The 72,089-nt window shown below is 37.6% G+C and overlaps 1 protein-coding gene and 1 long non-coding RNA gene across 2 annotated transcripts; one reads left to right on the forward strand and one right to left on the reverse strand.

Annotated features, from left to right (window-relative positions):
• Positions 1 to 41,118: 41,118 nt before the first annotated feature.
• On the reverse strand, positions 41,119 to 42,620 carry LOC115923600. The gene is made up of 2 exons (XR_004063990.1): positions 42,215 to 42,620; positions 41,119 to 41,940 (listed from the first exon to the last, which is right to left on the reverse strand). It is a non-coding gene; the product is annotated as an uncharacterized LOC115923600 (long non-coding RNA).
• An 8,492-nt stretch (positions 42,621 to 51,112) lies between these two features.
• On the forward strand, positions 51,113 to 54,075 carry LOC115923830 (probable GPI-anchored adhesin-like protein PGA18). Its single transcript, XM_030985190.1, has 9 exons — positions 51,113 to 51,179; positions 51,412 to 51,531; positions 51,785 to 51,952; positions 52,204 to 52,347; positions 52,608 to 52,751; positions 52,985 to 53,068; positions 53,324 to 53,443; positions 53,697 to 53,864; positions 54,023 to 54,075. The coding sequence occupies exons 1-9, from the start codon at positions 51,113 to 51,115 to the stop codon at positions 54,073 to 54,075; spliced, it is 1,068 nt and encodes a 355-aa protein (XP_030841050.1).
• The last annotated feature ends 18,014 nt before the right edge of the window (positions 54,076 to 72,089 follow it).

A 72,089-nucleotide genomic window follows, 5' to 3' on the forward strand; every position in this document is an offset into this window, starting at 1 on the left:
GACTCGCTTGTTGTTGTATTTGAACTGTTCGTAGTCATCATGGACAGGGGCGGCAATCCTGGGCCCGATATAGGGGGACACGTCCCCCAGGAAATTTAGAAATATAGCTAGAAAGAAATATAGCGGAAAGGAGGTACATATTGGGCATAGGTATTTTCTAGAATGCATAATTTCAGCATTCAACATTGTAAAATCTCGATTGGCCGCTACGCCCCGGCCCTCGCCCGATAACACAAAACTATGATATGACGCTCCCGGCCGTGATTTATCCATGGTTGGTGTAATAGATCTTTCTTTTTTTTCCCTTTCATTTCTACTAACCTAATTGTTTGCTATCACAACCATGATCGTTTCATTTTCCCTTTAAAGCAGGCGCGTAGCCAAGGGTGGTAGGGGCAGTAAGAGGACATACATGTAGGACGAAAACGGGGCAGACAAGGAAACATTTTTGAAAATTCTGACAAGTCTAGAACGGTACAACGAATCGTCTTCTTTTTCTAATAATTTAATGAAACGTCAAAGCTTCAGCCGCTTCGCGCGGGAAGGGGGGGGGGGGAGGAACTCAATTCAGACAAGGACAAAAAGTCGAAAACGGTACAACGAACCGTCTACTTTCTCAATAATAATTTAATGAAACGTTAAGCGTTTGCGCGGGAGGGGGGAAACTGAATTCAGAGTCGAGAATGGAACAACGAATCATCTTGTTTCTCTAATAATTTTATTAAACTATGAAAGGTCAAAGTTTCTTTCTCTAATAATGAATGAAAGGTCAAAGCTTTGCGCTTCGCGCGAGAGGGGGGGGGGGTAACCAAATTCAAACAAGGATTAAGAGTCGAGAATGGAACAACGAATCCTCTTCCTTCTCTTATAATTTAATGAAACATCAAAGCTTCCTCGCGCTTCGCGCGCGAGGGGGAAAACTGCATTCAAACGAAGATTAAGAGTCAAGAATGGTACAACGAATACTCTTCTTTCTCTCATAATTTAATGAAACGTTAAGCGTCTACGCGGGAGGGGGGAAACTGAATTCAGAGTCAAGAATGGAACAACGAATCATCTTCTTTCTCTCATAATTTTATTAAACTAAGAAAGGTCAAAGTTTCCGCGCTTTGCGCGGGAGGGGGGAGGGAGGAACGTAATTCAGACAAGGAATAAGAGTCGAGAATGGTACCAAAAAATCGTCTTCTTTCTCTAATAATTAATGAAAGGTCAAAGCTTCTGCGTTTCTCGCGTAATGGGGGGGGGGGGGATGGAACAGCGAGCTGCCCGAATATGAATTTTTTATATCTTTTCTCGTTTATTTTAGTGATAAATAACACTTTCACAGAATACATATGCTCAAATTTTCGCTCGATCGCTCACGAGTCGAATTGTACAACCAGAAAATTACTTTTCGGGCAAGAGGCTATAGCCCTTCCCCCCCCCCCCCCCAATGAAAATGTCAAAAAATTGTACTGGTATGGTGCTTCTAATATGACCTTGTCAGTATTGGTATGTTGAGTTGAAAAAACGGTCTGCGCAATGTTCAAATTTCCGGCCCCCCCCCCCCTATTGGAAAATCCTGGATCCGCGCCTAGATCTGAACATATTTGGCGTGTAACTGTAGAAGCATGCTCTACGAGTAGTGGACATAGAGAAGCGCAGCGTAAAACCCAAAACGCATTGCACTGATAATGGCTTTGTTGCTCGGGCAAAAAATATACAGCTAGGCCTTTTTTTCTGCCGTTGTCTAGTCATAGCAGGCACGTACGCAGGGGGGGGGGGGGGGTGAGGGAGTTAACCCCCCCCCCCCCGCTTATTCAGCGGCTGGCTGAGTCGTTGCGATCTTTTTGGGACCAAAAAAAAAAAGTTACCTCTTGCCCCCCGCTTATTCAGCGGTTGGCTGAGTCATAGTAAAGATGAAAGCAGGGCCATGCATGAACGCATTTGGTAATCTGTAAACACACCGCTTTATATGTAGTTGGATTAATTGGAATATTATCATACGTTTCCCGGTGTAAGCACATGGAGGTACCAGTTGACCGCTTTGTACCCTGTTCTAGATTATCTTATTTCTGAATTTACTTGATATCATAGACATCTTTCATCACCAAGAGGGACTTAACACACTAAATTGCGATGCCTCAACGAGAGGATGAATGGGTAAGCTTTACCAAGGGTACCTTCTGTTTGAATTTGAATTGAATTTATTTTCCTCTGCAAAACATACAAATCAAATTACATTTCAACGATACAACATATACAATTTTTTTTAAAGTATACACAGTATAATAATATTGGAAATGTTGATTTAAAACAAAATGTAATAGATAACACACTATCAAGAATCATTCATTTTTAAATTTGCAGAAGAAGAAGGACTATTACGATGAGCGTTTGCTTGGTAGCGTGAAAGCCCGGGGCGGGCGGGTGGGTGATTAAAAGAATAAAAGAAAATGATAATGGTGATGATGATGATGATAAAAATGTAAATAAAAATGTGTTGATGCTAATATGTCTCGTCACACAGAAACTTATGGTATACAGGATATATAAAATAAAGTGATGGATATTTATAGATATCTGGAATAACATTGAATATTTAATCAAACAATGTTCTCCGACAGAAATGCTTTTTTTTAATTTAATTTAATTTATTTTATTGAGTCTGTGGTGAATTTCTTAGATCTGGACCATGATGTCTTATCGATGTATGCAAGATCAATAATTTAGGATTTATCAAATAAAAGTTTAATGAATTGTTGTTTTTTCGTTGTTGAAATGTTACCTCTGTCCCTTCCAAGTTCAAGCGACATGGCCTACTTTGAATTATCGGGTATCGAATCAAAATATTTATGTTAAGAAGAATAGTGAAACTTGGTTCTTAGTTCGTCGTCAGCCGCCTTTGGAGTGGTGTGTTGCCCCGGGGGTGACTCAGATTTGGTTTGGAAGGGGGTGTGCCGCTCAAGCCTCGAAACCCCTACCCATTTTTAAGGGTCATTTTGGGGTATTCAGGTGTGTTGCAAACGCGAGTAAGGGTGCAAAGATGATACGCCATTGTCTGAGGACAATTTTTGCAACCAGAAATGAGCAAAAGTGAAGAAAAGCGTAGATTTCAAATGGTGTTGTAGCCGTATCAGGCCTAGACTGAGTCTAATTAAGGAAATAACATAACTTAACAAAGGATGATCATGCAGTCACGAAACTAAGCACACGTGAACATTGTGGTATGCAAGCATGTCCTGGTCGTTTTTCACAGGCTCGAAATATATTTATATATATTTTGTTATTTTCTCTATATCTTTATGGTATTTCCTACAAAACTAGACCATTTTTCTTCTATTCTCTTATGGAGAAAAACAAATGAAAACAGATTGACCCCCAACTACACACATATTTCGACTAAGTATTTGAAACTAAAATTGATAAAAAATATATTCAGAGTTTAAAAAGGTAAAATAGTAAAAAATAAAACAAAACATATTTATTTCTTCTGGTCTCCCCCCCCCCCCCCACAGTTTTCGACTATTTTATCTTGACTTAGGTGTACTCTCGTACAGGCTTACATGACGTCATGAATAAGAACAAACGTTTTCACATGCAGTATATCATATGGCCTCTTTAGGGATCAAAAGCATGCATAGTCCCGGGAATTTATGGGAGATCTATTTGACCTGTTGAGTCTCAATAATAGTAGGGTATAGAAGTTTATGTGAGTCACATTTTCAAAATGTTAAACATTTACTGTAGGAATTATAATCAATTTTAAAAACCCTATTTCCCGCGTTAACCCTCAGCGGCTGGAATTTCAAAAGCATTCATAGTCCTTAGGGTTCATGGGGAGGGAGTCTTTTAAGCATTTTGATCCTTCATTAACCATTCAAAAACTCTAAAATTTAATGTAAGTCGCATTTTACATAATTTCAAATAGAATATTGAACACTTTTAAAGTCTTTGTTTTTCACGTGTAACATACAGCAGGCCAAACGGAGGTATATTTTCCTGTGATTCATGCGTAATCTTTTAAACTTATTGAGCATTTATTAATCTTTTCCACATCTGATTCATTACATTTTATGTAAGTCATATTTAACATAATTTCGAGGAAATGGTAACAGGGGCGATTTAATCAATCTTAAAACCCTCGTTTACACGCGTTAGCCTATGGCAGAAGACTTTGTCAAAACATACTTAGTCCCTGAGAGTTAGGGTGGCATTTATTGGAAATAAAGGATCGATTCCAACAATTCTCTCTCTTTCTGGCTCACCTGAGAAAGATATTAGAACATTGCAAATAGTGCAGAACAGTGCTGCAAGACTTGTAGCACGTGCTAAAGGGTGGGATCCCATTACACCCATGTTGTCACGCCTTCACTGCAGGTTACCCATATTAGAATTCTTTATACAGTAATAATGTTGTGCCACAAACTAATCATTCACCAAACCCTTCTTATCTCTTTGATATTATTAATCCCTATGTACCTAGTAGAAATCGACGTTCCTCAAGAAAAAATAGTTTCTGTTCCGACCACATGCATGTACCCAAACATATATATATGGCGATCGGGCCTTAGGCCTAAAATAAAAACTTGTTGTATTGCCCTTTGCGACCGACCCAAAAATCTGAAAATCTACGGGTTTTTTAACCGTTTTTTAGATTTGCTTAATTATATAAATTAATAAAAAATAAATTGATTTTCTTTGTTTAAATGGGATATAAATGCATAAAATCAAATTATTTCAAAATTCTCACTCGTGCAAACCATGGATAATTATGAGGTGAAAAGATATTAATGGAATGATGACGCTGAAGCACATGTTTTAAAGCAATAAAAACTAAGAAATATCAGCTAAAAGAGGGCGAGAAAAAGAAAAAAACATTCAAATCTGAAAATATCGGCCCAAAGAGGGCGACAAAAAAAAAGGTTAAAAAAAAAACTTTTCCGACCGACCGACCCATGTTTTGGCACCCAAAGGGCAATACAACAAGTTTTTATTTTAGGCCTTATCAGCCTCAGCACCTATTTTGTGGAATGGGCTACCCGAGCGACTTCGGGAGATCACGAGCACGGAGGCTTTCGCGAGGGCCTTGAAAACTTATGTGTTGTCAAGGACTTCATGAGGCTGTTCTACTTATTGTTTTCTCCGGGTTTGTTGGGAACGTGTTCCACAAGGTGGATGCATTCCACATGCAATGTATTGGCTATTTTTACACATACGTAATTATTGCTTTCATTATGTTATTATTATCTGGCAGAATTGCTCTTATACATCCATGTATTCTATATTATGTTCACATAACAATATATGTTGAAGGATAATTGTTTAAAAAATGTAAAGCGCACAGAGTATTCTATGAATTATTACGCGCTATTTAAGCACTTACCATTATTAATATTATTGCATTAAGACAACATTTTAAAGTAGATATTCATTGATTTTTAAAAACTAAATTTATTTTCATTATTGCAAAGTTGAAACTTTGATTCAACAAGGTTATCAAAATTCAATGCTTGGAAACATTCGAAGTACTGATTATTATGAATTACAAAACACTTAAATACAGCCCCGGCATAGCACCTGAAGAGCTCTCCGAACGCTGCTGAGATGTGTGAGATCACAGTATGGACATGACTTGCACAAGCAGACGATATCCCATGACATCTCACACATTTTCAGTGCCTGTGTTTTCATCTCTCTTGAGTTATTTCTCTTACTTCACTACTGTCAGGCTAAATGTATAATCTATTCCCTCACTCTAAACCCCGCGCGTGGTTTTATTTTGATGACAAAGGTAGCGATACAAAAATAAAGGAATCTGTCGCTAGTAAACAAAATAAGACGCCAATGTATATTCAGCTGCACACACCGGAGTATGTTCGGCGTTTCAAGAGGGAACAAATGCCGTCCTTAATATCATTGCGGGGGGGGGGGGGTGTTTAATTTGAAAGTCTGGTTTCTTTGATTGTTAATTAACCCCTATCCTGTGTATTTACAAGCAAAAGATTTTAGTCATCAGAATCGGGTCGTATCCCCTTTTGAATGGTTTGACATGCCATTACATTTATATACACCAAACTCATTATAATTTGAAAAATAATAGCTTTGCAATTATGTTCATTCTCTATGGGATGTCGTCTGCTTGGGCAGTGTTGGTCCATATAGTGACGTCATGAAAACATCGTTATTTTTCCGGCGAATCTCTCGTATATCCCAGCTGCTATGGAGGTGGTTGTATTTGTATTTTTATAAATCACCCGATATGTAGTTGACCTAAAACTTGTCCGATGGCCATCTGTTAGCTTACAAGTTTCCAGTGATACATTATTTGACATATTTGTGATCTTCTTTGAATTTCACCTTTAAAGGGACTTGGTAACATTGTTCAGATGAGAGAACTTAAGTGGTGCTTAGGTAGGGACTTCAATGCTAGATCCAATTGCAGATAATCTGAGAGTTTGAATTGCTTTTTTTGATAATATAATTTATCTATTTCATTTTTCACTTCCGACAGGGTCTTTAACAATATGATAATGTGTGTCTTCATGGTAAACCCACGTGGCTATCTTCCATCTTTAAAATCCGCATGATTATCTTAAATGTGATGGATTTATTGATGAGTAATACATGTATGTTAACCTTATAATGCCTACCTGGGCTACATGCAGTGGCGTACCTGGGGTACTCCGTCAGAGGGGGGGGGGGGGGCAAGCGACCGAAACAAACAAAAAAGGCGATGCTAATTTTCACTTCTGGCGAGCGAGCGAGCAAAAACAAATCTTTAAGTAACGTTTGGTATATAAACTGGTATTGTTGCAAGTTGGGGGTGGGAACATTCACTTGTTAGCGACGTTAATTTCATTTTTTTTGCAAACGAGTGTAGTGAGCAAGAAAAAAATCATTTCTTTTTTAATAATTGCCACTTAAACTTGGTTCAATTGTCCCATGCAGGGCGCGGGAACAATATTGTGTTTAGGGTGGTTTTATACCCATTTTAGCTAGCGAGCGAAAATACATCTTTCTCTCAATGAATTGCTATATAAAATTTGTTTCATTGTTGCAGGTAGGGGGCGGGCACAATCGTGTTAAAGGCAATGTCAATCCCATTTTGGCGGGCAGGCAACCCCCTACATTTCTCTTTTTAATGATATTGTAGCAGGTTAGTGGTGGGCACATAATTCCACGAGCTAGCGAGCGTAGCGAGCGAAAAAAAAATCACTTCTCTTTTATAGAGAAAATATGGTACATAAAACTTGGGTTCATTGTTCCATGTCAGGGACGTGATTATTAAAAGCGGTGTTATTTCTATTTTGGCGAGCGAACGTAGCGAGCGAGCAAAAAAATCACTTCTCTTTTATAGGTAAAATATGGTGAATAAATTTGGGTTCATTGTTCCATGTCAGGGACGTGATTATTAAAAGCGGTGTTATTTCTATTTTGGCGAGCGAGCATAGCGAACGAGTAAAATTTTTGTAATGATAATTGGTTCATAAATTTCAGATTTTTTTTGTTGCAGGGCAGGGCTTACACAATCATGTCTAAGGTGATGTTAATTCCGTTTTGGCGAGCACGAGCACACCAAAACTTCTTTGAATAACGTTTGGTACATAATTATTAACTGGTTGTTGCAGGTTGGGGCGGGCACGTTAGCGGTGTCAATTCCATTTTGGCGAGCGAGCATAGCGAGTAAGCAAAAAAAAATTCTCTTTTAATAGAAATTAATAAATAAACTTGTTTTTATTGGTGCAGGTCAGGATGGACGCAATCGCGTTTAACGCGATTCAATTCCTTTTTGGCGAGAGGGCGAAAAAAACTCTTCCATTTTTAATGATATTGTTGCAGGTCAAGGGTGGGCACAATTGTTTCCAAAGCAATGTCTATTCATTTTATTCGCGAGCGAGTGTAGCGAGCGAGAAAAATGAATTAGTCTCTTTTAGTAACATTTGGTACATATATTGTGTGTTATTGTTGCCATGGTTGCAGGTCGGGGCCCGTCGGGGCAGGCACAATTGTATTCTAGGCAATACTAATCCTTTTCTTTTTTCAGGGGGACGAGCAAGTGAAAACATTTAATACAAAATAGGCTAGCAAGCAGTTCGCGCCAGCGAAGAGTTTCGAATTTGTTATATCACTTATATTTTCCTATTTTCATTTGTTTTAATTTTTCAGGGCCGTATGCGGAATATTTTTCTGGTGGGGGAGGGGGAAAGATGCGTTAAAAGTTTTCGAAGAATCTCAAAAGCAAAAGGAGTGAAGGGAGTTCGAGTGACCGAACTGGTCATGAGGGTACTTTTGCATTTTCAAAAGTAGAATTGAAGGATTTGGTATAGGCCTACACTACATTTTCAGGAAAAAAAACTGTACGTTTTCAAAATATCTGGGGTCAACTGTCCCCCCCCCCCCTGGTGCGTACGGCAATGGTCTTTTTTTTTTAATTTCCCCATTTTTATTCCTTTCCTTTTCCCTTTTTATTCCTTTTCTCTTCTTCTTTCTTTTTTCTTTCCTTTTTTTCTTTTTTCTCTTTCTTTCCTTTTTTCTTCCCTTTTCCTTTTTTCTTTTTCTTTCCTTTCCTTTCTTTTCTTTTCTTTCCCCTTTTTCTTTTTTTCACCTGGAGCCCGTCAGGGGGGCACTCTGCCCCCCTCCCCCCATAGGTACGCCAGTGGCTACACGATAGAGAGTTTACTGGTTGTTTGAGTCTTCGGGGGAACTGCAGTAATGGAATAAAGCACGGGAAACAGATAAAGGCCCGTTGTGTAATGGGTGGATAAAGTCTAAGGGCAGTTGACGAGGAAAACAAAACCTCTAGAACACTTCTCTCACAGGAGGGTCGCATGCAAGACACGTTTCTTCATTTTGCCCCCTTCCACCTTTCGCCGCTGGTTAATTTCCAGCACGATCGCAACAATTTTGGAAAACTAACCTACTATTTCCCAACATATTATGTGTTAAACATGACTATGACGTCCTAAGATGATGTCTAACGGATATAGAATAGGGAAATTGTCCCTGAGCTGAGTTGATATTCGAAAATAGTTGCGATCATGTGATCGTACCATGAATAAAAAGAAAGAAACAAATAAATAGACGATGAAGAATGTGGAAGCGGTAGCGATCGAAAAGGGGACCCACCCAAGCGCGTACGCAGGGGGGGGGGGGGATTTGGTGAAAACCCCTTCCTTCAGTTTTTGTTATGTGTGTATTTTGGACCAAACCCCCCTTTTGTGATTTGTTTTGTTTTGTTTTCGTTCGTTAAATTTAACCAAAACAAAAAAAATTATGCCAATGGCTGACCTAAAAGAGATGACCTTACAGAGCAAAATGTCATATTTACAAATTTCGAGACAAAAAAAAAAGTCCTCTTACACCACCCACCCCCTCCCCCTTATTCAGCGGCTGGCTGAGTCGTTGCGATTTAAAAAAAAATAGTGTCCTCTTACTCTCCCCCCCCCCCCTCCCCCTGCTTATTCAGCGGCTGGCTGAGTCGTTGCGAAATTTTTGGCCCGATTTCAAAATGTTAACCCCCCCCCCCCCCTTCCCTTGAAAATATCCTGCGTACGCCACTGGACCCACCGCTGTGAACCAAATGAATGTGAGTGAGACGACAAAAGAACAGGAACTGCTAGGATTGAAATTATGATGGTACTGACTTGCACCAATTGTGCTAAATAAGCTCAGCGTGCATGCATCGTTTCTTTGGACTTTAAAAATCAACCAAAAGCAATTTCAATACACTATTGTGGTGATCTGTTATTTGCTCCTGCGAAAAAAAATGCTCCAGCTTTTATTTCGTCTATTTATTTCCCCTTCCTTCAGTTTTTGTTATGTGTGTATTTTGGACCAACCCCCCCCCCCCCCTCTTTTGTGATTTGTTTTGTTTTGTTTTCGTTCGTTAAATTTAACCAAAAAAAAAAAAATTATGCCAATGGCTGACCTAAAAGAGATGACCTTACGGAGCAAAATGTCAAATTTACAAATTTCGAGACAAAAAAAAAAGTCCTCTTACACCACCCATCCCCTCCCCCCTTATTCAGCGGCTGGCTGAGTCGTTGCGATTTAAAAAAAAATAGTGTCCTCTTACTCTCCCCCCCCCCCCTCCCCCTGCTTATTCAGCGGCTGGCTGAGTCGTTGCGAAATTTTTGGCCCGATTTCAAAATGTTAACCCCCCCCCCCTTCCCTTGAAAATATCCTGCGTACGCCACTGGACCCACCGCTGTGAACCAAATGAATGTGAGTGAGACGACAAAAGAACAGGAACTGCTAGGATTGAAATTATGATGGTACTGACTTGCACCAATTGTGCTAAATAAGCTCAGCGTGCATGCATCGTTTCTTTGGACTTTAAAAATCAACCAAAAGCAATTTCAATACACTATTGTGGTGATCTGTTATTTGCTCCTGCGAAAAAAAATGCTCCAGCTTTTATTTCGTCTATTTATTTCCCCTTCCTTCAGTTTTTGTTATGTGTGTATTTTGGACCAACCCCCCCCCCCTCTTTTGTGATTTGTTTTGTTTTGTTTTCGTTCGTTAAATTTAACCAAAACAAAAAAAATTATGCCAATGGCTGACCTAAAAGAGATGACCTTACGGAGCAAAATGTCAAATTTACAAATTTCGAGACAAAAAAAAAGTCCTCTTACACCACCCACCCCCTCCCCCCTTATTCAGCGGCTGGCTGAGTCGTTGCGATTAAAAAAAATAATGTCCTCTTATTCTTCCCCCCCCCCCCTCCCCCTGCTTATTCAGCGGCTGGCTGAGTCGTTGCGAATTTTTGGCCCGATTTCAAAATGTTAACCCCCCCCCCCCCCTTCCCTTGAAAATATCCTGCGTACGCCACTGGACCCACCGCTGTGAACCAAATGAATGTGAGTGAGACGACAAAAGAACAGGAACTGCTAGGATTGAAATTATGATGGTACTGACTTGCACCAATTGTGCTAAATAAGCTCAGCGTGCATGCATCGTTTCTTTAAACTTTAAAATCAACCAAAGGCAATTTCAATACACTATTGTGGTGATCTGTTATTTGCTCCTGCGAAAAAAAATGCTCCAGCTTTTATTTCGTCTATGATGTACGAACAAAGGGCAAATGAGTATTAACTGAATTGTTTATAATCGAGCGAAAAACGCCAGGAGTAAATCATGAGTAACCTTTGCACCCAGCTGCAATTGGCGGAAGAACACAAGCCCACTAATAATCAGAAAGTTTGTTCCCCTAAGCGGTGTGGTGCGCTTCACAATTCTAAAATTCGTTAACTGTACTAAAATTGTACACCAAAAATGAGTATCCGTACGATCAAGGCATTGTTACATCACGTGTCTGAGAACTTTTGCAGTGCCATCTGTTTCAAGTAATCATCCGTTCATTGTTTCTTTTCCTCTCCTCGTCACATACAATTTCGGATAAGATTATATTTTTGAATATATAAATCTAGAAAATTAAAATGAAAGATTCGGAAAATTTGGATGTATATTCACCTTAAATTCAGAAAGGTGCCCGAATGTCCTGATATTTGGTCAGTGGGGTGCAAGAATATCATCATCGTATCAGGACACCTACCCCCAAGACATTCGTGCAGCTGATCTTTTTAAATTTTTAAGGAAAAAAATGCAAAACACGTTCAGGCTTATAAGCTGTACTTTCGTTACTAGACCCTAATACAAAAATGGTGTCCGAGAGCTAGGTACATTTAATTGCTTCGACAGCTGGAAATAGCTTTAGGATTTTCATCATGCTTTGTATTAAGATGTCTTCCAAGCAGTAATATACCATATTTCTTGTCTAGCTACAGAGTCCTTCCAAGGGGTTACTTCGAAAACTTGATGAGAAGTTCGTTTGCATTTGCGATCTAAATTTGATATCTTTTCCTGAGGTTTATTACGTGTTGAAGAAAATTTCATGTTATTCTTCTGCAATCGACTTATTTTATGCTGCATCATGCCGACATTACAGATTACATACAGTAATTTTGTATGCAATTATATCTATCCATCTATGATATGTCAATATAAGGTAACCCGACACATGCTCCGGCGACGATTACTCCGGTGACAAATGCTCCTCAAAAAGCGTCAATTGCTCCGCGACATTTGCTCCGCGACATTTGCTCCGAAGTCAAATGCTCCGCCGACAGTTGCTCCGCCGACAATTGCTCCGCAAACATTTGCTCCGCCGACATTTGCTCCGCCGACAATTGCTCCGCCGACATTTGCTCCGACGACAATTGCTCCGCCGACAATTGCTCCGCCGACAATTGCTCCGCCGACATTTGCTCCGCCGACAATTGCTCCGCCGACATTTGCTCCGCCTGTCAATATTTCTTTAATGGGTCATTTTTATGTTTTGTGTGATTTGTTTTGTTGCTGTTATTCAGGGCCGTAGCCAGCATTCTGAGAAGGGGGATGCGTTTTAATTCCCCGCTCAGATGACACCGATGGGGGAAAAAGTGATAAACCTTTGCGAAAGACGCAATCCTTTTTCTGGGAAAGGGGGGGGGGGGTGGGGAGCAGGTGCAGAAACTTTTAAGTAACAGATAAACTTTGTTCAACCTTTAGTAGACCTTCTTTCAACAAGTAGTGATTCTTTTTCTTTCCTTGGGCACAATATCATTTAAGGTTATACTTATTCCCTTTTGGTAAGCGATGGTATAAAGCGAGAGAGAGAGAGAGAGAGAGAGCTAAAATGTACTCATCATTAATATCGAATAGCATCTTCCTGTTTAATTTCCCTCCTTGATTAAATGGGCACGTTTATACCATAAACTGAAGAGCGAGCGTTCAACCAAAGAATTATTGTCAACAATAATGAGTATCAAACAGAGTTTTCGTGCTGCAGGACGGATCGGGCACATTTATAGTTAAGGCGATGTCAATTTCATTTTTAGCGAGCGGGCGGTTTTAAGCAACTACCTGCCTTCCGCCATTCTTCGTTTGACGTTTAGGAGCTGCACATTCGTCAAATGAATATGTTGAAAATTATAATCGCGAGTAAGCGTAGCATGTGAGCGAGTTTTTTGCACTTCTCTTTTGATGATAATTATAGGCATATTTTGTTTACATATTAAGTAAATGTGTCTTCTTTTCTCTTGAAAGGGAGGGCACAAACACATTTAAATGTACTATGTCCCATTTGCAGGCCCCCAAAATTTAAAAGGTTAAATTCCAACGGCATTTGAAAGTAAATACTAATTTAGAACTTCCCTAAAAAAAAAGGGGGGGGGGGCTTGAAAATGTCTTTAAGTGGGAAAATAACGACTATTAGTTGTCGAATCGACTTAAGAGCTAGATCTATAGAGCCAGTAAGTAATAGTCTGGTTTTCAGATCATTGTATCGAATGGTCGTATGTTTTATGCTGCGCAAAGTTTCAATCAGTTTAATTTTACAAGAAGTGGGTTATTGATGTAGAAAAATAATGCTCATGTACCCTTTACAGCTCATTTTATGTATGTTATTACCAAAGAAGAAAAAAAATCCAGTTTGTCTAGCCAAGTCTAGCAAATAAACAGGTTTCCTTCATAATTGGATATTAGGACACTGCTAACGTTTAACTTTCACATACATGACATATTTATAATTCCTGCAAATTTCTACAGAATTTGATGTTGGCTGCAAAAGGGGAAAAGTATCTTAAAGGGGATGTTTTTGTTTTGTTTTTTTTATTTGTTAATTTGGCGAACAAGGAAGGTAAAAATCATAGGTTATAATCTTGAATAGAATTTTTCTACAGTACGCCCCTTAATTTGAATCAAATGGGCAGGTATTATTCCAGGATCTATTGTTTATTCATCGTTGGCAAGCGAGGTTAACGAATGGTCGAAATTATTTGGCTTGCCATTAAAAAGCATCTGCGTGACCAGCATCGCTTGTTAATCACTGATGTAAAAAATGTATTACGAACATATAAAGCGTAGCGAGCAAGCGAATTTTCATCCTTTTCATATAATAACTGAAAACCATCTGCCTTAATCACTAATGATTATTTCACGAGCATCATATATTTCATACTCTATTTTATTCCTAGTTTTTCCCCGACGTGTCCCGACGCCGCACCGGCAAGATTTACCGTAATCTTCCTATATTCTATTTTGTGTCCCTTTTCCCTTGTCTTAAGCCTTTTCTTTTCTCTTTTCTTGACCTTTTCTTTTCCATGTTTTCTTGTCCTTTTCTTTTCTTTTCCTTTCTTCCTCTCCCTTTTTCCCTTCAAAAGGGAGCATGTGTCTTCAACAGGGTACTTTGGGGGCGGAGCAAATGTCGGCGGAGCAAATTTCGGCGGAGCAATTGTCGGCGGAGCAAATGTCGGCGGAGCAATTGTCGGCGGAGCAATTGTCGGCGGAGCAATTGTCGGCGGAGCAAATGTCGGCGGAGCAATTGTCGGCGGAGCAATTGTCGTCGGAGAAAATGTCGGCGGAGCAATTGTCGGCGGAGCAAATGTCGGCGGAGCAAATGTCGGCGGAGCAATTGTCGCTTTTTGCGGAGCATTTGTCGGCGGAGCAATCGTCGGCGGAGCATGTGTCATGGAACCCAATATAAGCATCATGCATCGATACACAATAACAATAACGAATAATGTTCAAGCCAACGTGAGTAATCGGGGAAAAAATTCCGTTCTGTTCTTGTTCCGTTTTTCAATATTTCCACTGTGTCTCTAAAACGAGTTTATTATGTTGTTTTAATATGTAAGAGATATAATCGTTTTTCAAGTATTTGCAAAATAATATTTCAAGTCATCGACCAACTTGCAATCTCCGTTCATCTTCTAAACATTCATTCACGCCCTTAGTTACACAACCAAAGCACATGGGCACCGTGCTTTCCAGTATGCCATACTAAAAACTATGGAACAATCTCCCAGAGTCTCTAAAATGTTGTCCTTCAGTAGATCAGTTTAAATCCGACTTTAAAATATATCTGTTTTGATCATGCCAGTCTTAAATCATAAAGTAATCATGTAAGTTTTGTAATTGATTTGATAATAGTAAGTGATAACCGGTGAAAGGTCAATATCTCCTCTTTTCTCTCTCTCTCTCTCTCTCTCTCTCTTTCTTCCTCACTAATATCTAAGCGCATAGAGACAATTATGTAACATGCGCTATATAAGAATAGAAAATTATTTTCATTATTATTATTAATCCAATTATTATATCTGTATGTATCTTGTACATGCTCATAATGTAACGGAAATGAATCTAATAAAATCATAAAAATCACATTTATAAGCTTATTGTGTGTTGTGTTACGTCAAGTGGAGAAAAGGGTCGCAAATTTATCAAAAAGTCCGTGAACCACAGGTAGAAGCATGGTTCATATTTTCCCATAAGCGCTTTTATATATATATATATATATATATATGTTCGTCTTCTTAACATTTAATTATTTATGTATTATACTATCAGCTAATAAGTCTAAGGAGGACAGTCTTTTACAATGGCATTATTTGATGGTTTCTTTATTTTAATTTGTTAAAGTATTTGTTATTGTTAGACTCCTTTATGCTCCTGGATATTAAGTAAAATGAAGAAGAAGAAAAAGGTCTAGCTAAATCTTAGTTTGATTGGCGAAACAGTGAAGACTGTAACACAAAAAAACACTAGTGACTAAATGCATAGATGTCATCCTCTTGACATCTTCATAGATTTATGGGGGTCGTTTCACGAAAACGTCATAAGCATTAGTTTATCGACATCCCATTGAAACACTTGTTATCATATTCAATACACGCGTTTTAATGGGTTGTTGGTGAATTTGTACTTATCACAGTTTCGTAAAACGCAGATAAAGATACCCAAAGTGAGTCTAGAGGGACAGCATAATGTGTAACGATATGGCATTCCTCATATTAAAAATTTAAAGTCATGCGGAAAAAACGGTTCACAAAGAAATAGGTCGACCTATAAACATATTTGGCACACGTAGATGCATGATATACGAGTAGTGAAGATAGAAGAAGCGCAACGTAAAACCCAGAACGCCTTAATGGGATTTTTTCTTCTCTTTTACAACCTACCAACTGACACTACTCTTGGGGGCAGAACCCCCCCCCCCCCCCCCCCCCCCGTGGAAAACCATGTCATTTCAGCAACATTTGTAAATCACTGGTATCGAACTGGAAAAAAACCACATTTGAATTTTATTGGGGGGGGGGCAGGGAAATTTTCCCTCTGTACTTCCTACGAGGAACCAACCGTGATTTAACCTTGCCGTGTTCATGGCTTTGTTACGCAGGATAATATATAAAGCTAGGCCGCAATTCTTTCTGCAATTGTCTAGTTATTTAAAAAGTGATAGCAGGGCCATGCATGGATGAATTTGATAATCTGTGTGAACGTCTAACCACACTGCTTTATATGTAGTTGGATTCAATTGGAATATTAATCATACCTTTCCTGCTGATAGCATAGGGAGGTACCGGTTGAACTCTTCGTACGTACCTGTCCTAGATTATTTTCTTTCTGGATTTACTTGATATCATATAAATCTTCCATCATCAAGAGGGACCTCACACACTAAATTGCGATGCCTCAACGAGAGGATGATTGGGTAAGCTTTACCAAGGTTACCTTAAGTTGTTTTTTTCGTTGTTGACATTTTACCGGTGTGCCTTCCAAGTTCAAGCAACATGGCTTACTTTGAATCATCCCCTATAGGGTGGTGACGTGTGACTTCATCAAAAAATCTATTTTTGGAATTTCTCACTTTTTTCTTCATTTTCCGAAAGAGCATCAAAAATAATGTCCAAATGTCGAAAACCAATTGAATATGTTAAGTATTGGCTGAGATATGACCATCTGAATAAATATATTTCCTACAGGAACTCAGTTTTATTTGCTCTGGCTCCTAACCATTACGAACCAGGGCAAATAACACCGAGTTCCTATAGGAAATATATTTATTCAGATGGTCATATCTCAACCAGTACTGTACATATTCAGTTGGTTTTCTACGTTTGGAGATTATTTTCTCTCATGGAAATTGGACCTCATAAAGACACGTATTTAGGTTAAGTATTTGAAATAAAAAGTGATGAAAAATATATTCAGAGTAAAAAAAAAACTTATTTTTCTGGTCTCGACATCTCCCCCTGCACTATTATTCGACCAGTTTCCGACTATTTTATTATGACTAAGGTGTATTTTCGGAAAGGCTCACATTACGTCATGAATAACAACAAACATTTTCACAATCGGCATATCTTTTGGCCTCTTTTGGGGTCGACAGCTCGCATAGTCCCGGGGATTTAGGCAGGATCTATTTGAATTGTTGAGCCTCAATAAAGATAGGATATAGACATTTTATGTGAATCACATTTTCAAAAAAAAATCAAATATTTCTGTGTGAATTATAATCGATTTTAAAAGACCTATTTCCCGCGTAAACCCATATCGGCTGCAGGTTTAAAACGTGCATAGTCCTTGGGGTTAATGAGGGGGGGGGGGGATCTTTTAAACATTTTGATCCTTCTTTTACTTTTCCCAAATATGTGAGTCGCATTTTACATAATTTCAAGGAGAATACTAAACACTTTTGAAGTCTTTGTTTTCACGCGTTAACATACTGTAGTTGAATTTGTTAAAGGTAAATACCAGTATTGGAAACGCCCCAATTTCAAAAAATGAAATGGAAGCTCTCATTACCAATCATGTGAAAGAATATGTTTTGACTAATACATGATGATAACAAATTTGCCGGGAAACCGCCTACTAATTCATATATTTGGTTAATTTGGTCTGTGAGAGATATAGGGTAGTCCCATCAGGAAGCTGTAATGAATGGAGATCCCGTCCAAGAGGCCCCTTTGAAGTCATCCGTGGCACCGCGCGTCTTTTGTTTCCCCTACCGTAATCCCCTTAATCCCCCTCCAAAACCTTACAGCTCCCTAGTAGCACTAAGTCCTCCCTTTCCACACACAGCCCAGCCCAGCGAGCACGGCGGCTTTTGCTTTGCCGGCCCGTACTTTAGGTGAATAGTGGTGCTAACTTGACAACTTCTAGCCCTAAATCAATAAATGCGCAAACATATAACACAATTTCATTTAGTTCTTTAGGAAGATAAACCTTTGGACTACCTTCCTAGCTATGTACAAATTTCGGAAATTTTCGGAAAATGTCAATAATTAGATGAGAAAATCATGATTATGAAAATCTTTCATTCGATCTAACTCATGATTTCCTTGGTCGATTTCGCTGGTTAAAATGGCCATGTTTTCAGTAGAGCTATCCGAGAACGGAAAACGCATTTGATGACTAATAGAAAGTTGCATTGGTCATAATGTTGTGAATTCTGCATTTTATATGTTATAGCTAAATACATCTTTCATGAACATGACTTAATTTGTCGGTGCCACGCATGGCTTCAAAGCCCGATGCTTGCATATTTTTGCAAACGAGTGAATAGAGAACTTAGGGAAGCAGATGGCGTTGCGTAACATTTCGTACTATTTGGAATGCCAGAGAGGGACTGTGCATTGATATGGACAGCTGTTGATGGAAATGATGGCTGGAGAGGGTTACATTTCTTTTTGTTAAGCCAGGTTAATCTTGAATGATTTTTCCTCGGAAAATTCTTTCGAGACGGTATCTCCATTCATTACAGCTTCCTGGTCCCATATACATCTTTTTGTGTATAGTGCTTGTAACTTTACAAAGAATGGGCCAAATTTCTTATCATTTTGATGATTCCAGAACCTTGCAGATGCTAGATGCTGGATGATCAACCTTTTCTGATCGATTCCACAACGTTTCTTTCACAATGCAATCGCATGGCCATAACTGGTCTTTACCTTTAAAGACCAAAAGGAGGTATATCCCCTGTGACTCAAGCAGTATCTCTTTCAAATTTGTAGCACTCATTGATCTCGTTTTCACGTGTTAACCTATGGCAGACGACTTTATCAAAGGCATACTTAGTCCCTGATATTGAGGGTGGCATTTATTGGCAAAAAAGTTGTAAAAATACTTTTAGAACTCTTCATGCTTTCTCTTGTGCAAACATTAGAATTTGAAAAGATCCCGGCCCCCCCCCCCCCCCCACTCAGAGGTCGGAATGACCGCATGCGTGTTGCCAAAATGTCCGGTAAAGGGGTACTTTTCGTGCGACAAAGTCCGGCCCGAGAATTGTAAAAAAAGGGGTGTATTTGACTTTTCACCCGGAGATTTCTTTAAAAAGGGGGTGTTTTTCTTTTTTTTCTCTCATCTCTTTGGACTCCTGAGAAATTATTCTGAATTTAGGAGGGTACATTGAGCATTTTTCCTGATTTAGGGGGGTCTCCAAGGCAGGAAAAGCACGCGAAAAGCCCGCGAAAGGGGGGTTCGGAAATGTTGGCAGTCCTCAGATAGGGGGTGCTTTAAAAAAAAAGGGTACGAGCATATGCGTACCCTAAATAACACTGAGTGGGGGTGCCGGGGAAAAGATAGATTGAGGTATGAAATATCAAAGAAGAGGAGACTTGTTTCACGAACGTTACTCTGCGAACCCGAATCATTCACATGGTAATTCTCCGCTGGCCGAGCAAACTAGGGACGTAGGTCGGATTAAATTGTCTTTATACTATTAAAGGTCTTTAGTCCAAGTCACCACCCTCCAAGGCCAAAATTAGTCCGCGTCACCACCTCCAGGGTCCAGACTCTCCGAGTCCACCAGTCATCACGTTATGATATCATTATTTGAGCTTGGTCAAAGTTAACACCTTGTATTCAAAATCGATGTTTGCTTAATCAATTGTCAACTGCATCCAGCCATTGAATGAAATTTTAGCTCCAGAGTGCAGTTAAATGATTGACTTCTAATAGCTTTTGCTTTAAAAGTTTCTTTCTGTGGAATTGCTATTAAATATTTTTCGGTATTTCATGATGGTATTTGAAAAAGTCACAATACTATTCATTCCAAGTCTATTGGTTTTCACACACTTCAGGGATCGTGCAAAGTCGATAAGTTCGCGGGGAATGGGGGCACGGAGCTTATGCCTGAACTCTAGGGGCGTTCCCAATTAACATATTTCTTTTGATTTTACGTCTTTGGAAGGGATTTTCAGAAAAATTATCAACTGATCTGGATAAAAAATAATATAATTATGAGAAGTCTACTTGCTTTTCCGTAAGAGGGGATGTTTAGAAAGAATGTCGAGCTCTGAATGGTAAAGATGATAATTGTGTTGCGAGTCTTTTCACGCTGTAAGTCCGTTTAAACGAATATCGTAATATAAATGTCCCCTGTAAAGGATTGCACTTCAAATAACTTCATCTTTGAAATATGACAAGATATAGCTGAAATTTTAGACCAAATATATGTCTTGTCCCATATTTTATTTTTGTCCTCTGCGTGCATGTCCATGTGATATTGAGCAAGATTCAATGATTCAATTTCTTTGTGTGTTCCGAACCTTATGTATTATGTATAATCAACCTTTCCCACTTGAGTTTTTGTCACAATGCCGCACGACTATTATACTCAACCTTACCTTCAGTTTCAGTTTCAGTTTCAGTTTCAGTTTCAGTTTTTATTTTTCATTTCCAACAGAACACTAATTTTGACGAAAAAAAAAAGATATACAATACAACATTCAATAATATAATACATTTTACAGGGTTTAAAGTCTGGCCCATTTGCATGTTGAATTGAATTAATATAGAAAAGTGAATCAAAGCCGTGAAAGTTTCTTTTAAAAACGGACGAAAAATAAGAAAGTTGGTGAATTTTAAAGTTTCGCACAATTTAATGTAACAGTGATATATATCATACATGCGGGATGCAATTAAGTGAGTTGATTATTTCACTCCCTCACTTTCCTCTGTCCGATTTGTACATACATTTAACAAAGAAAAATCACTTTCCTGCTCTCGGAAAGTAAAACATTTGTTATAACCTCATGGAATATGTGCAAAATAACCATTACTATAACTTATGATTTAGCAGATATTTCTGCATTTATTGGAAAATAAAATACAAAATATTCAAATCATAACAATATTATGTATTACAATAGATTAACATAAAAGTATGACAACTGAAATACAAAAACAAAAAATACATAGCTGTAATTGAAAACTTGCAAGAATGAAGTTAAATCAAATGATCAATATAAATACAGAGGTCAACTATCATAAGCATAAATGCTTGAGCCGATAGCAATTTTTTTAGTCAAAAAGTATATAAACATAAAGTTGAAGAAAGAAATGCAAGTGTCTCATTCTGGGTGTGTGCAGGTGAGATAAGTGTTCTATTTGTTTTGTCCATGAACTTGTCATCTTAATAAAACAAACGATTGAATAAATTTGTTAAGACCCATATAATGTTTACAATATTTGGACATCAAAAAGAAATTTGTTACTTCTTTTTCAACATGGGCATGTCATCTATAAGAATGTTATTATGAAGTACACGTTTCGAGCGACGTTTTTAAAATAAAGTGAATAAGCCTTATTGATGTTTAGAGATAATTTTTATTGGATTTGAACCAAGATGATAATTTACTTAATTCTAAATTGAGGGTTGATATAAAAACGAGGACCGGCGGTCAATTAATTCGATCAATAATTGGAACAATAACGCACTTGCATATTGGCCGACGCACAACCAATCGCTCAACCACTCAGCAGGCCGCTGGCTCGGCTCGCCTGCTGGGCGGAAACAATGGCGACCTCCCGTAGAGTATAAACACGCTTGCTGACATTAGATTTTATCACCTGACGAAGTGTTGCACCGGCGAACGAAACGTCGTGATCTTTTAGATCCCTTATTGACCATACATTGCGAGACAAACGAATATCATTAGCGATATTATTTTCGAATCAAAATTATGTTCAAAATTTTTAGCGGGTCGGGGGAAATACCTTTGGAAAGAAATAGATTAAAGGTATGTGATTATGGGAAAGCTATGAGGTGAATAATTTGTTTTAATAAAGATACACTTATCAATTCATCGTAACCGCTACATTTACTAGATTTTAATGAACGAACAATTTCTTAAATCTCATGAATACTTGTTGGATTAAAAACAATAATTGATTAAACGTTATCATTAAGGTACTGTGTATTTCAATAAACAATTCTTTTTATTTAGTTATAGACTGTGTATAGAGTAATCCATGTTTGTTTGTTTTCATTTCGATTTTGCCTGATTTAATTCTTGCTAGGAGTACATTTTTATCATAATGATAATTTTTTTTTTTTAAATAAATTTTTAAAATAATTTTTCACATCTTTTTCATAATAAATATCATACCAACCTTCTTGACTCAAGTCTATCTTTAAGGATTCTCTATTACACTTTGTTTCTTTACGTCTTGTTGAATGTTCTTTAGTGGGAACTCTTTTAATAAGTGTTTATCATTCGGACATATCGTAAATATTGGTATATAAATGGTCTGAAATATCGTAGTATATTATTCCATTCTGTTTGTTGTCTAATAGTTTTGAAAAAATATTTTTAGTAATAGTATGCGTTACGTGTGTAATCCTTTTTGGTTCATTGATAAGAGGTTTAACAGAAAATGAAGATACACATTTGTAAAGTGTCGGCCCCAAACAATATAAGATAAGGACAAATCTATGTTAAGGTCTCCCATTATATAAATTTTTTTATTATTCATGAATTTGACACATGATTCTAATTTATCTGATATAATGTCGGCTACATATTACGTGGTCTTTACATTAGCCAAACGATTTTATGCTTATGTTTTTTATCAATAATTTCTAAAATATAATGTCTCTATTCCTTCAAATTAATTTTAAGTTACAAAGGAAGATGAGTAAGCCTTTGTACTATATATATGGGGTAGAAAAAAGAACAATTAATGTTCAGCATCAATGACTGGCTTATGATTTAAAGAGGGTTAGGGATTCAAAAGTGGGGGGATGTGAAATAACTTTACTTTAACTCAAGTATAGGTTTTCCCGCCCAACTTCGTAAACTTAGCATTCGAATTAGCGTTACGTTCATTCAAGTTCGTGTGAAATTGAATGACTATGTAGATCAACATTTAACTTAGCTAATAGCGTCGTGCCATTTGGTTTAGTAGCATGCGATTTCATACTCTTGTCACGGAGACGTGCAAAACGAGCATTCAATGTAGAAAAGCGTGCGAAGAACATTTAAATTCGCTCCGGGCAGAGGGTGGTATGTATTCGAGCATTCAATGTCGTGATTAGGTATACATATGTGACATTTGTGCATTGCTTTTCATTTGATGTTAATTTGTCACTTCATATACTTCTGTTTGAATAATTTTATGCAAAGTTTACTTGGAGGAATGATATGCGTATTCGTTTGTAGATATCTGTCATTACACAGGTATAACTGTCCCCAGAGAAGGTGCACAATTTGTGACTTCTCTTCTAAGCACAAGCTATATATAAAAAGATCTTGGACAGAGTTCAGCTTTAATAGACATGGACATGATGGAAACAAGATACGATGATGAATAAAGAAAAAGATGTTAAATGAAAAGATAGAAAGATCACCTACTCAATCAAGAATGATAAAAACAAACCATTCAAAAAACAACCTCGAAGACATGTATAATGAAAATATGAAGATATGAATATAAAGATGTTTCAACAAAAATAAAGAATGTCGAAAGAAAAAGAAAACATAAAATGCAATATAAATATATCAGACAAATAAGAAGATTGTATAATGTGAAATCACGTCAGAAAAGATCATAAAGAAAAAGAATAAATAAATGAACATGAAATACTGAATATCCGAATAAACATCGAACATCATACTATTTTAATTTGAATGACCCGATTGCGAAAGAGGTTGCCCTCAGGCGAAAATGAAACCGCAAATTGCCAAAGAATTCTCCTTCCACTCAACTTTGGTGAAATTGAATGACCCTTACGCATTACCTGAACCAAGGTTTAATTTTTCTTTCCCCTATTTTTTGTAGTTCCTTTTGTAGTTACATATTAGTTAATTTAATTACTCATTATTCCTAAGTTTCATTTGAGGTGTTCACATTTGTACAAGCATTGCTTTTTAGTGGACCCCTCTGTTTTCAACATGTATTTCTTAAATTTGTTTTAAATGCTTATAATTGATTTGTAATATTTTGTTGGAAACAAGAATAAATTTGAAAATCATTGAAATGATTTGAATGTGCATGTTTAGAAAATACGGTGACTAGAAACGAAATTGAATGCATCAAGTTTAACAATGAAACAGGGTAGCAACGAGTAGAGAAAATTTGCTCGAACATGAATGCACGTTAATGAAATTGATTGCTGCTTTGACAAAATTGGCCGGGAAAAATAAGAAGTAACTAAATTAGAATAAAAACACGATTTAACGTATAACATGCCGATCTACGCAACTCCGACGAACCACCGCCCAATATCGCGGAACTAGAGCACTGCAGGAAGACCAATTTAAGCCACGTGATAATACCATTAAGTCGCACCATCATGCACCGCGAACCCTCCCCTATACGTCAGGCACCAGACCAGGACACGAACCACCAGAGCAGCGCATACGCGACTATTGATCTTTTTTTTTCTTCCTGAATTGTTCATTGTGGTGTAGTTTAACCAGGGAGGTGAAAGAGAGGAGTGGACACTCTTGTAACTTATTCAAACGGATTCGTGGGTTGCGCCGAGCCGCGCTTCCACTGCGGGGAATTTCGGAGGCCAGGTACCAGTTTCACATTCATTACAAAATATTAAATTACAAGCAAAATTTCAGTGTAAATTATAAACTTTATGTCGGGTTTGTATTGAGAATAGAGCATCAAACAATTTTTCAAATTTAGTATAATATAATTATATATCCAATAATTTGTGTGCCAGAGTTGGTAAAAGAAAAATTAGAACCTAACAAAACTCAATATTTTAGGATAATGCGCTAATTTGTGCATGTTTTAATGTCCCGTTATTTAATCCATGATTTATAATCTTCGATAACTTTAAGTTTGCTAATGCGTGTTTTCACGTTTAGGGGGTATTTTTGCAGTTAGAAAAAGGGGATAAAATTACACAAGTTTGTGTTCGCTTGTTCTACTCATTACACATTCAGCAATTGATGAGAAATCATTGAAAGGGACAGCGAACAGTTGCTGGGATACCATTTGCTGATGTAGGAATTCTAAATCCTTGAATTTCATGCGCTCTTTTATCTCACCACCTGGTCAACAGTCGCAAATTAGCGCATAACTTTTCGGCGGCTTGGAGCGTGGGGTCAAAGGAAAGCGGCTCGATTCCACTCCCTTTTTTCATCTCCCTGGTTTAAAGTCCTCGAAATTAATATAATCTATAACAAGCCTACTAGGCCTACTAAAATATCCATTCATTTTCAAACAATGAATTTTGTGTTGCTTTTGTAGATATGCTGGAATAAAAATGCTCCAAAATCACAAGTCTAATTCAAGTTCACTAGAGTGAAAACAAAATAATGACGACGAATTTCTCCACACATTCCAGTCCGTTTTTTTTTCAACCCGAACTTCTCTAGCTGCCCAATTCGAATACTGGCTATTGTTATGAGAATGATCATTTTATTGTCAGTTAGTATCTCGCATAATTTCATTGGGATTTTCACAACCATCTCCATCATTTTCTCAGACTTGTTTTGGTTTATTCTTATTTCTTAAATGTAAATAATAGCCTAATTGTATCTATTTGGACTCTGTATAGTGTACAAGTATAATTTATCTAATTTCACTTTTAAGTATTATTTTAAGCATACAACCTTTTTAAATGATGAATTGTATTTTAATTTAACAATATTCACATATCAATATATCATGTATTCCTTGTACCTGGTTTGCTCTCTCATCTGACGATGAAGCATTCAAAAACACATTGGAACCTATAGTTTGCAATGTAACGTGGAGACATGTGCATCATTACTGGATATATATTTTATGGAATATTTGATGGAAGACTGGATTTGGATCATTATATTCGAAAGTTCGAAAGGAATTGTATCATATTGGAAGTGAAAGTGTAAAGTTTTATGGACCGTTGTCAACTTTTATCAAGAAAAATCGATGTTGTTTGGGTATGTACTCTGTGACTTATATCATGTATCGAACTCTCCTAGTCCCATGTACACTTCAAACAACGTGTGTGTTATTGATACATCAGCCTGAGGTTGAGACCAGACTTCTGCATGTTTGAGATACTTGATTCAAACGCATACAAATACATTCGACGAAAGAAATATAACCACACATGGCACCCCTTAAATTGAACTCATCCCAGGGAATCCCTGGAGAGACTAATTTTCGCTGTAAATTACCGAAATATGTCAACAAAACTAGCCTGTGCACAGCCGTTTTTCACATCCGCCAATCATATAACAGTTTAAAGAAAGACAATATTGACGAATATGATTTCATTGCCCAAACGCTTTCACGCATTTTGCCAAATTTACATGTCGACATCTGCAAACATTTTGCGCTAACATCTGACTTAACTCCCGATCACATTTATGTGTGTAATGACGATAGTGATGTATCTGGCCGCCATGTTGGAACCCCAGGGGCCACCGATGAAACCCGTTTTGCTGATGCAATTGTCGACGGATGTGATGGTGACAAAGGCAAACAATGCATTTGGTGTTCTAAACTGACTGGAAGTGACAATGACAAAGCTTTGTGTCCTGACTGTGTCGCTATTCCAGACAGAATACTCTCACTCGAAACCCGTCTCGATAAAGGAGATAGACTATCAAGCAACCAGGATACCTCAGATAAAACATCAAATGAGCCTCAGATAGACAAAACAGACCAATCTAAAGATAACAATGGAGACCAATCTAAAGACACTCCTAAGAATGCAGACTGTCACAAATCTCCTGTAAACCCGAGTACACTTTCGACACTGAAACAAAACATCACCGACCTTACAAATAAGGTTGAAGACATCAGCAGAAAGTTCGAGAGTCTATCGCAGGATAAAGTTAACAATGAAGTTCAATTGCGGTCATTGACACGAGCTATTAACTCCTTTGTGTCATCTGCCCCCGACCCCAAAATCAGTAGCCATGATAACAATGGTGATCATCACTCTACAGAGTCTCACATTGAGGACGATCAAGCCACAGACTCCGTCAATGCCAAAACAGTATGTCCATCTGCAGAACAACAAATCCAAGATTACAGAAACAATCATCGTTCAAAACAATCTTCAAAACATGTAATCTTGCCCACTGCATACCCCACCCCAAGCCGCGATCCGCAAAATGTTGATGTACTGATAATTGGCGACTCGATGACAAAGCGCATTGATCCATCGAAGATGTCGAGACGTTTATGTGTACAATCTAAATCCCTCCCCGGTGCCAGGATCGAGGACGCGTTCGACACCGTATGCCACCTCGCAGGGGATCTACAACCTGGCGAGATAATCATTCATCTGGGAACTAACAACATCGCATACGACGGAAAAGAGGAAATAATAGCCAAACTGATCTCACTGGCGGACCAGATAGCAAAGATGACACGGTCTAAATCAGCAACGCTGTCTTCAATTATCCATCGCGCCTACGAAACTGACGAAGAATCGGCGAAAGTTGACGACATCAACGCTGCGCTGAAACTTCTGGCCAATCAGCGTAGTTGGCCTTTTATTGTCAACGATAACATCATCCCTGGACTACATTTGGCGGCAGATGGCGTGCATCTTAACAACCATGGAATACGCGTAATGGCGCGAAACCTCATCACTCGTCTCCGAGATCAGTCAAGCGTCACCAGAAGTAGCCCGCCGTCTGACCCACTGCCCAATCAGCGCCCGCGATCTCCGAATACAATAAGGACCGATCCATTCTCGAATCGGCAAGACTCCGAAAGCTCCTCGCACGCCATGGCTGCTGAGAATGATAACTCAGCTTTTCGGAGACGCCAACATCGCAAATTCCGCAAAAAGCCGAAGGGGAGAGTTTTCCCCCGAGACTGGCTCGACTGTCTCCAGACGGCCCGCACGCTCCTGAATCGTCAAGCTCAGCAATAGATGATAGCGATAATTTAAGTCTTCACGCGGAGGATCTTAATGTAAACGCTACAAATGTAATAAACATCAATGAGAAACAAACGCAAATTGAAAAAACTACAGCTTCCAAGGATGAAAGTGAACTAAATGAAGGACACAATGTGACAAATACACAAGGATATTATGAACTTGTTGATGGCATGATTCCGGAACTCTGTTCAACCGGTTTAAAGATATGTCATATAAATATAAACTCTCTCCCACACAAAATGGATGAACTGAAAATTCTTCTAGGTAACGATCCATTTGACATTGTTGCAATTACAGAAACACATTGTGATTCCACAATTACGGATTTAGATATATCATTAGATAATTTTTGTGTAACTCGAAAAGATCGATCAAGACACGGAGGAGGCATAGCGCTCTATGTAAAAAATAATATAAGTTTCGAAGTTATTAGTCAACTTGATAATGAACTAGAAGTAATTTTTGTCAAAGTTAAACAAAAACAAACACATCCTTTGTATCTGGGAGTTGTCTATAGACCTCCGAATTCACCCAATGAGTTTTTTGATAAGCTATCTGAAATAATTCACTCGATCAGTGAGAATGCAGGAGAAATCATAATTATTGGTGATTTTAATTGTGATTTATTACCAGAAATCTGCACTCCATTTTCCCGAGCCCTTTTGTCATTAATGGATACTAATCTATTACATCAACTCATTAGTGTACCCACCCGTGTTACGCCCCACACAAAGTCATTGATCGATCACGTATTTTCATCCATCCCAGAGGAACACCAACACACGGGAGTGGTGAAGACTCATATAAGTGATCATTATCTAATATTCACTGTTTTTGGATATGCAAGGGCCAAGCAAAAGAATGATGATAATATTATTGAGTATCGATGCTTTAGACATTTTTCTAATGATAATTTTGTCACCATGTTACAGAACTTGCCTTTCAACGAGATTTTAAATGATAAGGATCCAAATCATGCTTGGCAATGTTGGGTTGACTTGCTCATAAGTGCCGTCAACAAGCACGCACCAGTAAAGAGTAAACGTATTAGATCCAAGTTGTGCCCGTGGATTACTGGCGATTTAATAGAGGCCATGAATAGGCGTGATTGGCTTTACACAATGGCAACTAAGCCTAGCAATCCCGATAGCTCTGAATTTTGGTCAGAATACAAGTCATTAAGAAACGAAATTACGTGTATGATCAGAAATGCCAAAAATGATTATATAAATGCTCTACTCCATGAGAACGGCGGAACTCCTAACGCCATGTGGAAAACTTTGAAACTCATATCATCAACTAAAAAAGAGAGTAACCTTAAACTGGAAGTAGATGGTGAAGAAGTAATTGATGCCGAGAAGATAGCCAATCACTTTAACAATTACTTTGTGGACGCAGTTGATACTATGTTTAATCCTCTTAACTTTGAAAATGATGTTAACAACTCCACCATTGATAGAGCTAGTGAACCATCTGTACACAGCGATACTGTTGATACCGTTCCTCCAGTCAATTCGTTTGATCTCCCAGTTATAACAGATGAATTTGTTATGAAGGAAATCGAACGTATCCCAATTAAAAAAGCCACCGGCCCAGACGATGTTTCAATAAAATTACTAAAATTTGCATGCAATTCTCAAAATGTAATACAAAGCCTTACTTATATACTTAATTCATCTTTGGATCAGGGAATTTTTTTTGATGAATGGAAGATCGCACGAGTCCAACCTATTTATAAAGCTGGAAGTAAACTCAGCGTTGAAAATTATAGACCAGTTTCGTTATTGTCCATACCATCCAAAATACTGGAAAAAGCTGTGAACACGGAATTTCAAGAATATTTAAAAGTAAATAAGATATTAACAGAAAGGCAGTTTGGCTTCCGCCCCAACCATTCATGCGAAACTGCCCTGCTTTGTATGGTAGATTTATGGGCCCAACACGTGGACAAAGGCAACTTAAACGGTGTTGCGTATATTGATATGAGGAAGGCATTCGATGCAGTGAATCACTCAACTCTATTAATGAAGTTAAAAAACGTTGGTTGCACGGATAGAGCCATAAAATGGTTTCGGTCCTATCTAGGAGGCAGGAGCCAGTTTGTGTCTATTAAAGGTAAAAAGTCATCAACGAGAACAATTAATTACGGTGTACCCCAAGGTTCTGTCTTAGCGCCATTGTTATTCTCGATATTTATTAATGACTTGCCCACTAGTATTCATAGTGCGGACATGTTTTTATTTGCAGATGACGCGACCATGTCGGTACAAGGCAAAACATTATCTGAGATCCAAACGAAACTAAATCTTGCTTTAGATGAAGTGTATTCGTGGACGCAAAAAAATAAACTTCTATTGAATACTACTAAAACAAAGGTAATGGTTATTGGGTCGAAGCAAAAGTTACAGACGCTAAACGAAAATAATTTAAATGTGCGTATAAAGACAACACCGATTGAATGTGTGACACAGTACAAATGCCTCGGTGTTATAGTAGACAGCAATCTCTTATTTTCGAAGCATGTCGAAAAAGTAGCTTTACAAATGAAACAGAAATTAGGTATTCTAAGAAGACTCAAAGGCACGTTCAATAAACATTATCTGAGTATGATATACTGGGGCTATATTCTACCTCATGCTATGTACTGCTGCACTGTGTGGATAAATAGATCCCTGCATAATTATGAAACTATAAATAAATTACATAAACGAGCAGCATATATTATATCTGGATGTTCGTGGTCAACTCCTTCACACGAGGTTTTATTACAACTTAATTGGTCAACACTTGAGGCATTGTATTCAAGAGCAATGGGGATTATGGCATTTAAATGTGTTCACCATCTTGCACCTGCCTTATTGGCAAACAAATTTATTTTACATGATGATGTAGCACAACGCATGACACGTAATTCCCATCAACTTAAGCTGGAATCCAATAGGTGCAATACAGAATTCTTTAAGCGCTCCTTTGTAAACTCTGCAATAACACTCTGGAATAATCTACCCATAGAAACCAGGTTCTCCCCCAATCTGAACGTATTCAAAAGCAATTTATCACACTGAGTCTGGAACGCTCTTGTTCATTGCCGTGCAATATGAATGCTGCAATCTCCTTTAACATTTTATTTTAATTAGCACACGCCAATAATGAATCTTGCTTACTTATTTTATCAATATGCTAAACAACATTATCATTGATGTTTTTTTTTTTTTTTTTTTTTTTTTTAAACCTCAATCAAGGAATCTTTGAAATTGTATTTCATGTACTTAAGCAATACCATGTTATGAATTGATTATGATACTAACATATGCATGTTATTATATTTATGTGCATAATATGTCAACTATTTGTTTTTATAATTAATAGTTTAAAGTATTAAATGGGAAAGTATTAATAGTATATATGGTATAACGTAATGGTGACGGCAAACTTTTTTAACATTGAAATATATTGCATAATTTGTTTTGATATTTATACCATACTTTGTTTTAACTTTAACCTAATACTATGTGTTATTGCGTACAAATGTCAACTACATGTATATATATATATATTTTAATTGTGGGTTTTGTTGTTGTTTGTTTACAATAGTTTTAATTATAAACTGGGAAAGTATTTAATTGTATACATTTTATAATTACTCAATGGTGACGGTAAACTTTTTTTAACATTGAAATATTCGCAACAATTTTATAAATATCTATAGCATACCTTATCTTAATTTGAACTTCGTATACTATGAAATGTACTGTATCGCCTTTTTATTGCATGTCCGAATTATCTCTCATATTATAATGTGCATTTATTGTTGTTTTGATTGACATTATTATTGAACCATGTATGTTGTAAAGGGCCCTGATGAAAACCAGCTCATGCTGATCGGGCTACCCTTTTTAAAGATGTGAAATAAATAAATAAATAAATAAATAAACCTAGAGCCTTATTTCTCGCTTTCGTTACTCCTGATTCTTAGTTTTTACCTTATGGTATTTTTTCTTCCAACACTAGTTCTTCCTCTCTGACTCCCACCTTTTTCTCTCCCTTCTTGATTATCTCTCTCCCTCTCTCAATCTGATCATCTATTAATATATGTGCCCTTATACCATCTGATAATCCTAGTTATTTCGGTTTAAAATGTAAAAGAATATTAGTTGAATATTATTGCGTTACTAATTTTGTATGCAGTTATTATTTTGTGTAATGCTTTTTACAATGTTCATTATAATCTGTTTTTATGTCAAAGATTTGTGATTTTTGAATAAATAAACCATTATAATTTCTCATTGCTTGGGTACATTTGTAATAACCATTAATTTGGTCCAGTATTAATTTGTCTAAGTAGTATCGAGCATTTATAATGATACATCTATAAACTCTTTGTCTTATCTTATATTGTGTAGATAAAAATGTAGGTAATCTGTTCATTGCAGTGTAGTTTAACGTTCTTAAACTTAACATAATTTATAACAAGCTTACTAGGCTTACTAACTTGCTTTTGTAGACAGGCCAGTAGAAAAATACTCCAAAGTCACAATTCTAATTCATGCTCAGGAGAGTGATAACAAAAATAATGACGACGCAAGTCTCCACACCTTCCATACCTTTCCTTTTTCCAACACAAACTTCGCAACGTGCCCAATTTGAATATATACTAACTTTTGTTAGGATAATAATCATGCTATTGTCAGTAATTAAGTGCGTCGCCAAAAAACCTGGGGATTTCCACCACGACATCAAGGACCATGTATATTTTCTGTTACGTTACGTGTTGCATTGACTTGCGTATGTGATGTTTAAATAAAACAGTTGGGATTTGGGTATTAATTCGGTCATTGAGGCAAAAAATAACATGTCCAATATATAATATTAAATATCAAAGAACATTTGTGTGCGTGTGTGTGTGTTTGTGACTTCGCTTCTGCACAAAGCATATGCAATGCATCTCATTTGGTACATTCAATTCATTCTCTCACTTTAATCCCAACATATGGCTCGGTGTAAAAATGTCAGAGGAAAAAATGTCAGAGGTAAAAGTGTCAGAGGTAAAAATGTCAGAGGTAAAAATGTCAGAGGTAAAAATGTCAGAGGTAAAAATGTCATAGGTAAAAATGTCAGAGGTAAAAATGTCAGAGGAAAAAATGTCAGAGGTAAAAATGTCAGAGGTAAAAATGTGAGAGGTAAAAATGTCAGAGGAAAAAATGTCAGAGGAAAAAATGTGAGAGGTAAAAATGTGAGAGGTAAAAATGTCAAAGGTAAAAATGTCAGGGGAAAAAATGTCAGAGGTAAAAATGTCAGAGGTAAAAATGTCAGAGGTAAAAATGTGAGAGGTAAAAATGTCAGAGGAAAAAATGTCAGAGGAAAAAATGTCAGAGGTAAAAATGTCAGAGGTAAAAATGTCAGAGGTAAAAATGTCAGAGGTAAAAATGTCAGAGGTAAAAAAGTCAGAGGTATAAATATTAGAGGTATAAAATAAAAACAAAATCATGTGGCAAGTTTGTTATGGTTACACCCGGGTTATATATTAGGCTTATCGAAAAAGAGCAGCGAGGGATATTCTGCAGTTGTTATTTCACAGCTGCTTTATTTTTCACTTTCCCAGTTTAAATTTATTTACCTTTCGGCCCCTAATGGTGACTTTTTGCCCGATTATTGCCGAAGGAAGACGAGGACGGGGGGGGTATTTTTCTTCTGGGGCACGGTGATCCGGCTGCTCTCCCCCTTCCTCTTATATTAAGCTTTGCTAATAAATCCTTCCGAACAGTGGTCAATGCCTAGGCAGAGCAGGCAGACTAATGGGACATGGTTTCTACTCCGAGTTTCGCGCCTTGCAAGCAATCATCAGGCAATTGATAGCATTCTTAAACATGATTATCCTACAACCTTGGTACAAATACCCCTAAAATAAGACTTAACTAATAAAATACAATTAGAATTACTCATGAGTAATTCTTATTATATTGTATTCATGTATTGTATAAGTTAAGTGTTATTTGGAGCGTATTTGTACCAAGGTTGCAGACGAATCATGTAAGAATGCTATCAGTTGTCTGATGATCGCTTGCAAGGCGTGAAACTCGGAGTAGCAACCATGCATGTCCCATTAGTCTGCCTAATTCAATATTTATATACCGGTATATTATGCTTTTGTTAAAGCAAATGGTACTGGTACACTGAGCAAACTTCTGGGGATTTCTAAAATCGAGAAGTTTGGCCATGTTTTATAGGCTGAGTTGTCGCTCCATGCATGGTGTAATTATTAAATAAAAAGAAAAGTCAGTACAGCCCCAAAATAGGATCAGATATCTATGAACCCCCCCCCCCCCCCTCCACTTCTCCTTCACTTTTGAAGATTGTTGGACATTTTATTGCATGGCAATGACTACTATTATATGTAATTTCCAAAAAATGCATATTTCCGACAATTCCACTTTCTTGTGGGCTTGGTATTTTGATACTCTGAAACAAAGCAGAAAGCCATGTTATCAATGCTAACCCATCACATTCCCGAAGTGCGCGCGTTGCAATAAAATATTGTCGATTACTATTGCGGTATGAAATAGTCTCGGAGAAAATCAATAAGCAGCTTTGTTACTCCGATACAAAGCAGAAAGCCGCCTATGTTACATCAATTAAAGAGAAGGTTGAGTTAAAGGTGAACAATAATTTGTGAGCGTTTGTTATCATTCTTATTATGCAAGTGTGGAAGAACATCAAAGAAAAAATTTATTCCCTGAAAATCTATTTCAAATGAATTCATATCCAAGATATGACAAGTAACAATTTTAAAATGAGGCCCGATTTGAATGCCATATGTTTGTGTAGTCCCATATCAATATCTTTCTGTGTACAGTGCTTGTTACTTTACCAAGACTGGGCCAAAGTTTTTATTATTTTGATGACTCCAAAGCCTTGCACTACACACCAATACTTACATGTTTATGCTAGATGATCAACCTTTTCTGATTGCTTCCACACCGTTTCTCTCACAATGCAATCGCAAGACCAGAACTCAACTTTATCTTTAAAAATGCCAACCGCACCATCACATTCCAGAGAAGCGCACGCTTTGCAGAGGTTCGGTTTAAGTTACATCGTTATTTATATAATGATGTGCAAAAAAGTTGATTGTGGATTACTATTGTGGTATAAATAGTCTGGGAGAACAGCAATGGGCATCATTTATTCCCTCGACATAAACGTATAGATATAAAAAAAAAAATTAAAAAATTAAAAAAAAGGACAAACGACATGCGATGGAGGTAACTGCATCAAATAAGGGTGGAATGAAGGTCATATAATGAGGGGCATATGTACACAAAAGTATTTGAGGGCAAGGTGTCCATTCTTCGGAAGTGTGTGAGGCGTACATGTGGGTGCAAAGGAACCTTAAAAACAGATCTCAATCGGGCCCAACCGCACACAGCCAACCCACACAACCATGACGTTGACCTAGTAGGAGCGGAGATAGCAAAAGCGCGGCAGAAAATGATTCACGGGCCTCGACCACCAACTTCGGACACGCCCAAACAAATATATACGGATACGGTGAGAAATCTGCCTAGAGAAGTACAGGGAAATCTGCCAAGCCGCACCGTTATCAGAAGGACAATTCTGAATCAACGCAGAGGACCTCTGGAGCCTGCAACTCTAGCAGAATTTAACATGGATCCCGAACAAACGATGACGGATGGGCCCAACCCAACGCAGTTCCTCCTCTACGACAACGGTCCCCAAGCTCGGAGTAGAATAATTGCCTTCGCCACAGAGGAGTGGATTATTTTTACGCAATGCGTCGTAGTGACACGCCCTCATAAGGGGTCACACGTGTCGGAGGGTTTAAAATAGGGATGAGCTTCTGAATCGAGACGGTCTTTTACTTTTTGGAGCGTGTTTTTAGTTTTCGGAGCGAGTTTCCTTTTTTCGGGCGACTTCTTGTTTTTTCTCATTCTTACTCCACTTCCTTTGCCGCCATGAGGTGCTAAAGCTTTAGCAGAGTTCGGGGCGCCCAGCCTATATATGTAACTTTTCGTGATTCCTCGTGATTATATGTAATTATTTGTACTAAATGCACTACTCACTTTAACACTTGACTTTTGTCGAGAACTTTCATTTCTTCGTTTGGACTTTGTTCGTCTCTGGAACGTTACACGGGCTAGCTAGTTGTAGGCTGCCACCGGCCAAACCGGTCCGAGTCACAAACATTAACACATCAACCAATTCAAAATATAAAAAAATGTTAGACATTCATATATAATATATATGCAAGCCTGATCACAAAAAAAAAAATCAATTTCAAAATTTGTTTTCCACATTGTATTATCCTCAGGACATGTACGAAATACAACACATAGCCATTTATAAAATTTACATTATGGAAGAAAGAAATATATAAGACTAGCCCATGCAGTAGCTCTACGTCTCGACATTCTGTGTGATAAAAATGCTGAGATATTATGACGGCACTCATTCTTTTTGCTTGTAGCTCTAACATTTTTACCTCTGACATTTTTACCTCTGACATTTTTTCCTCTGACATTTTTACCGCTGACATTTTTACCTCTGACATTTTTACCTCTGACATTTTTACCTCTGACATTTTTTCCTCTGACATTTTTACCTCTGACATTTTTACCTCTGACATTTTTTCCTCTGACATTTTTACCTGGCACCCAACATATCACATACTGTATGCATCACTTTGGCGCAAGTCGATTTTTGCACTCTCGCAAACAATGCCTCCTGTTCGTCCAAGCGTGAACACATACCACACAAAAATGATACCGAAAGATTTGGGATAAAATGCTCTTTCATTAGATGTATGATCATTTACTGTTCATAGATGATTTGTTTAAATGAATATGAATGAAAAATACCCAACAAAATATAAGGATCTAAGTTTGTGTAACTTTAGATTCTAGTTTGATTGCAATCCAATCTGAGCCAGAGCCATTTGAGGTCACGATAAGGTAGACGAAAAACATTATTAATACTGAAAATCAAATAATAAGAAATTAATTATTTTGGAAAACAATCGATGTAACTGACTAATATAAAAGAGAAATTGTCGAGTCTGTGTAGAAGCATGTCCAACTGTTTAACTGATTCAACACCAAAAAAAACGGAAGATTGTTTTCAGGTAATAATCATGTCTGATAGAGCAGTTGCTATGACACCTCATTATTACTAGGATGTGATACCATTAAAAGTTCCATGCTTTACCTATGTCTCATGGTATAATCTTTAGGCAAAACACCTTGCCCAGCGATTAACGATTATGTATATTTAGGTTTTCCTGTCCATTTTTAACACCTTTTCATTCAATTTTATATTTTTTTCCTCTTAGTCTATTGCTTATAAGCCTTACGTTGATATAAAATTCATCTATTTTATGTTTCACTTCCGACAGGGTATTCAAGTAGCCAAAACATGTGGAGCCATTTGTGCAAGGGAAACGCACTATAAACGTCAATAACATAGAATGCCTTTTGGATTAAATTGGATTGGATTGGATATGATTTAACGCCCTTGCGGCTCCAAAAATACGAGATAAAGGTAAAGAGGAAAATAATTTTATTTTCACTGTTGTACATCGTAACTTCCATTCTGCACTGTGTATCAATTATTTCAGGCTACCCACCATAACCGCGGCTTTGATCCAAGTGGTGAGGGACGCTATTACTCGCATGTGGCTTCTGTCGCCACTCCTCGCGGGTTGCACGGGAGATACATCGTGGATGGAACCGAATCATCAGATTTTTCCGACGTGGGTATAAAGGAGAGGGATGAGAAAACACAAAGAAAAGCGTTTGTCATATACGGTCTCATCGCCCTGCTATGTATCATTGTCGTAGGCGGCCTGGTGGGAATGATTGTAGGCATTCTGACATCGGACGGTAAGGTCTTATCAATTACTTGATTTTAAGCGATAGTGAAGTGATGAACTTCTGCTCTAGCGTTTATTGCACAGCGGTTTTTCATGGTCAACAACCAACAGTGCGTAACCCGATACCTTTTTTTTTGTTTCGCAGACAGAGGACAAAATCAACAAAGTTACAGACCACACTAATTTAGCTGACATGAGATGTCACTAAAGGGGATTTACTAGTAAACAATGGCGTTGAAAAACACCCAGTTTTATCAAAGAAGTAAAAGTGTAGGGAGATATGCGCTGAAAGGAAGCAAGTTACAGAAAAGGATATTTCGTTAAATGCGAATGCAGAAGAGGAAATAAAAGGAATATATTTTATTAAATATGATTGATCCAGGGGGAATAGCGAAACTGATTACTTCTTCTCATCTCATAGAGAGACAAAAAGCAGTAGCGGGTCTAGATGGTTTCAACATTCCCCTCTCCCCCTCAAAAAGAAATCCCGAAGAACATGTAACTTGCATTCAATGATTTGTGTTACACTATCATTTTTTTTATCTTTTGCATGTTTGAAATCTAATCAATAACATTGTTGACAGAGAACATGCCATTAAAACGACAACCTAAGGGTTTTATAGGTAAAAAAGGATGAAAGAAGGAAAAAATTACAACAAAAGTCATAAGGATAGATCGAAACAAAGAGACATTTTTGAGGATAGACGAACAAAACATAAATGAAGAAGGAAAGACATGAGTAAGCCTATGGATAGACAGAAATAAGAGGAAAGAAATACTTAAGAAGAAAAAGAGAAAATGAAAAGAAGAAGCAGAAGAATAGACTTACCTGAGGAAAATAGAAGACAAAAGCCGATAGAGGGCCTTCTTCAGGGTTTCACCAAAATGTATTTGATGCCATCAGGCGCGTACCCGGGGGGGGGGGGGGGGGTGTCAAGGGGGGGGGGTGCTCCTTACCCCCTCCACATTGAACGATTTATCGGTCGGCGCGATTTTCAAATTTTAAGACACCCCCCCCCCCCCCCCTTAAAAAAAATCCTGCGTACGCCACTGGATGCCATATATGTTTAAAGACCGACAACATGTGATCATTTCATAATGATAAACTAATTTGATAAATCATTAGTTTACGTCGTGATCTCTACGCTCTAAAAACTCTTGATTACTTTTTGTTCCTAAACTGAATTCTAAGTTTGGAGAGAACCTTTCCACATGATATGCCTTCGCTGTGGAATGCTGTCCTTTTTAGAGATTCGTAATAGCGGATCAATTCAAAAAATGTATCTTCGCGATTTGGTGAACAATAAATCTTTTTCTTTCATTTGTTTAATGTGCTCTCTTACTCCTGTTGTTCAGGAGTTCATAATGCAGATCCAGCTGTGTTATTTATCTTTTGCATTAGTGCGCCTTGATCATTTGATGTCAAGTAGATTTGCCGCCTTTAAAACGTTTAATATTATCATTATTATTATTATTATTATTATTATTATTATCATTATTATTATTATTATTATTATTATTGTTATCATTATTATTTGTATTATCATTATTATTGTTATTATTATTGTTATTGTTATTATTATTGTTATTGTTATTATTATAAGTGTTATTACTCCTACTATCATTTATTATTATGATTATTATTCATATCATTATTAAACTAAATTCTAATTTAATCTATAGATGTGACAGTTGACACGGGGACAGCAGGACCATCAGAGACAGCGCCAATGCCAACAACAATTACAACACAATCGACTACAGGTATTCAACAATCTATTGCTCGTATAAAGGCAGTTTGGAATTGATAATTTTAAGGCTAAAAGTATCCTTGGTGATCACTACAGATGTACTCATTTTTTTATATCACAACTGATATTATGAATGTTTTTAGAATGTGGTTAGAAAAGCATTTGGCCCGTATTTCACTACTGGCTTCAGTTACACCCGACGCAAGGATAAGATTAAAACGAAGAGAAAACACTGAGACCTCAAACTTAAACAAAAATAACTCGACTTGAGAGCAAGCTTAATTGATCCCATCGCCTGGTTTAGATCTTTAGTAAAATACGGATCATATGGCATTCTTAGTAATTTTAGGCCTAGGAAATGTAACACAATGATTTGCAATCAATTACAAAACAACCACGAAATGGCCAATCTACAGTTTCGTTGCATGTACATAGTTATTGCTCAAAAGGCTGAAAACTAACAAATCAGAATCGTTGTTTTAAACTTGCAAATTGATCGAAAACCTTTGTGCTACAAGGCCTGGTTTTGGTACATAACAGATTTAATGAACAGAATCATGATGACGAAGTTTCTAAATTGTTGGATATAGCATTTGGGTAGAATATACCTTAAATATAATTATTCTTGCAGTTCATGTATCCCTTCGTTTAATCAAGTGCTGTTTTTCTACTAAAAGAATCTTTGTCAATTTGACGAACCTAAACAGCAGTTAGCACAGTTTGCCTTTGTATTATCATGAATATATAATAGATAAAAGTTGGTGAGATTGCACGTTTGAGTTTTTCCGTTTTTCACATGCATGGCTTTAGCCTGGTTCATTTAATAACTAAAATAATAAGTTAGACCTTCAAAAGGAGAAGAGTTAATGGAAAATATATCCTGTCTTTTTGTTCTCTTATATATTCTGCATTACTTCATCATTAAGTTATGCATAACGTTATGCTAAGCAATCATGTTATCATACGGATAAGACCTTAAGAAATTCCAATATTTATACAATTTTTTTGAACATTCATCGAATTGCTGTCCAACATGAAATTAATGCAAACAGAAGGAAATATCTCTTCTTTCACAATATCTTTACGATTAACCAACTAGGTGTTTTTTTTTTCTTCACTCTCTCTCATCAAGATCCTTCGTGTTCTACATATCTTTTGCCGAATCAAAAGTTCTACTATCTTTTGCTTTGTGACCTTATACTAATCATCAAAGTTAACAACTTTTGTACGCACTGTGCTGTAATGTTAATGTAATTATCAATGCATAATATTTTCGTTGCACTTAAGCATTATTCTCAGGATTTGAATGACGTCCATTTTTTTTTATAGATATGCAACAGAATACCACAATGGCTACCGTGAATCTCAATGTGATCCTTGATGATAAACAGTTCACTGAAGAGCTGAGAGACAACAAGTCTATGGCGTATATGGAAGCTGTGGTCGAAATCACAAGCGCCGTAAGTGATTTGTCTCCTTTGTTCTTTTTTCAGGTAGTCTCCTTGTCACATGGTACACTCAAAATAAAAAAGCCTAAACACATGCCATTTACGATACTCGTAATTATAATCAAGCTTTATTATAAAGCAAAGAATAGTACCATTCTCCGACAAAAAGAGAATGGTACGAACGAAATATATATCCTCTTACAATCTCGTTCCAAAAACACTTGGTCCCATCAAAATAAAATCAACCTTATCAATCAAATATATGATCAACACCTTTGTAACATGTATTAAATCTTTCTATAATTTGTTATACATGAATTCTACACCAATAATGTTATATATAAACAGACCTGAATTGTCTAAATATATATATAGCACATCTGTAGCTTAAACAATTAACTCATACACATCTCGTTCTTGAGATACTTTACCTTAACATCAATAAACAGACCAGTATATTGTCGTTTATTTAGTTATCAACTTTAACAAATTATACCTTCACAAATATCATGATCTCTTCTCAAAATAATCAACAACTGACTTCTTGTCACGTGAACGGTTAACTCCAGACCTGTATTGTCCGCTAACTTCACCCTTGATTACATTTTTCAAAGTCGTCTTTATACAATGCATGCATCAACAATACACACTCAAACACGAACTAGTCCAATTGGCTCTGCTAAGCCTATGACATCTTTTTAGATGTGACTTTCAAGTTCAACGAACTATTTATCTCAAGTTCCATAATAGTCTCGTCAACATAATCGGCACCATTATCGCTCACCGTAATGTTCATATTGCGTTCTCTACTGAAGACACCATGTTCTTGGTGATCTGTCGGTCACGTGTCCGAATGTCCCGTCTCGCATCAACTCTCGTAGTCGTAGAAATCTCAGCTTGTCTCCCAAGCCCCTGTGCCATCTAAAATGTAAAGAGTTCAGGCACAAACATTTCTCTACTATAGATTCTTCTTCTAGGTGAAACATGCATCAATACAAATTGTAAATATTTTCCTCTTCTTAATCATTAAGTTCTTTGCCCAAAAATTAATTGATAACAAAAGGTGAAACAACATGTTATACCTTTCTCGTACTTCAAATTTGTCATTTTAAATAAGCCACCCTTCATTAGAGTACAAGATTATACAATCATCAATGTAGTAAAATAAATAATACAATATCATGATTTCACTTACCGATGGGAAGTATCGGTTCTACTTAAAGCTGCAAATTCTCATGTATCAAAACTTATAAAGCACGAAGCCACATCTTTCTCAACCTGTCTTCTACAATGTGTTGACAAGCAGCTAGCTATATTGCTTTAAAGCAAGCTGCTACGTACACTAAGACCTCCGTACACCAAGCCAACTTCTTTGGGTGTGTCCCTAGCCACTGTTACTCCAGTACATTATATACAGTCAACTACAAACAAAAAAACTTCCCATCTACAACAGGTGTAATGCCATTCCACTTTCCTTTCAATGGTAGGCTCAACCTTTTCAGACAGTAACCCGTGACAACACATTCAATGCTTCGCGGGACACTGTATAATTTCTATACTAATTACATCCACCGATGGCACATTCACTCTCGCTCCCTATCTCTCTCTCTCTCTTCCTCTCTCTCTCTCTCTGTCACAAGTACACGCTATAATTTGTTTTATTTAGTTCCTAGTTTAATGAAAGAAAAAAGGATATTTTGATAAAACCGTTGATTGCGTTTTCCAACGTGACACTCCTTTTGAACATAATAGCGAAATTTCTTCAGATATAGTACATTAAAGACTCGGTCCCAAATGCCATTACGAACTGCTTTGAACGCCGTACGGTCGATTTTCAGACAATGGAAAATCGGGAAGACAATGGAAAAGCAGGGAGATTCGTACGAAATTGTCGTTCGTACGAACCTTTGTGACCGTAGCTTCACCTCACAAAAAACACCTACCTGTACCCGTCCAATTGCGCCCCCACGGCTTATATAGTGATTATTATGTCAAATTCCTTCTCCAATTCATTTAAGGAAGTATTTACTTAGAAAAGTTTTATGCGTTTTAAAGAAGGAATATGCAAAACCTATTCCGTAAATAATTAATTTTATGGAAATGATCATATAGGGGAGCGCCATCATTTACAACATGTGGAAACAGAATTTAAGTACTATGCTTTTATAATGCTTGTATATATATTATCTCGTCTTACACATATCGTGTCTGTCTTGGTTATACCCATTCTCATTTACTTGATGCAAGTGTTCAACCTTGTCTCATGTCCTATTTTTTCTTTATGTTATCGTTGTCTGTCACATGTAAAGGAATCAATTTCATTTAGGTATATACGCATTGTGTGTGTGCGCGTATGTGTCTGCGTGTGCGTGTGAGTGTTACATACATATACATAAGTTACCAACTGCATTTGTCATACTCCATGTAATTCGATGTTTTTTTGTTTTTGTAACTTAAGAATGAAAGGTGGACTAGTTGAATTATGGCCTTTGGTGAATAATCTTATATGTAAGCTTTGATTTGTCACATTCTCAAAAAACATAAATCAGGATAAATCAATTTTCACATATGAATGATTAAAAATCTTGGTAAGGGTGTGAATAATTTAGCTGTTAAATGTCCACCCATATCCTATACATGTCAATCGACACTGGTGGCAAATGAAAGGTACATTAATTCATGGGGGTAGATATCGGGATTACCTAAGTTGTATTTTATATTTCTAGAACCGCATACATAATGTTCACCTGGCGCCAATGTTATTTATTTATTTTTGGGGATGGAGTTATGTTCTTGTCATTAATTCATAAATACTTTTGCATTAAATTGAATCCAAAACTACTCATAAATATTTCACCCTGATGCTACATCTCAAAAGAAATATCTAAAACCCGTAAATAATACTACATTATTTGATATTCTCCTTAAACAGATTGATGCCCAGTACGCAAATGATCCTACCTATGCCGGTGCTCAGATCCTCGAGATTCGGTAAGGTGATGGGAACGAATTAACAGACGGTATCCTCTTACCTACCACACACATGTTATTTATATACCACATTGTATTTCTCACGGAATACTTCAGCCAAAGGAATCTGATTTATTTCATAATGTTCAGGAAAAAGATGATATATACAGACATGTGCAGTAGTGTCCAGAGTCCTTTGTTGCGCGCGATTGCCATTCAGTTACACTAAATTTAAAAAAAATCGCTCTTTACTGCGCAATATCTGAACAAGCCTTTATAGGATGCAAATCTTTTGTATAGCACGATGCAATCCTATTGTTACTTGGGGCCTATTTTTTGTGCTGATCGACAGACTAGGCAAGCCTAAAGTGGTCGTGCCAATCGGTATTGGTGGCTAATGAAAGGCTAATATGATTTCATCATTCATCCGTTGCAATGCAAATTGCTCATTGTGAGCTCTCGTACCCTTTGCCTTTGTTAAAGATAGATATTTTGTCGCTATCATTACTAATAGTGACAGCCATATTTGTCCATCGTTGAGCAGTTTATTTTATTAAGAAACCTCATGATATGGCATACGTTCGTTGATGCTGAGACGAGCAAGCTCCGACAGTCATCAAAAATATGAAGACGTTTTGTAGAACTGTTGTGTAATTCAAAATCTATTCAAATTTATACACGTCTACCTAGCGACGAGCTATTACATTCACTTGTTGTATAATATTATTGCAATAAGAGTTAGAATACAAAGATATAAAACAGAGCATTTGACCTAATTGTACACATTGGAAGGGGAGATGTTACTAGCAAGCAAAACATTTCTCCACATTTCCCCACATAAAAACACGAAAAGTATCAAATATGCATTCTGACTACTGAAATGCAAGAATGTATACAATTTAAATACATTACTCCGCGAAATAATCTGTGTGTCATGTCGAGAGATGGCCAGAGTATTGCAAATGTAGATATAAATTACAATTGTCATTTGTGCAACACCATATCTATTGCAAACAGGTACGGAAAACATGTTACTCTGCACTGCCATGGTCACTCTCGATCAAAATAGAGCAAATTGCATAATGTATAATAATATCTCATTCATAACTTTTATACAATATATAGGGCAGAGTTAGCTAAAAGAATAGTTTTAGTCGTTGAGGGACATAAAGATCAATGTCTAATCAAGGTTTTGACAACATTTCTTCTTTTTTCCCTCTTTTTTATTCTATCCTTTTAAAGGGAAGGCAGCTGGCACGTTGACTTCATAATTATTTACATTGTCTTTTCTGGAGAACCTGAACAACTGCTGGATATATTCGACGATGTTCTGAACAGTGTTCTAGAAGCCTTGAGTACGATTTCAAACGATGTTGGACCGGTAACAATGACTTCAGGTTAGACTTTTACAATGTTTGTCAAATTACAATACAAATTCTATTTTTTTTCTTCCAAGAATATGATTGAACTAAACTAAGTCATAGTAAAGCAATATGTTTTCCATTTACATCTTCACAACATTTGTATTCATGATTTTAAAAATATATCATTACACAAAAAAAATAATTTTTCATAATCACTCTTTTATCATATTAAAAAAAATATATCGAAATGTTCATGATTTTAACAGTATTACTCCGTATTAAAGGTAAAGACCAGTATTGGAAACGCCCCAATTTCAAGAAATGAAATGGAAGCTCTCATTACCAATCATGTGAAAGAATATGTTTTGACTAATACATGATGATAAAAAAATTGCCGGGAAACCGCCTACTAATTCATATATTTGGTAAATTTGTTTCTCTCATGGTCTGTGAGAGATATAGGGTAGTCCCATAAACATCTTTCTGTGTATAGTGCTTGTAACTTTACAAAGAAAGGGCCAAATTTCTTATCATTTTGATGATTCCAGAACCTTGCAGATGCTAGATGCTAGATGATCAACCTTTTCTGATCGATTCCACAACGTTTCTTTCACAATGCAATCGCATGACCATAACTGGTCTTTACCTTTAATGTCTATATGCAAAACAAAAATATCATTACAAACTTAACTTTTTCATGTTGCGGGGAAATCATATTCTTGGTCAAAAAGAGAATTCGTATTATCAATGTAGGAAAAAATAATTGGTGGGTTAAAAGGGAATGATGCCATCACGTTGGCAATTTGTCTTGTAATGTTCACAGTTTTCCATAGCTTATCATGTCATTACATAGTTCATAACTTTCTACTTTTTTTTAAACGACCAAATCTTGAGAAAATATTTTGCGCCGACTCAGCCGGCCGGTGACTAAGCGGGGGGGGGGGGGGGGGAGGGGTGGGTGGGTAAGAGCACATTTTTTTTTTGTCCAGTTTTTGAGGATAAATTTTGCCCCGACTCAGTAAAAAAAAGAGTATAATTTACATTTCTATCCTATTTTTTTACCGTTTGAGTAGGGGGGGGCGGGCTGGTAGAATCGGCCCGTGGATCCGCCGCCTGGAAACTTGGGATAGAGAACAGAGAGCAAGGCTACATCACAGTGATATTCAAATTTCAACAAAAAATACAACATGCAAACATGACAACAAAATCCCAAGAGGTACAAGATCGAAGGAAAATAGCCACTTCGATTCACACTTTTTTAAATTCCGAAACAGAAAAATTTATGTTTTATACAGTTAAGTATGAAGAGTCTGGATAACAGGGATTTCTAAATAAAAAAAAAAAAAAAATCTTTTGGGGTGTGGGGCTTCTCTGGATAAACAAACGTATTATTAGTCTTATATATCTCGGTTTGTTTGACTCTCGGCTCAGTCTCGTTCTCCCTCTTTCTACTGATCCAACCTCCTTCTTCTAGAGCTTTTGCAATCATTCATTTTCCCTTTTTGTAATATCTTTCTTTTTGCTTTCTACTATTTTTTCCTCTCTTTAATTTTTTCCCCATAAAATCTATAATTTCTTAGCTACATATTTTGTCTACTTATTGATTTTCTAAGCATACTTTGTTCACGTTATATTGTAAAACAGCATCTGAGGAACTAAAACTTCAACAAGCTCTGCTTCCAGATAGTTCCACTTTTCTCGGGCTTTTTCTTTTATATTTTTCGTTTCATTGCATATTTTTGTAATATAATTATTCATTGTATTATGTTTTGCATGCGAAATAAAATCATTTGAATCATTTGAATCATATCATTATATTAATATTATCATTATTGTTATTTTTTAATTATTATTTTTGCCATTAATATTATTATTACCCTAATCATCATCATCATCATCATCATCATCATCATCATATTTGAATCACACAGGCTTCTGTGAGAACGAGCCATGTCAGAACGGAGCTATGTGCATCGATGCCGAAGACTTTTCAGACTTCACGTGCTCCTGTACCGCCGGATTCACGGGCAGATCATGTTTAAGAAGTAAGTGATGCCTGGCAAATATGGCAAGAGATTAACTCTTTAATCATTTAATCATATTACGTGGAGGTTAAGGTGTCGTGGTATAGAAGTTCATTCACTTCACTCTCAATCCAATGATTGAAGGTTCGAATCCCGGTCAGGCACTAACGTCGTTTGGCAAGACATTATATATATATATATATATATATATATATATATATACATACAGTACTGTTTATGATTTGGGATAAAGCATTATCCATGCTTCTGGAGCTTGAAGTGCTACCAGAGGGTGTCAGTATAAGCTTGTTTAAGGTGCCCTATAACCGTTTTGTGCCATAACGCGAATTTAAACCAATGAGATAACCAAATGAACAAACTATGAACGAAATAACATAGCATGTTGAGCATTTGGCATGAAATACAATTCCGCACAATGTAGGCCTTATTTTGGCTTTTAAAAAAGGAAGGGATTTTTGTTTACCCGGTTCGACTTAGATCAGATATCTATTCTTTTTTTTATGCCATTAATTCCTAGTACCCAAGGGAAATATCATCTTCTTTTGCAATTATTTAATTTAAGTATATCATTTTGCTGTTTTATAATTTTCTCAAATGTAATTATAAAAAAAGGTGTAAATTTTATATTGTATAACGGGACCCTGCTTACAAGCAACTTGCTTACTAAAGGAATCCCTCTATTTTTATGTTCATATTATTATGTTACTACAATGTGTTAATATTATGTTATACTTGTACTTTTTTAAAGATGGACGAATACATTGAGTTTAATTGAATTTCATTGAATACAAATTCTTTTCACAATATTTTGGCAGATATTTATGAGTGTGGAGGAATGAGGTCTCAGTTCAATTACCTAAATTGAACCTTCAACAACTTTTCTTTTAATAGCCTATTCTCTTTCTGAAATTCGTCACTGTCTAATTTTCATAGGAATCGTTATCCATTTTGTTTGCCCTTTTTTGGCAGATATTGACGAATGCGAAGGAGTGACGTGTGCTAACGATGGCACATGCCAGGACGGGATTAATGAGTTCACTTGCGTCTGTCCACCCGGATGGGGAGGAGATCTATGTGATACAGGTATGTTTACCCACACGATCCTGTGTCCGGACAGGTTGGTTAAATATCTCGATATATCAATCCAGAAAGTAAATATAATTCTTCTGGATACAAGCCTCATGAAATCTGTATGCTGACTAACCTGTACATGAAAACAATATTCACATCAATTAGTGCCATCTTCTTTGCAAAATCTAACAGCTTTAGTTTAGTTCGGATTCATCCCCCTCCTATCAACGCCTATGTCCGGATAGGTTGGTTATCCGGACGGTAATTGACGTCAGGCAGTTATTCTGAGAAGTTTACATGCAATATTTCATATGAAGGAAAATTACTCATGATGGCTCGAGCTATCTGATCCGTATATAACGATAGATTTAAAAGGAGGAAGTGACAGCATTAGTTTGTTTTGCGTCCGGACAACCCCCTACCCCACCATTACACTAAACGCGCCAATGCATTCTACATGTGAACTCACTGTCAAGTCCAGCCGTTCATGTAAACATGAATACATATGTTGAATCTGTATATTACTGGACGTGCTAACATGATGTCTTATACTTTAGAAGCATAGTAACGATTTCGTAAGAGCTCAAACTACAAATGAGATTGCGTTTTTTAAGATAAACTTGAGTTCTGGTCATGCAAGAAGATTATAAGAGAAACTGTCTTGAAATCATTTGGAAAATGTTGATTATGTAGTTCATATGGATTGGTGTTGGAAGTGGATTTGGGTTCATCAAATTGATAAGAAGATTGACTCAATTTCAATCACATTGGCTACACTTGGAAATCGGTGTTTGTGACTACATACACATTTAGAATGACTGTTTGGTCCAAGCTCATCAGCTGTGTATTGTCATAGAGTATTGAAGAGCATTTAAAATAGCACATTCGAAGAGCGATCTTTTTAGGGCACATTTCTATTGTGATTTATTTCAAAACTGACATGAGGAATCCCACAAATAATTTTTCATCTTTCCCAGAACTCAATCTTTAATTTATCTGACAAATTATTCAGATACAAACATACATTCACATATTACAAAGGCAAACAAAAGAAGTTGCTGAGAAATGAATGAATATGATATACGACTACAATTAACTGCAATTTACTGTTTTACATCTTATTTCAGGTCACATGAAGCAAAATTAAGCATTATTTTTATGCCAAATTGCAAAAATGTTACCTTTACACTGTATATCAAACCGAATTGAAATAAATTCTAGTTATCCAATGTTTTTAAAAAAAATTCGATTCGATAATCCCTAAATCTTATTATGTACACCTAATCTAATTTCACAATACTTTGAAACTGTTTATTGCGGAATGTAATTTGATGACCAGAACTCCAATAACAGTTTGACTGGAATTGAGATAAGAAGATAAACCAAGTAGAAAATGATGTTAGGATCATGGAAATTTGGCCTATACAGTTAGAAGATTTAGGTCGAACAAAGATAATTGTTACTGCAGTAATTGCCAATATTGCCTCTGTATAAGCAGCTTTGAGTATTTGTCACACCTAATATATGTTATTTCCAATGCCACACAGCAACTGATAATCAATTAAATAAAGCGCAGACATTTGAATATAGGTATTTAGTTCCATATTAATACATATATTAAAAACTGTTATTGCCTCTGTCAGCAGCTTTAAACATTTGTCACACCTGATATATGTCATTTTCAATGCCAAACAACAACTGATAACCATGTAAAAATAAGCGCAGAAATCTAGAAAAAAAAGGTGTATATAACATTTAATTATTTCTTCTTAGGAACAACACCGGGAACAACCCCTGGCACAACACCTGGAACAACTCCGGGAACCACACCAGTAACTACACCAGGCACAACACCAGGTTAGTTCAAGTTTTGTTTGGGGTTTACAGCTAGCACATTATGGTACTATTACTACCAAGGATAAGGTTCCCTGTATGTCATGTGGTTATAAACCGTTATTACCTCTGTCAGCAAATTTGAACATTTGTCACACTTGATATATGTCATTTCTAATGCCAAACAGCAACTGATAACCATGTCAAATTAAGCGCAAATATCTTGAATAATAATAATAATAATAATAAACAATATTTATAAGGCGCTTAATACTGGTGTCTCTAAGCGCACCATATTCTGACTTAACAATTATTTACCAAAACTTATAATAAACACACAACTTAAACATCTGTTCTTTATTCAATAAATCATGCATATATAATAATAAAAAATATAATAAGAGTGAGATCAAACAAACATACATACAAGAGGTCAAACATAGGACCAAACATAGGATCGAACAAACAAAAAATAAGACGGTGTGCACCTCCTTTGACCGACTCACAACTGCAGAATATTATTTATGAATTAAAAAGGTGCGTTTTCAGCAAGGACTTGAATTGGTCGAGAGAATGAGTATTATGAAAGTGCGCTGGTAATTTGTCCCAAAGGATAGGGGCATTTACAGAGAAAGATCGGTCGCCATATTTTGTAGCGGTACGAGGTCCGAGGGTTAACTGCAAGGTTGATGATGATCGAAGAGGTCTTAAAGAACTAGAAGAACGTAAGGAAATCAAATCTGAAAGATATTTAGGGGCTTGGCCATGGAGAATTTTGTATGTAAGAAGAAGAACTTTGAATGTGATACGATGGTGTATGGGAAGCCAATGAAGAGAACGCAATATTGGGGTTATGTGCTCAAACTTTCTCGAGAGAGTAACAAGCCTTGCAGCAGTATTCTGAATTCTTTAAAGTGGAAGTAGGGACGATTGCGGAAGACCAGAAAAAATTGAATTACAATAATCAAGGTGGGAGGATACAAATGCATGGGTTAATTTTGCAGTTGTGGGCCGGTCAAGTAGTTTCCTAATTTTCCCAATTTTGAAGATTCCAAAAATAAAGGTGTATAGTTCTTTAGTAATGCATGTAACATATTTGTTTCCCTTAGGAACAACACTTGGAACAACCCCCGGAACAACACCTGGAACAACGCCTGGAACAACACCCGGAACAACCCCTCGAACAACTTTGGGAACCACACCAGGTACTACACCAGGCACAACACCAGGTTAGGTCAAGTGTTGTTTGGGGTTTAAAGCTAGACACATTATAGTACTTTTAAGGATAAGGGTTCTCTGTATGTCATGTGGTTATAATCCGTTATTGCCTCTGTCAGCATCTTGGAACATTTGTCACACGCGATATATATCATTTCCAATGCCAAATAGCAACCGATAACCATGTCAAATTAAGCGCAGAAATCTTGAATAAAGGTGTATAGTTCTTTAGTCATACGTGTAACATTTATTTGTTTCTCTTAGGAACAACACTTGGAACAACCCCCGGAACGACGCCTGGAACAACGCCAGGAACAACACCCGGAACAACCCCTGGAACAACTGCTGTAACAACGCCAGCTACATCATCTGGAACAACACCAGGAACAACTCCGGGAACCACACCAGGTACTACACCAGGCACAACACCAGGTAAGGTCAATTTTGTTTGGGCTTTAAAGCTAGACACACTATGGTACTTCCAAGGATTTGTGTTTTCTGAATTTCATGTGATTATAAACCGTTATTGCCTCCGCCAGTAGCGTTAAACATATGTCACACCTGATAATGTCATTTCCAATGCCAAACAGCAACTGATAACCTTGTCAAGTTAAGCTCAGAAATCTTGAATAAAGGTGTATAGTTCTTTAGTAATACGTGTAACATTTATTTGTTTCCCTTAGGAACATCACTTGGAACAACCTCCGGAACAACACCTAGAACAACGCCTGTAACAACACCCGGAACAACCCCTGGAACAACACCGGGAACCACACCAGGTACTACACCAAGCACAACAACAGGTACTGCACCAGGCACAACAACAGGTTAGTTCAAGTTTTGTTTGGGGTTTAAAGCTAGACACATTATGGTACTATTACTTAAAAGGATAAAGGTTCCATGTATGTCATGTGGTTATAAACCGTTATTGCCTCTGTGAGCAGCTTTGAACAATTGTCACACGTGATATATGTCATTTCCAATGCCAAACAGCAACTGATAACCGTAACAAATTAAGCTCAGATATCTTGAATAAAGGTGTATAGTTCTTTAGTTAAACGTGTAACATTTATTTTTTTTTCCTTAGGAACAACACTTGGAACAACCCCCGGAACAACACCTGGAACAACGCCTGGAACAACACCCGGAACAACCCCTGGAACAACACCCGGAACAACCCCTGGAACAACTTCGGGAACCACTCCAGGTACTAGACCAAGCGCAACACCAGGTTAGGTCAATTTTGTTTGGGCTTTAAAGCTAGACATACTATGGTACTTCCAAGGATTTGTGTTCTCTGAATTTTATGTGATTATAAACCGTTATTGCCTCCGCCAGCAGCGTTAAACATTTGTCACACCAGACATATGTCGTTTCCAATGCCAAACAGCAAATGATAACCATGTCAAATTAAGCGCAGAAATCTTGAATATAGGTGTATAACATTTCATTATTTCCCCTTAGGAACAACACTGGGAACAACCCCTGGCACAACACCTGGAACAACTCCGGGAACCACACCAGGTATTACACCAGGCACAATACCAGGTTAGTTCAAGTTTTGTTTGGGGTTTACAGCTAGCACATTATGGTACTATTACTACCAAGGATAAGGTTCCCTGTATGTCATGTGGTTATAAACCGTTATTATCTCTGTCAGCAAATTTGAACATTTGTCACACTTGATATATGTCATTTCTAATGCCAAACAGCAACTGATAACCATGTCAAATTAAGCGCAAATATCTTGAATAAAGGTGTATAGTTCTTTAGTAATGCATGTAACATATTTGTTTTCCTTAGGAACAACACTTGGAACAACCCCCGGAACAACACCTGGAACAACGCCTGGAACAACACCCGGAACAACCCCTCGAACAACTTCGGGAACCACACCAGGTACTACACCAGGCACAACACCAGGTTAGGTCAAGTGTTGTTTGGGGTTTAAGGCTAGACACATTATAGTACTTTTAAGGATAAGGGTTCTATGTATGTCATGTGGTTATAATCCGTTATTGCCTCTGTCAGCATCTTGGAACATTTGTCACACGTGATATATATCATTTCCAATGCCAAATAGCAACCGATAACCATGTCAAATTAAGCGCAGAAATCTTGAATAAAGGTGTATAGTTCTTTAGTCATACGTGTAACATTTATTTGTTTCTCTTAGGAACAACACTTGGAACAACCCCCGGAACGACGCCTGGAACAACGCCAGGAACAACACCCGGAACAACCCCTGGAACAGCTGCTGTAACAACGCCAGCTACATCATCTGGAACAACACCAGGAACAACTCCGGGAACCACACCAGGTACTACACCAGGCACAACACCAGGTAAGGTCAATTTTGTTTGGGCTTTAAAGCTAGACACACTATGGTACTTCCAAGGATTTGTGTTTTCTGAATTTCATGTGATTATAAACCGTTATTGCCTCCGCCAGTAGCGTTAAACATATGTCACACCTGATAATGTCATTTCCAATGCCAAACAGCAACTGATAACCTTGTCAAGTTAAGCTCAGAAATCTTGAATAAAGGTGTATAGTTCTTTAGTAATACGTGTAACATTTATTTGTTTCTCCTTAGGAACAACACTTGGAACAACACCTGGAACAACGCCTGGAACAACACCCGGAACAACCCCTGGAACAACTTCGGGAACCACTCCAGGTACTAGACCAGGCGCAACACCAGGTTAGGTCAATTTTGTTTGGGCTTTAAAGCTAGACATACTATGGTACTTCCAAGGATTTGTGTTCTCTGAATTTTATGTGATTATAAACCGTTATTGCCTCCGCCAGCAGCGTTAAACATTTGTCACACCAGACATATGTCATTTCCAATGCCAAACAGCAAATGATAACCATGTCAAATTAAGCGCAGAAATCTTGAATATAGGTGTATAACATTTTATTATTTCCCCTTAGGAACAACACTGGGAACAACCCCTGGCACAACACCTGGAACAACTCCGGGAACCACACCAGGTATTACACCAGGCACAATACCAGGTTAGGTCAAGTTTTGTTTGGGGTTTAAAGCTAGACACATTATGGTACTACCAAGGATAAAGGTTCCGTGTATGCCATGTGGTTATAAACCGTTATTGCCTGTCAGCAACTTTGACTTGTATCAACCAAAATGGAACCTATGTATGCACCTGTGCAGCAGCATACCAAGGAAACAATTGCGAAAATGGTATTTATATGATGCCGTATTTGTCACCATATTTTTTTCTTTGTCTTCTATAGCGATGACACATGAAAGTAATTTTTCAATAAAATAAATCCTTTACCAGAGGAACATTTGTGAAAATGGTACGTATGTTATTCTATGATGCCATATTTGTCACCATATTTTTTTGTCTTTGTCTTCTAAAGCGATAACCCTGAAAGTAATTTCGCAATGAAATAAATCTTTTTCACTGTTGATTCTTCTTTTCATAGATGTAAACGAATGCCCCTCAGATAACCCTTGCTTGAATGGAGCGAATTGTATCAACCATAATGGAACCTATGAATGCAATTGTGCAGCAGGATATCAGGGCATCAATTGTGGAAATGGTATGTATTACATGATGATGTTTGTGTACTCTGATCATTAAGCATTGATCATTTTTTAAGATAAAATATAAAAGGAAATTTCTTGATTAAATAACTCATATCACCGTAGGCGCTTTTTTTATGGATGTAGGCACCTTAGATTACTCTGCATCGTTGTTATCTGTTTATTTATTAAAACCATTCAACAAGTTGGATTTCAAATACAAATAAAAATGCGAATGGGTGTGAATTAGTCATCAAGCGGACAAACTTTTTTACAAAGTTAAAGCCATTTAAGCTACAAAGTAATGACATCGCTACTATCGGCTAACAAGTGAAGTCTTTATCACAATTCAGATTTATTCTCAATTACCCACATTAATTTTTAGGCTAATTTTCACTGAAACTGTTCGAAAATATAAAAACAGAAGAGGTTATTAGCACAAATGATGTAAACATCTGATTGATATGAAAGTATGTGTTACCGATAACAAATAAGAATGAATAAAGTTAAGAAAACTCGAGGTTACTTACGCGGCGAGTGATTTGAAATTTTAGGATACCATAATTCATATCCAATCTAAAGAAGGCCCTGTTTCTATTTATGTTAAGAAATATTAATGGAAAATTGTATCTATCAAGGTTTAAACATTCATATTTTAAAGCAAAAATTTAAAAGGATTTGTTTCAAGCCTATGCTTGAAATAAGAAGGAAAAAAACGTAGTGAAAAATGTATAATCATGATAAATTGTCATTCTCATTTGTCTGAAATCAGTAACACAGACTGTCCCATCTTCAGTGTCGTTTCTACGGAAGGCAAATGTGCTGACAAATTATGTTAACCTCATTTACTTGTTAAGGCATTAAAACATATGCGCATGTATATTTCTTTTTACCGTAACATCGATAAGAATTGTTCATTGTAATGAGAGCTTAGGGATTTAGAATTAGATTGTCCATAAATTTACCATATAGAAACTGCGATAGTTTACTTGTGATGGCGTTATAAAAAGATATGACAGATTTAATGTTGCGACCAGAGACTTGTCACAGAAGTTGTCGCTGGTCTTGGCAAAGAGAACTTTGTGAAACACCTAGCGGACAAGTAACAGCATTGAGATGTTGTTGATCTTGCACTCTTGATGGTTTCGTAAATGCACTACCTGAAATGAGGAGGGGGTGACAAGAAGAAGAGGGAGAAGGAAAAGGAGGAGATCGGACAAAACGAAGATGAAGAAGAAGAAGAAAAACAAAAACAAGAAGATCGAAGCATGCTGCTGTTGACCCCCCCCCCCCCCCTGTAAATTGTTTTCATTGTATCAGGGGTTGGGGAGGGGGCTTTTGTTGCAATGTGCCAATTTAGTACATGATTCGCAAATGATTGTCATAGGGATTTATCCTTGTTGAATGGGGTAGGTGGGGAGTGAGCAAATGGCTCACCTGCTTTCTAATTGCAAAGAGAAAAAAGGGGAAAAGGGGAAGGGGGAAAGAAGAGAAAAAACGAGAGGACCCTTTCCCTCACCTTCGAAATTCATTTGATCATGACATGATGGGTATTTAAACTTAATAACTAGTCTTTTATTAAAATGTTTTGGTCTTGTGCAATATACTTCTAATTTTTCGTTTGGTTTTCTTTCTAGCTTTAGATGCCCAAACCATCGCTGTTATAGTAAAGATGCATGGAAAATACGGTCCTGAGTTCATTCAAGAAGGCACCCCAGAAAATATGGAAATGAAAACAAACATTACAACAGCTGTAAGTCACATCTCACATCGGCATAATTAGTATACAATTATATATATCATTCGCAAGGAATTTTAAGGGGCTTATTTTAACATTGTAGGCTTTACGAAGCTGCCAAGTATAAGATGTAAGGATTACATTTTTATCAGACTGTCAATTTAGCACACCTCTGTAGAAGTGACAATTTGCAGATGTCTGAACAAAGAATACCAGGCCACTATTTAAGAATTAAACTCAAAACCAGGGCGCTGTTCCATAAAGCTTGGTATCACTATCAAATATCAACAACAAGTTACAGTAACTGTTATAAACTACTGAAAGAAGTGCATCCGATTGACTCTGAGCAAATTTTCACTTAACTTTGACACCTGGTACTGGTATTCAATTTTATGAAACAGTGCCTAGGTCATCTGTATCTGGGATACGTTTTCACAAAACCATCATAATACCTGCAATTTGAATATGTAATCATACAATCATGTACAAATATGGTTTGGCGATTGCACCCCCTAAAAAAAAACATTCACAATTTCCCTTTGTCTCATATTTTGAATGCTTGCCAAGCCTAAGTTTTACCTGGATGGCCACAATGTGTGTGAATGTAATGCTGATTGATGCTTCAATTCTTTTTTGTTTTGTTTAGATGAATTCCGTTTTAGCAGGAGAAGTGACATCCCATGGATTTGTTGGAGCAAATGTGAATACGTTAAGGTATCATTCTTACTTAAATTGACATTTTCTATTCATTTATCGGTTATGGTATAGAAAACGACATGATTGCATGCATACTTTTGGTTCCAAAACATTCTCCAACCTAAACAGAAATAAATGTCTGGTGTAGGAATTCTTTTATAAAACTGACATTTGTCAACATTCTGTATAGAGATGGTCAAGGGAGCCAGGCGTAGTCTCAGCAGAACAACCATCGATATCAGGGACTCAATTTTTTGGTTTAACTACTGCTGACTGATATTTTGATGACCCCACAATTTCAGTGTACACAGTATACCTAAGCATCTTCCATGTAATGGCAACCGAAGTTGGAATAGTGCGCAATATTTCATATTCCATGTCATTATGCTCTGTAACTAGTCTGTCTCATGAATGTTATGGATGTAACATTTTCTGGAACCAAACCCAAATGGATGCAATTATTTTTTTAAGCGAAAAATTCTTCTCTTGGCCATATTTTCCTTTCTGGATTGGTATGTGAAGCAACTGGAAATGACCACCGTCATGCAATAAACAAAATATAACTGAATCAATCTTTATCAGAGAATGATAATGGCATGTCTTTTCAACCAAACTCATCCAAATTATGTGGATGAGTCTTTATATTTTAATAGTTAGAAAGAACAGATACCTGTACCTTGAGATTGGTTTGTAATTACAGGAGATAGATACAATGTGTAGCTCTAGATGACGCAGACACCTATAAATCAAATTATCTAATACACTTATAATATGCTTCGTAAATACAAAAGTGTCATATATCATGAAAAGGAACAATATATCATGAAACTATTGGTGTTCTCTTTATATTCATTTTATGTTGTTGCGTTTTATGCAATGTGTCTATATTATATTACAATAAAAAAAGAGGAAAGTTTATTTTATGGTACGTTAAAGTATAAAGGAGTTAGTGAAATACATGTAGCAAACATCTGTTTCTTTATTCACTTCACAGCGTAGGCAGTCTGATTGCGTTTGTTGATCTTCTGTTTGACCCAACTGTCGTTGTATCACCTGGTTCCATTGTGGCTCTACTTCGCTCTGGTATCGACACGAACGATGTATTCATAGCTATGGCTGTATTCAGTGTTTCGTTAGGTATGTTAATTGATTTTGCCATTGACAATAATTTCATGAAGATATACATAACACAGTCGTAAAGACTCCCAACCAACCAATCGATTCAAGGACAATATCAACACCATATTGGATATTAACATCATGTTCGGATGTCGGATGACATTATATGTCAATTTAATTTTAATTTAATAATATTCCGTGTTTATAAGCGCTCAATACATCGATCCAACGATGTGCCTAAGCGCTTTACAGATATATTATTACCATGTTGGTACATTTGAATAGATATGCCTGGACATGGCTATTGACATTGCTAAAGGTTGATTTTTCGGACGTCTTTGCGATTTTGTTCTATACCTGTTTTTGAAACACTCATTTTGAAATTGAAATTACATCATAGCTATCTGACTTTAATCTCACTACCAAAACCAAAAATTGCAATTCTCTATGGACCTCTTCAAAATCACAAGATTGCTGAGTTCCTTTCATGCAGGCCCGTACAAACTATAGGGGTTCGGGGGGTACGCGCGAACCCCCGCCCCCTTTAAAAAAAGGATTTGTTCTTCTTCTTCATTTTTTGCTTAAGTGTGTGGGGGGGGGGTGTTGATTTTTTGCCGTTGAGCAATTATTTTTTTTTTTACTCACAACCTCCCTCCCTCCCCCCCCCCCCACTCTTATTCGCCACTAAATATTCCTCGGGCTTGGTCGCTCCTTCGCAATGTCTCACTCTCACCTCTGGCTCAAAGTTGCAACCGTAAGAACCCCCACTTAAAAAATGCTTGTACGGGCTATTTACTTGTTTATATGGAGTTATGGAGTATACGGGCATTCTGTGGGGTTTCTTTGTCGAAGATACAAAGTTAGGGTTAGGGTTCTCAGTTTTTTTAGTAAAGGGTAATAGTCAGCTATAGTTTTGGGTCCTGGGTTAATCAAACCTAGGAATTTTGCTAGTGTAGAAATTGATTGACCGCTGAGCAATTAACTGCGGGGATTGCCGTATAATGTTTAAAGGCCGTTCACTTTTGTGACACATGCATCATAAACCATAGACTAATTACTAGTAGGTTTATTGAATGAACGCGTAGGCATCCGTTGACCTCAAGATGATTCGGGAAATGCTTTACAATGGTTAAAAGGCCACAGTGAGGATTTCTGCAATTCTACAATGATTTTTTTTGCAGAAGATTTAATGCCAGAAACATGCTTTCTCATTATGTGCCTGAATTATGGCTAAGATGATTAGATAAATGTTTTTCTCATATATATATGCCAGAATTAAACATGGATAATTTGTTTTGCATTTCCCATAATTAAGAAAATGTTGAATGTGGTTACCGGCCGGCAAGTCCAACAACGAGTTCAAGAATCATCGGTGGATCATTGACCCAGCTGGGAGACTGGCCTTGGATGGTTTCTCTTCGAGACAGCAACAATGTTCATCGATGTGCAGCCGTGGTCGTCAACAGAACAGTAGCTGTTACCGCAGCCCATTGCGTGTAAGAATAGTTTGCTTGGTTGACTTTGCTTGTTGAATTTGTTTTGTTGACAGTAATATCCTATTACCTCGAACTTTTTGGTTGTTATTAAACAGAACAGTAGATGTACATTAGATGTTACCTCAGCCCACTGCTGGTAAGAACAGTCTGCTTTGTTGACAGTGATATAATCCAATGCCTCGAACTGTTTAGAGGCAAGGCAAGATGAGCACCGAAACTATTTTTTGTTAGAAAAAAAAGGAGTTATAGCGGAACATGATTGTGTGATACAAAGTTATTGCAGGCAGTTGGTATAACTCCAGTGAACAATAATTGTTACATTCTGAACAAAAATTGTCTAGTGAGAGTAGGAAGGGCATTCAATTTAATTCTGTGGAAAATGATGCAATTTAATGTCCTTGTGGATTTCAGCAGACAAGATTTACATTCAACGCATTGTATTAACATTTTGTGTTCAGTTCAGGCCTTGCTTCACTCGCTGTCCTCAGGCAGCTTAATTAATGAACAAAGCGAAAAAGCTTATGAATCATAAGGTCTTCTGTTTGATCCATCTATAATTACATGCATAATTTGTAGAGGTTGTCGGGGTCTAGTGAATATGGGACTATGAACCACGTGTTATAGGGTTCAAATCCCTGCCACAATATTAATATCTTTTGGTAAGACCTACGTAAAGGTTAAAATGATTGTGACAACTAGCGCGTATATACCTCCGTGATTTGCCAGCAAAGAAAAACTAAGGTTTTCGTCTGCATTGTACGCCATGGTATGTTTTTATGTTTATGCGTACGAAGGATAATTAACAATGGTAAGAATATATTACATATGATTTAGAGCGGAATTGAATATATTTGTTTCTTTCAAACTTTTTCAGGGATATCTTTGAAACTGCTGTGCTTGGTGACCTGAAACTGTCAAGGCCTTCACCGTATCATTTGGAAATTGGAGTGCAGTCCATTTCCCATCCAAACTACGACAGCCAGCTAATAGATAACGATATTGCACTGATTGTGTTTGATAAACCCCTCGAATTTAATAATGATTACACAAGACCGATATGCTTGTCTCCACAAGAAGATCCTTCTACCTACACAAGGTGTTATGTCTCTGGTTGGGGATTAACTGAAGAAGGTGAGGTATATTCATTTTTGTAATATTTTTTGTAATATTTATGTTGCTCATAATCTCGAGTGATCTTTTTCACTCATTGTGATATCTTCGATATCTTGAAGATTACATGCATTGATTGTACAACGGAATCTTGGCAGTTAAATTAAGCAACAACAACAAAACTAAAAACATTTGCTAGATCTCTGTTAACGCTACACAAAATGAGTGCAGAATATGTTAACATCATTATTTACCACCATCATTGTCGTCAACTGACATTGTGCCCGAGCAGCTGGTGCTTTTGAATAGTTCAAGTGCTGAAGGTCGCTCAAAGAGCAAATAGCACATATCTACTTAAGATCTACTTTAAAAATGGAAGAGATTTGGAGGTCACAATTCTCTTCGACACTTTAAGATTATAATTTTACAGTATTCTAGAATATATACACGTGCACAAGTGACAAATCAACCATTAGAATGACCTTTATCTAGGATATAATTTGTTACACTCAGGGGCGTACGCAGGATTTTTTCAAGGGGGGGGTTTTAAAATATTTTGCTCCCGAAAATTTGAAAATCGCGCCGGCCGAAAAGTCGCTCAGTGGGGGGGGGGGGGGGGGGGGGGGGGGGTAAGCGGACACTTTTTTTTTTTTTTTTGGAGGTCAAAAAAAAATCGCAACGACTCAGCCAGCCGAAAAGTCGCTCAGTTGGGGGGGGGGGGGGGTAAGCGGACACATTTTTTTTTTTTTTTGGTCTCGAAATTTATAATTTGACATTTTTTGTCGTGGGGGGGGGGGGGGGGTAAGGTCACCTTATTTAGGTTAGCCGTGGGTATAATTTTTTTTTTTTTTTTTTAAATAATTAAAAAAAAAAAAAAAAAAAAAAAACCAAAGGGGGGTTTTTAGGTTTTTTTAGGGGGGGTTTACATACATAAAAATACCAAAGGGGGGGTTTGAACCCCCAAAACACCCCCCCCTGCGTACGCCCCTGGTTACACTATATATGAATACCTAAATCCTCAAACACCCAAAGTAGGCCTATTTATATAGCGATCGAAACTGTGACAAATCACCTGGCCACACCAATGATTATACCGCTATGTAGAACTGAGCAAACAACGTATTGTTCAGTGTATCGTCAGCTTGACTAAAATCCCCCACCCCGAAAAAAGAGACAGACAATATCTTTTGCACATCCAAAGCAAAGGAGACATTGATTTAAACAGTTATATTTTTGTCTATGATCGACTCGTAGGAGGGCACGTGTCAGACACCATGCAAGAGGCCACAGTACGAATCTTCAGCCAGGAGGAGTGTGCACGCTTTTACCATGATCGAGAAATCACATCCGGCATGATCTGCGCAGGTCACCAATCAGGAGATATGGATACTTGTCAGGTACGTAGAGATAAACGACAAATTGAATTGCATGGGCCTCGTGATCTCGGGGATCTCCCCCACTTTTATCAGCTCTATAGCACTCCTGAATCTTATGTTATTTACTTTATTTTATTAATGTATAAAAGATTACCAGCAGCACAAGATGAAACAGTTGACAAAGAATCAATTAATCAATAAATCAAATCAAATCAAATATACAATATATACAAATGCTTGTTGACGATAATATTATCAGTATACAAAAAATATACAAAAGCAGCTGGTAGGATATTAAAAGTTACAACCCTATACGAAAAACATACAAAGAATGATTTGTTACACAGTATCATACGTGATATCAAAAAGGGTAATTATAGGACACCTACCCCCTGGACAACCACCCCTAGGATAACTACCCTCTAGGACAACTACCCCCAGACAAGTACCCCCTACGACAACCATCCTCTAGGACAACTACCCCAGGACAACTAATCTAGGGGGTAGTTGTCGGGGGGGGGGGGTAGTTGTCCGGGGTAGTTGTCCGAGGGGGTAGTTGTCCGGGGGTAGTTGTCCGGGCGCCCGGTCCCCCCACTCAGTGTTATTTAGGGAACGCATATGCTCGTACCCTCTTTTTGAAAGCACCCCCTATCTGAGGACTGCCAACATTTCCGAACCCCCCTTTCGCGGGCTTTTCGCGGGCTTTTCCTGCCTTGGAGACCCCCTAAATCAGGAAAAATGTTCAATACCCCCCTAAATTCGGAATAATTTCTCAGGAGTCCAAAGAGATGAGAGAAAAAAAAGAAAAACACCCCCTTTTTAAAGAAATCTCCGGGTGAAAAGTCAAATACACCCCTTTTTTTACAATTCTCGGGCCGGACTTTGTCGCACGAAAAGTACCCCTTTACCGGACATTTTGGCAACACGCATGCGGTCATTCCGACCTCTGAGTGGGGGGGGGGGGGCCGAGTCCGGGCGTAGCCATAGTCGGCCTAGAGGCCGGTGCATGGTTGCCCTATTTGTCCCTGAGGTGTGGTTGTCCAAGGGGGTGGTAGTAGAGGGTGGTTATATCCTAGGGGTGGTTATCCGGGGGTGGATGTCCAGGGGGTACAGGTACAAAAATATCAACGAAATATTATGATTAGCCTATATCATCTGAATAATAATTAAGCCTCAAACAGCACGATCGACCATTATGGTCATGAATTATATCTGTCTGAATGATATATGTGCTGATCCGTTGACATATATTGTTGTAGTTTCTTATATACAGTGCATCATGTTAGAGATTGTGTCAATTGGCATATACAGATGTATCTGCATTGCTTTTACAACTTTTGACCTTTCTATTCTATCTTTCTATTGTACTAATATGATATTTGATAATATTTTTATTTACCCGGTATATCCTCATCAGCATAAATAGTGTTCTTCATATGAGTTTTGGCAAATTATTCCCCAACATTACCATCATGTGCCCAGGCGCGGATCCAGGATTTCTTAGGGGAGGGGGCCCAACTTTTTTTTTTTTTTGCTCCCGAAAATTTGAAAATCGCGCCGGCCGAAAAGTCGCTCAGTGGGGGGGGGGGGGGGGGGGGGGGGGGGGACGGGGGGGGGGGGGTAGTGAGCACATTTTTTTTTTTTTTTGATCCTCAAAAAATTTTCAATTTGCACCCCCCCCCCCCCCCTTGAGCGCCAGGGGGGGGGGGGCCCAACCCCAAAAAAAGGTAAAAATCCCGTGATTTTACATGATTTTTTTCTCAAGGGGGGCCCCCCCCCCCTGGATCCGCCCATGTGCCTTTTTATGCACCTGGGACCCGTTTCATAAAATTTTGACTGACGGAAATAACAGATTTGACATCTATAACAATTGACGAGTGAAATTCGTTTCATCTAAAACTAAATAACGACGATATTAAATGACGAATTCGCGCATGCGCATTAGCTCTATTTTGCTTCGACGTCGTCTGCCATCAGATCATCTGCCAATGCTCGAACCCAACTTTAGCGCTTGAAATGGTTATTCGTAGAAATCCCGTAAGTACAAGTCATATTTATTCCCTAATACGAAGAATTAAATTCATAACTCGACATCTATGGGATTTTATATATTTGAATACTTATTCAGCGGTTGAAGAAAGATTGATTATAATATGAAGTGTGCGGATGATTGACCAACTTCAAATCTAGACCGAAAGCTTCAGTCTCTATACCGTCGGTTGTTCCACTGAGACTACGTCTGGCTCCACTAGACCTCCGGTTATAGAGACAGAACGACTGCCTATGCCAGCCTGTGTTGAACTTATTCCGCTAGATTTTAGCCGCTAGGCCCCTCCCACAAACTTGCCACGGCCGTATTGTTATGCCCCCAAAATCCCCAAAATGTCATTTTACCTCGTCCATATCCAATTTTAAATTAGGCCTAGGCTATAATACATCGGTTCCACTTACTAATTTGATGTAAATAATCCGTTTAATGGTCCCTTTTAAGGAAATTATGGGTCAAAATCGACATCCATGTTGAAAATCTTGCAAGCCGTGTTAAACTCTCGTTGCCGTCAATCTCATCCCTTCTAGTCTACGCCGAAGGCAAAATGATTATGAAGGAAAAAACTGTGATAACGCCATTACGAACGTGTAGATGGCGCACAGTTTTTCCTTCATTATCATTTTGCCTTCGGCGTAGACTAGAAGGGATGAGATTGACGGCAGCGAGAGTTTAACGGACGGCTTGCAAGATTTTCAACATGGATGTCGATTTTGACCCATAATTTCCTTAAAAGGGACCATTAAACGGATTATTTACATCAAATTAGTAAGTGGAACCGATGTATTATAGCCTAGGCCTAATTTAAAATTGGATATGGACGAGGTAAAATGACATTTTGGGGGATTTTGGGGGCATCACAATACGGCCGTGGCAAGTTTGTGGGAGGGGCCTAGCGGCTAAAATCTAGCGGAATAAGTTCAACACAGGCTGGCATAGGCAGTCGTTCAGTCTCTATAACCGGAGGTCTAGTGGAGCCAGACGTAGTCTCAGTGGAACAACCGACGATTATAGAGACTGAAGCTTTCGGTCTACTTCAAATCATGCGCTTGCAGTACTCACGAGCCGAGAGTGGAAACTGCGTGCAGCGCCCGGCCTTGTGCGGCGCATTTTTATATCGCAGTCCCTACTGTCATCTGATGCTGTATTCGGAGTTGGCTGTCGCGGGCAGGAGCGGATCCGGGGGGGGGGGGGGGGGAGCGGACCTTGGCCCCCCCCCCCCGAAAAAAAAATTTTTTCCTATTTTTTAGTCTGAAAAAGATGAAGGTGAAAAAATAGGGAAAAAATAGTCTAGTTTGGTACTCGAAAATAGGAAAAAATAGTCCACAAAAGTTGAAGGTGATAAAAATAGGGAAAAAATAGTTTGTGCTTGAAAATAGGAAAAAAATAGGCCAAAAAAAATATAGGTGAAAAAAATAGGGGAAAAATAGTTTGTACTAGAAAATAGGAAAAAAATAGCCCTATTTTTTTCCTATTTTCTTGAAGGAAATAGGAAAAAAATAGTCTGAATTTCCAGAAAATAGGGAAAAAATAGGAAAAAAATAGAGAAAAAATATATTTTCACAACACACAAAACTACTAGGGACATATGAACAAATTTGACCCACATTCGGCCAAAAGATCAATGAGTCATTTTGTGTACCTCCCACACAGACGACGAACATTCGAGTGCACTAGAGCGTAACACCAAGGTACCGGACTCGTCGATTTTTATGAAATAGGGGTTTATCGTATAAAACTGGTGAGAGTGTGAATGTCAACACCGCTGTGCGTGCGTGACTTGTCAACACTCTCCCTCTCCTTCTTTCTGTTTCTCTCTCCCCTCTTCTCCCAAAAAAGGAAAACAAATCAGGAAAATATGTGTAGATACAGATGCACATCACAATGCATAAGTCCATTGTCATCCCTCCGTCTAAGATGGGCGGGATCACCCTGCAATATGAATACGCGATTCCTTCACTAGCAGATCAACCATGAATATTTATATCTGCTCATGCAGTGAGTTCTGAGTGCCATTAATTTGCTAAATTTCAGGAAAATTAAAGAGTCCAATGTCTCGTGAGAGATATAAACTAATCCCTACACACCTGTTTTGTAAAAGATCGTCCATAATATCTAAATTCCCTTCATTAAATTGCTGAAATCAACGTAAAATGTGTCTTTTCCATCGCCGGAGCCGAGTCAAATCTGGTGGTAGAAATAGGCACGGCTGCGAGCACGGTGTGTAAGCCTCATTGTCCGCTGTGTAAAAACTTCGCTTACGCACTAGCTTGCATATATTATAGAGGTCGATGTGTAAGTTTGTAAAAGCTATTTTTTATTGGATTGAAATTGGCCCTTCTTTCTCGACAACCAATCAAATTATGTGTTACATCAGACGGTAGGGGATTACATATCCTCTGTTTTGGCGCCCAAGATGGCCCAATAACAAGTCGCAGTTACGAGCATTATCTCGTTGAAGTACACAACCCCAGTGAATAAGCCAAATTTTCCTGTGACCTCCATAGAGAAATCACAAATTGAATGATTGTTGTCCATTATTGAAGACGAAAAGGCCCTATTTTCCAGTCTACTAATCAGTTCGAAATTGGTATCAGTGGAAAGAACAGTATTTGAATATGTGATTTCCACCTGAGATGGTGTGAATTCAAAGTTTGTTTTCCTTGTAGGAGCATTTCTTTGCATACTTAGCGCGTTTTCAAAGACGATTTCACGTGTTGTAGACCGCGGAGCGAGACCGCGTGAGCAGATGCCCAAAATTTGTTCATATGTGGATTACAAATAGATCTAATGCTGAAATGACATAATTTCCGAAATTTTTCCTCACTTTTTAGTAAATGATACTTTTGTATGCGTTTGTTGGAAAATGACAAATTCTAAACTTACAGCCAGAAATATGATTCTTAAAATTCCTATAAAATCTCAGGGCCCCATGAACGGCGGGGATCGGGAGCCTCGGGATCACCCCCCATCCCTTCACTTTAAAAAAAAAAGTATTAAAGAGAAATAAAAAAGAAAGAGAGCAAGCAAGAAAGAATAGTTAACTGCCAGTGTCAACAAATAATGAGGCATCAAAATATGCTCATCTGACTGACCGTGATTAAATGCCTAAAACCCCTTAGCATCCAGGGGCTCTGCCCCCTGGATTCCACCTAGGGCCCTACGGTGGGCCCTTAGATGCTCATCTGACAGTAATTCAATGCCTAAAACCCCTGATTTTGGGGGGCTCCGCCCCTGGACCCCACGTCAAATAGTGTCTTGCCAGTGTCACAATTAAAATAATAAGGTATCCAAAAAATGCTAATATGACCTTAATTAAACGCCTAAAACCCCTGAGCTTCCGGGGGCTCCACGGCCTCGACCCCATCAGAGGCCCTAAGGTGGGCCCCTGAATGCTTATCTGACCGTAATTTATTGCCTTCCGGGGTCGGACAAGGTATCAAAATGTGTTTATCTGACCGCAGGCGCGAAGCCAGGGGGCGGGTGGGGGGCGGTCCCCCAAAAATTCACTGGCAAAAAAATAAATAAAAGGGAAGAGAGAGAAGGGAAAGGACGTAGGAAGAAAAAGGAGCAGACAAAGAACATCTATGAAATTCAGACAAGGATTAAGAGTCAAGAACGGTACGAGTTGTCTTCTTTCTTTAATGATTTAATAAAACTTAAAAGCTTCCACGCGGGAGGGGGGGAACTGAATTCAGACGAGGATTATTTTCGAGAACGGTTCAACGAATCGTCTTCTTTCTCTAATGATTTAAAGAAACATAAAAGGGAGGGGGGAACTGAATTCAGACGAGGATTATTTTCGAGAACGGTACAACGAATTGTCTTCTTTCTCCAATGATTTAATGAAACCTAAAAGGGAGGGGGAACCTGAATCCAGACGAGGATTAAGAGTTGAGAACTGTACAACGAATCGTCTTCTTTCTCTAATGATTTAAAGACCGTCACCACTACTGGGCCAGGAGGGATTAGACCACACAGAGAGCCATCGAGGTCACTGTGACAGGTGGCTATCTCATTAACTCAGCTCTCATTTAACATAAGAAAAAGAGGATCATGGGGGACCAACAGGCACCGATTGGGGAAGTTTTCTATATAGAGGGAGCAAGTAGCTACAAGTATGGCAGTGTGCCTTTAATGGATCGTAAAAGCTTCCGCGCTTTGCGCAGGTGGGGGGGGGGGGGGACTGAACTTGACAAGGATTAATAGTAGAAAACGGTACAAAGAATCATCTTCTTTCTCTAATGATTTAATAAAACGTAAAAAAAAAAGCTTCCGCGCGGGAGGGGGGGGGGAATCAAATTCAGACGAGGATTATTTTCGAGAACGGTACAACGAATCGTCTTTCTCTAATGATTTAAAGAAACGTAAAAGGGAGGGGGGAACTGAATTCAGACGAGGATTATTTTTGAGGAACGGTACAACGAATCGTCTTTCTCTAATGATTTAACCCTTACTGTACTGGGCTATTTTGAGCACCCTCTGACTGGGGGGGGGGGGGGGGGGGGGCCTGGGAGGCCCCCCCCCCTATGATCTCTGCCGTCGAATGTCCGATGAACACGAAAATTTGCATATTTGTAGATATTTACGTAAGGAACAAGATTGTATACTTAGTTTTTTCCTAATATGCAAATTTTTGTCGTTATGGCCTAATTAATTATGTAAAATGCTAATTTTATGCATTTTACAGAAAAATCTACATATTTGTCCGTAGACTTGTGAAGAATCTTGAAAATGTTTTGAATAAATGTTTCCTTCATCTCAAATTCATGAGGTTTCATTATTTTTATGAAATTTGAAAATGCATAGGTTAATTTGCATAAATTATGAATACGCAAATTACGCATTCATAAATATCAAATCTGGAACTATATTTAGGGAACTAGAATCATTACAAAAATTGTCAGACTCCACTTTTTGAATGTTGAAACTCATTATTCATATGAAACTTCTTTTCTAACACAAAATAGTTATTTGATGTAATTAATAATGATAATTTATGCAAATTTGATGCGATTTTCAACTATTTATTTTCTTATGTATTTTATTGTTTTTTATTCCTTGTTATATTGTTTTATTTCTAATGTATTCTTTTGTTCTGGAATACATCAAGTTACTCTGAGAAACATATAAAAGCAATTTGATATCAATTCATATCTTCACATTTCTGCTTGTACATGAATATATGCAATTATATCACTTTTTCGATGACATGCGCATACTAATTGTTATGTAACACCTTACAGGTATATCCGATTTTGACGAAAATGGTATCAAAATGTGCGCAAGACTTGAGGGAAAAAAGTCATGAAACGACAATTCAAAATTCCAAGCGGTTGCGGCGCGATCTCTGAAAATGTCGAGGGGGTACAGTACAGTACAGTAAGGGTTAAAGAAACGTAAAAGGGAGGGGGGAACTGAATTCAGACGAGGATTATTTTCGAGAATGGTACAACGAATCGTCTTCTTCTCTAATGATTTAATGAAATGCATTACGTTACTGCTGGTCACCATTACGTACCAATTTTTGGCTTGCATAATATCAAATTTAAGAATCGACTTGCGCCAAAGGGATGCCTACAGCATGTATTACATTAGGATTAGCAGAGTAAGAGAGTGAATTGAATGTATCAAATGAAATGCATTGCATATGCTTTTTGCAGAAGCAAATTCGCACACACACGCATAAATGTTTGTTGATATTTGATAATCAATATTTGATATGCGTGGCATAATTAATTTTGTTAGGGATGTTATTTGGATATCTGCAAAGACCGAATTAATACCCAAATCCCAATCGTTTTATTCAAGCATCACATAAGCAACTTTGGTGCAAGTCGATTTTTGCACTCTTGCAAACAATGCCTCCTGTTCATCCAAGCGTGAACACACACCACACAAAAGTGCTACCAATTGATTTGGGATAAAATCATTTAGTGTTATTCTGGGGGTTAAAAGCTTTCCAGTGTTGTAATTATCTCAATATTTGGGATTGTCTTAGAATATCAACTTTCATAGATTTTATAACATTCTTTCTAGGCAGTATAATTTTGTAGATTAATAGCATTTTTGTTTTCTTCATACTCCCGATTGAGTCGTGAACATTGAATAAAGATACTAAAGTGTGCACTTTAAAAAACAACCGCAGACCAATAAAAATGAAAAAAGCACACACAAATAGACTCAAAATCCACGGGCAGATAACTATTTCTCTGTTAGAGCATAAACAATGCACGATACATACACTGAAGTAGCGTGTGTGTATGAGCAAGCGGAAATAGGGCAGGGGCAAAAGATAACACTAACAGATGAACTTTTTTGTCTGTTTACCCTTACTAGTGGAAGCAATGGTATATTAGACTCTTAACTCTCATATGAGAGGTACCAGGTTCGATCCTTGCTAAATCTTGGACAATGTGTTTTGCCCACGTCTCAACCCAGATGTATTGAATGGATAACTGGCAATGCTGGGATAATAATAGCAGTGCCCATGCACAGGAAGAGCAGTATTATATATACTGACGGGTAACTGTCCTCTTATTCTCTTCATTTCACAGGGGGATACCGGTGGACCGCTCCAGTGTGAAGACGACGAAGGTCGTATGTATTTGGTGGGCATCACAAGCTTTGGATATGGCTGTGGGAGACCAAACTATCCAGGGGTGTACACCCGGGTCTTCGAGTACCTGGACTTCATTGAAAATGGAGGACCAGAAGAGGAAGAGGAAGGGGAAGAAGGTAATTTTAAACTTGTGTAATAAAAAAAAAAGAGTTGATGTGTTGTTTATGCCTCGATTTGTGTAGAGGTGTTGTGGTAGAGTGGATACGTTGCCGGACTGTCGATCACAAGGTCCGCGGTTCGAGTCCCGCCGCTGCACTAATGTTCTTTGGCAAGACATTGATCTACATTTGCCACACTCCACCCAGGTGAAGTAAATGGGTACCTGGTAGGAATTTATTTCTTGAAATGCTAGAGCGCCGTGTGGCAGCTGTGCTAAAGCCAGGGTAATAATCGGGAGCGCCAGGAGGGTCAAATCTGACTGACATGAGCGCTATACAAGAACCCACTATTATTTATTATTTTATAAGAATAGATTGTCAGGAGATTTTTAAGTGGGGATTGGTGCACAACTGGCTATATTAATTGCATGCCTTATTATTTGCCAATTCATCACTTGACAATAGAAACATTGGATGTTCATTCACTCATTAGTACATAGTAGATTTCCCCTTGTAACACATTATGTTTGGGTAGATTTCCTAATGTAATAAACATTCAGTCTATTCTATTTTTTTTCTATTTTAAATTTCAGGTCCTCCACCAGTTCAAATTCCATTAGGGGAATCCCAGGACATTGTGGCCAATGTAATCTATACGCCTGAGAAGATTTGGTATATAACGACACCTGACGGTGATGCAATGGACATATT

This window comes from Strongylocentrotus purpuratus, unplaced genomic scaffold, assembly GCF_000002235.5.
Source record: "Strongylocentrotus purpuratus isolate Spur 01 unplaced genomic scaffold, Spur_5.0 spur5_scaffold_14, whole genome shotgun sequence".
Lineage (NCBI taxonomy): Eukaryota > Metazoa > Echinodermata > Echinoidea > Camarodonta > Strongylocentrotidae > Strongylocentrotus > Strongylocentrotus purpuratus.

Coding starts and splice junctions, on each gene's coding strand:
- LOC115923830 (XM_030985190.1), top strand. CDS start 51,113: ATGGTGTATGGGAAGCCAATGAAGAGAACGCAATATTGGGGTTATGTG. Junction 51,532..51,784: donor TACACCAGGCACAACACCAG/GTTAGGTCAAGT, acceptor TGTTTCTCTTAG/GAACAACACTTGGAACAACC. Junction 53,865..54,022: donor TACACCAGGCACAACACCAG/GTAAGGTCAATT, acceptor AATGCCAAACAG/CAACTGATAACCTTGTCAAG.